Raw genomic sequence first — 72,089 nt, 5'->3', positions numbered from 1 at the left:
CCTAGCTAGTGCATGCAGCCACAACATATTTGTTCAATTTATTTGTCGTAGCAAAACGGGTGCAAATGCGAGTGGATCAAAAAGGCTGCAACTAATCCTAAAAACCGATGCTCTAAATCAAGGAGACAAGCGTGCGAGAAGAGAGGAACCAGCGGCAGCGACCGTCGCTGCATCCGTGGCGGCTGGCGTGCACGAAAGCGGTTCGGTCAATGCATCGTGCCGACATGCATCAGCGCATGCAGGCTCGGTCTGCGTATCGTGACGGCGTGCATCGACGCATGCAGGCAGGCTTGTTGGGTGCATGCGTAGCAGGCTTCTATCATGGCGGCGCACACATGCGTTTAATGCAAGGGACGGCCCAACAGTCAAACAGCTACACCGCCCAACGCGGCCCCACTCGTCAGAGTTAACGGTCAAAGCACTGACCCGACGAGGACGTCTAGTGTGACCTCTTCTGACGGTTTCGGGCAAGGGAGTGGGGAAAACTGAGCAAAAGTTAAGAGCGTGGGGATGAATGAGTAGAGCTAAGGAACCAAGGGCACAGATGTAAAAAACCATATAAGAAATAATCCATTTGATTCGGCTTCAAAAGCTTCAGCTTAATAAAAATATTGGACTCAAGATATTCATCTGGTGATCCGCCGGCTTGAGGATGTAGAGGTTGGCGAGTTATAATTGCCAAAACTACTGGCTTGTAAATATTGATAGCACCGGGTCATAACTGTTGCTAACACCAAGCTTGAAAGTGTACCTCCCTTATATGCATATCACTTGTACCCCCGAAGTCTTAAGAAGGGAGCGTAGTAATAGCTTAAGACTTGCTTTAATATAAATGTCGCAACCTTGAAGAAATCCGGGTTTGTTCATCTCAATCACTAGTCATAAAGTAAATATTCCACATATGTAGCCCCCAAATGTCGGGTTGTCATGCTTGCAGCAACCTCGGACTTGTAATTGCCTTATGCCAATACAAACTTCAACCAGTGTAGCCCCCAATGGTCAGTTCATTATGCAATAATGAGCAGGGACTTTGTAGATATGATCATGTAGATTTGAGAAATAATTAATAACACCAAATGATGTAGCTCCGAGGTTTCGGGTTACCTTTGACAGGAGCATTAGTAGCCCCCAAGGGCCGGCTCATCACAATGTGACGGGTCGGGTCTTCAATAAGGCAAGTTAAAAATGACCTTGCATTATCCCCCAAGTGTCATGGTGCATGCTTGCAGCGACATGGGACTTCCATATTTGATATAATCATGATTTGAATAATGTAGCCCCCAAGTGTCGGGTCGTGTGCCTGCAGCGACTCGGTACTATTCCTTCCATTGTAGAACAAATCATATCTATTGACAAAGAAATAATAACCATTGCGCTGAAGCGACTTTAAAAATCTCAATCATAATACTGGTTATTGATAACCATAATAAAAATCCAGCCATGTTGGCTATTCAAGATTTGAATAATATAATCTGGTATGAAAAGCTCAATCATTCAATATTATAAAGAAAATCTAGCCAAGTTTGGCTATCAATGATTTGAATACCTTATCAGTTAACAAGTAAATCCAGAGTTAAATACCCGGCGGCTCTTGGCCGATGGCGACTTAATGCACATTCATTGTAAGACGGTGTTTTTCGTAACCCGGCATCTTATAGCCTTTGTAAAAATCAAGAACTGTTAACCCCATCCATGGAGGCTCATAATCATGTCCAGTTTTTGACAAGATCACTTTGGCGGCTCATAGCCTCAATAAACTCAATATTGAACAATATGACCGGATCTTGATAACCCAGCAATATCTGTAGGATTGATTTATACTGCTCGCTTACATTTCCATACCAAGTGAGGGTAACAATCCAATGATTTATAAGCACATGATTCCAATGGCGCAATCCAAAATATACTGGCGACTTAACATCCAAAGCCAGGGCGGGTTATCAAACCTCGTATATTCATCCAACAATTTGAAAAATATACCTGGAAAATTGGCTGAAATTGTCGGCTTATATCACCACATCTAGTGAGGGTGACAACCCAAGTATTCATAAGCGCATAATCCCAATTGCGCAATCCATTATATACTAGTGACTTAAAGTCCATAGCCAGGCCGGTTTACCAAACCAAAAATATTCATACCCTTCTTGAAAGACATACCTGTTGATTGATACCATTGTGAATCCTTGATAATTATAATCCGGGGCCAGTATCAACCCGGAGTCATGAAATATCATCATTTTGATTGCTCAAGGCAAAATATCCTGGTGACTTAAAGTCTACTATCAGGGCGGGTTATCAAACCCAAAGATGATCAATGATGAGCCATATAATCAAGGCTACATGGCCTATGAAATCGGTTCATACTGCCGGCTTACAACGGCATATGCAGCAAGGGTAACATCTCAAATACTTAGAGTGAAAATATCCAAGCTCATAATCAAAGCACACTGGTGACTTATCGTTCAAAGCCAGGCCAGGTCATCAAAACTCCAGATAAATTCAAGTATGAATCATAAGGATCAAAGCAACATGGCCCGAACCAATTTGTTAAACCATATATCAATATGGTACAAAAATATGAACCCAACAAAAGTTCAAAAACAGATTACAAAAAATCAAGGCTTCCATAGGCGGACAAGCCTCAACATCAAGTGCTTTTCATGGGCTGCACAGCCACGAAGTTAATCCTTCATTGAAACCTGTAATCAGGGCCTCACATGACCAACCATTGTTTTAACTTTGACAAGTTCAAGGTCTTAATAAGATCGACTGTCAAGAGTTCGGCAGGTCCACCCAGGATTACCTGGGTGGAGTGGCAGACGTACAAGGCAGGATCAACTAAATTTTTTGGTGTTTACACCTGGCGTTTCAAGCCAATCAAAAGGGTTATGAAAACTATGTTCAATGAGCAGGGAGCCCCCAAGTGATATATATTGAGCCGTTAAGGTAGGGTGCCCATGTTTGAGCTGTTCTCTGCACCAGACTCTCTTTGGCTCCTTTAACCCAGGAAGCAAGCCCCCAAGTGGGTTGTAGCAACGACGTATAAGCCGAATCAATAGGGTAGTCATAGATATGCTCAATGAGCAGCACTACAAAAAAAATACACTTCCGTGATGATACATGTTTTTCATAGTAGGTCACGTTTTCTGTCATGCATGTACATCCATGACGATTTTATGATAGAATCAAGATAGTCATACCTGTGCTGTCGTAGAAGTGTTCCATGACATTACCAAAATTATCATCATGGAAGTGTCCACCTCCATGACGATAAATCGTGCGTCATAGAAGTGCTTTCATCAAGGGTGACCGACACGTGGCATCCACCGTAACAGGTCACTATTAAGCTATCTGGTCCATTTTTTGATCCGATAACCCGTTAAAAGCCCGGACCAACGGGGATTTTCCACGTGTAAAATTCTCATTGGCAATAGGAAACACGTGTTGTCTCACCGTTGGGACAGATGTCATCCACTCATTGGACAGGAGGCGCCTATGATACGTCGACACGTGGCACGGCCCAATAGTGGCCCATTCCTGTGAAAAGGCTAGCATGTTTGACTTGGTCAAAAGGTAACGGGTCGGCCCATGGAAAGCCTATTAACAGCCTGTTCATATATAGCCCATTTATGGCCCACTAAGTCCCGGCCCGTTACGGCCTATCAAAATTAAGCCCAGTAGCTTCATCTGGGCCGTCCAATATGATTCCAGCCCATTGTAACTTCCGGCCCATGTATGGCCCATGATGTCTTTCGGCCCATATGAGGCCCTTTGTAACTCTCGGCCCATTAAAGGCCCGAGATGAAACTGGCCCATAATGAACAGTGCATCGCTTTATACCCATTAATGGCCCATTATTCCATCGGCCATTTCCAGCCCGTGTTAACTTTCGGCCTTCTAAGGGCCCATTTATTCTTGGGCTCATTTCTAGAATTCGGTTAGTTACGGTCCGTTACTGGCATGTTCTTTTGTGGGCCAAATTCAGCCCGTGGTTACATTTGGCCTGTTTGTGGCCCGTTAACCAGTTGGGATGTTTTCATAGCGTTATGAAATATGGCCTATTAACGACCCGTTATGGTCCACAAATAGTACAACCCATGTTTTGCGAAATTATTATACGCCCCGTAGAAGGCCCATGGATCCTACGGTCCGTAGAAGACCAATGGATCCTACGGCCCATAGAAGGCCCATGGATCATACAGCCCATAGAAGGCCCATGGATCCTACGGCCCGTAGAACACCCACGGATCCTATGGCCCGCAGGAGGCCCATGGTTACAACAGTCCATGTGTTGCCATGCTTATTGTGGCCTAGTTACCAAAAATAGGTTATTGTGGCCACTAGAAGAACGCGTAAAAAGAACTACAGTGACTACAAGTAAACAACTAAACAAGACAATAAGGAAATAAATAAGCAAACAACTAATGCTAGCCTATTAGAGCTATTACACATATTACATCCACCGGGCATCAAAGTTCACCACCAGTGCAAATATAGGGATCAAAGTAGCATATTACATACACTGGCTGTCAAAATTGGTCACTAGTGCAAATAAACGCGGGAGCAAAACAAGTCCATAACTAAAACAACTTCAGAAGAGCTCAAGAAACATTATCCTGGGTATCCACCATGCTGGAAATAAGCTTAGCAAGCTCATTAGCTTTGTCCTGGTTGGCGCTAAAATCCTCTAATGCTTCTTGTTGCACCAGAAAGTATGCATCTGAATGCTCTGGGGACTTCAGCAGTCCTTCCGCTTCTTGTCGCAGCACAGCTGATCGATGTCTTCCAGTTTGTAGTTGAGACTCAAGAAATCGAACTTATTCAGACAGTGAGTTTGAATAGCTTGTGCAAGCGGTATTGGCCAGTAACTCGAACACTAAACCAAGACAGGACTTTCGGGTTGCCTCACCGTCTTCAAGATAGTTTTCCTGAGCTGTTTTATCAGCTTTGTTGGAGACCAACAAGGATATCTCACGATCCTGAACCTTATCTGCATTACTTCCTTTATCATTGCTTAATAAGGCACTCTTCCCCAATATTATGTCAGCATTCTAAAAGAAGAAACAAGCAGACACATAACAGGTTTAGCATGTACTAGTATATGATACTCATTTCGTTGAACCAGTTCATTAGTAAGGTGGACAAGATTAAACTACCAAGTCTTCTATTGTCAAGTAGTACATTATAAAAGCATCAAACAAACATATATCTATGTCCTATGGTCACTGCATTGTCTTGTCAAATCAAAATAGAGACACGGTTCAAATCATATCAGTTCAAGAGAAAGCAGCACTGAAAGAATACAAAGCGTGGGAAACTACACGGCACAACAAGATTTCAGATGGGTACCACGGGTCTACATGTACAACAACACTATTGGCCCTGTTATGATGCTAGTAATGTGCATGATATGAGAAGTCAGCTGTATACACAATTGAAATTGAAATCAATAGAGCTATTTATAAGAGGAAACCTGTTAAAGAAACATGCGTAAACATACATGTTGTCCCATTGGAGTTTCCATTGGATCCTTCAATTTAAAAATAAGTTTGTATGAGTAAATACAGTGATACAAGAGCAAAGCAGTATGCACGATAGCAATGGAATCGTAAATGAGAACAGTTGTTCTTCAGGTTTAAGCACTTGTTCTACATGAACAAAGTACATTAAGACGCAAGCATATAGTACTTAAAATAAAATGACCTCATAGACCTTACCACATTCTTGGTTCGGGACCACTAAAGAACAAGGCGTTCCCAGTCATCGTTCAGTAAATGTGTATCAGGAGAACGTAAGGGAATTTGATGAGTTTCTTTGCCAGTGAAGTACATTTTCTTCAGGTAATTCCGATACTGCCACCAAGCATTCTTGAAGATAGCAGAGGTATTAGCATAGGTATTAGCATAGGTTACCTCATCCCGAGTTTCCAAATCGGTCCTTCTCTATAGAAAAAATGGGAAAATTTGATGTATTATAACCATCATGGAGGTAGAATGTATGGGACAAAGCAAAGTAATTGCCATGAATAACATTACTTACACATAACTCCTAGACAAACACCTGCAACTGGCATTTTCCTTCATCTTCAGTGTAATATTTCCACGATGGGAATATACGCACATAGGCTTTAACAACATCAAATGCGATAGATGCTAAACTATGAATGGCTGGTTGTGCTTCCTCCACAGGAATAGGTGTACTAACTGGTGGAGTTGGGGTTTGCCATGGTAGTATTGGCGCTTTGGGCACTGGAGCTGCCTTACTAACTGCTCTTGTTTGCGACCTCTGTGGTGGAGATGGTGTTGTGTCAATATGAAATGGGTTACTATCTGCTAGGGTAGGGGTTAGATTGGGTGAAGCTGGTTCTCTGTCCATCGCAGTAGGGTTAAAATCTGTGAGAGTCTGGGTTATGTGTGGTAGGACTGGTTCTCGTGCATGTACAACTGGGGTGCTATCTCCACCAAGAGGTAGCACTGTTTTATTTGAAGACCGTGTTTTTACTCCGCTAGATACTGCCATCACCCTCTCCAATTTAAATGGCTGATAAACAGGAAACATAGTTGAATGTACAGACATTGTATGAGAGACAGATGCAATAGATAGTGTGGAAAAAAGAGGGCATTAAATAGTTGACATGTATATTATTAACTAAAACGGATAGCATGACATAATTTCACATATATGATGTCTATCTAAACTGGATAGCATAGCATAACATAATTCAAAGATATGATGAGTAACTAAACAGGATCGCATGACATAATTCACATACATGTTATCTAAGTAACCAGGATCACATGATTTAATTCACATATGTGATTTATACGCTAAGCAGAGGGCATTCGCATATATGATGTCTGAACTAAGAACATGGTGTTGAATATTGTGTATATGATGTCTAAACTATGAAATGCAAGACACCATATGCATGATATGAGTAGTAGAACCATGCCAAGTTAGAGCATACACCTCGGTGGGGGAATAGGACTGGTCATCTGTCTCTGAATCCATCTTCGAGGAGCTATCAGGACCCAGCAAGAGATCTGCTTTGACAGTTAGCACTGTTTGCTCCGAAGGCCTTGTTTTCACTCCAGATTTTTCCATCACCCACTCAAATGGCTGATTCACAGGAAGAGTAGTTTAATGTACAGACATTGTCGACAAATGGAAATTTAATGAAGAAAAGGATGGGCTAGATATCATTCAAATATATGATGTCTGGTAAACAGGATGGCATTGCACATTTCACATATATTATGTCTGGCTAAAAGACATGAGACTGCATAATTCCCATATTATGATATTGAAACTAAACAGGTGGCATTACAGAACATGTCTAAACTAAGCGGATGACATATATGATGTCGAAAGTAGGCACTACAAGGCAACATATGCATGATATGACTAACATCATCATGCCAAGTTAGAGCAAACACCTTGGGGGGTAAATAGGAGTGGTCAGCTGCGTCTGAATCCGCCTTAGAACAGATATCTTCCTCTGGATTACAATCTGAAGAGGGGGGAGGGTTTGCCATCATTAATCTCAAGTGGGATTATAATAGCATCTCCAATAGATGATGTAAAATGCATTACCCAAAAGTGATAGATGTAAAATTTACATCACGAAAAACCACCTGGCTACAACAGATGAGGTAAAAACTGTTGACTCTGAACTTAACTGTCGAAGTTGAAATTTACTGTGGAATCTGAATGTTACTGTTGAAACTGAACGCAATGTTAGCAGAGAGGCACTTCACATGGGATAGTTTGGGAGGGCATGCAGTTCATCTTCAACCTGCACCCCCCTGAGCCGCCAGCCACCACCGGCCGAACCCCGCACCGCCTCGCCACCCTGAAACAACGCCCTATCGCCGGTCCACCGCCGCCTCACAACCCCGAAACAACTCCCCAGCGCCGGTCCGCCGCCGCCTTGCCGCCCCAAAACAACTCCTCAGCGCCGGTCCGCCGCCGCCCCGGCCAGTCCTCTAGCCCTCCCCCTTGTGCCAAGCTTTTTCTCCGGCGATCCCCACGCCACCACCCCACCACCACGCCCCCACCGTTGGCGAGCATCGCCCCTACCCAGAACCCTAAGATAAATAGTGGGTTACCTCTCTGGTGAGCCCCCTCCCTGCTGTGGGTGGTTCTTCCTTAACTCCGGCGAGCCCCCCCCCCTGAAAATTGACCGACCCAGAAGTTGATTCAGTCGACTGAAGTGTAGCTAAATTGAAGCAGAGTAGAAGCACGAGCGAGGGGGGAGCAGCAGCAGCAACGCGAGCGAGCGAGAGCTGGAGCAGCAACAGCTGGGCGAGCGAGCGAGACCCGGAGCAGCAGCAGCAGATCTAGCTAGTATAGACGCTGCCGCCAAAGGGGCCTCGCACAGGAGGAGAGCCGCCATGGAGATGTCGCCCGTGGTGCCGGCCTCGAGGTAGCCGCTCCATGGGGGTGCGGGATGGAACCATCGGCGCCGGGAAGTCGAGTTAAGGAGAAGGTGCGATGCAATAAGTGTACAACCTCTTTGCTGGCACCGAGTAGGCCTCGTCTTCGTCCGAGGAGTCGGTGAGGATGCTGCGGTTCCGGTGGAGCAGGTTAAGGCGGCACTGTGGGCATGGAGCAGCCGTGATAGACGAGGCGATCGTCGGAGCAGCTCCTTGGAGGTGAAGGACGGGGTGGCTGAACCGGCGAGATGATGAGATGGACGACGGATCCTCATCCGGGGAGGTGGATGAGGGACGTTGAGCTGTTGCGGTGGACGACGTCAACAGGGAAGAGGCTCCGGCTGGGCAGCGATGAGGTGGCGGACAGAGGAGGGTGGGGTTTCGCGGCTGGAGCGGAGAGGTTATGGTGGCCTGGGATTTCGAATGGGGAAAAGGAGGAGATGGGAGGGGGAACCATGAATTAGGGACGCACTTGTCCAAAATGTAGGGTGTGTTACAAAAGTACCCCCACCGATTTGAACTAGCGGCCCTTTAGGCTCAGGGTTAGAAGGGGGGTTTCACGTGTCGGGATTTGGCAGCTGGCGTGAGTTTTCACGCGCGTTGTAATTTCGGGATAGCAAGGCGCGAGTTGTGAAGGTGCCAGTTTTGGGAGCACGATATCAGAATTTTGGGGATATAATAAGGCGCAGGTTGAATTTTAGGGACAAGCCTAACGTGTAATATTGTACTTGTACATGAGGGAGTCCTGGGTGAAAGGGTCCTTGGGTGTCCGACCTATGTGACGTGGCCCGGACTAATGGGCCATGAAGATACAAGATAGAAGACTTCTTCCCGTGTCCGGATGGGACTCTTCTTTGTGTGGATGGCAAGCTTAGCGTTCGGATATGAAGATTCCTTCCTTTGTAAACTGACTATGTACAACCCTAGGCCCCTACGTTTCTATATAAACCGGAGGGTTTAGTCCTGTCGGCATCCTGGGAATGGGGGTCCCCAGACTTGCTTGCCTGCGGCCCACGGCGTGGCTCCACAAGCGGCCCGGTACGGCCCATCTTCACCAGCACACACTCAAGACCCTTGCGAGGGGCAAGCCTCGCGAGGCGGACGACGCAAGACCTCCTCAGGGGCGGCCTCACCAGGCTGGCTTGCAAGGAGCGGAGTGATCAAGGCAAGGGACACCCCGCGAGGTTCCTGTGATGCAAGCCATGACGACCAAGGCCAGGCGGGTGCCAGCACATGCAGTGTCCTCGTTTCCTCTTTGGTGCTAGAGAGGCAGGCGCAGGCGAGGAATCCCGGGGCATCAAGCAAAGGTTTCCATGTTGGTGCAACAAGACCAAGACCAGTAGGACGACAGGATGGAGGTCACTGTGGAGCCCAAGACGGCGTCACCACCAGAGCCTTTGGAAGGCGAAGACCAGCTTTGGTCAGGATAACTTGTACTAGTTGTCTCCCTTCGAATTTGATCGTTGTTGGATCCCTTCCCGCTCAATATTTGGGGAGGGGACCAGGGCCTCTATAAATAGGACTAGCCACCACCATAGAGAGGGGACGGATCATCAAGACCACCCTAGCACTCACAAGCTCACCAAACACAAGAACACCTCTCCTCAGGAGGTTGTTCTTCCCTTGTAACTATTCATCCTCAACCCAAGAGGCAATCCACCACACCACACTAGAGTAGGGTATTACACCACATCGGTGGCCCGAACCAGTATAAACTCTTGTGTCTCTCGTTTTTAGGGTTCATCGAGCTAGGCCTTGCGATAGTTGCGAGAGCGATCTTGGGAGAGAGAGATCTTCGTGCGCACCCCAGTGCTCGAACCTCAAGGGTTTGCCGGAACCCAAAATCCTACATTTGGCGTGCCAGGTAGGGGTGCGCCGATGCTCCGCTCCTCTGATGACTTCGCATCTCCGACCAACTCTCATGGACGATGCCGCTTCTCCGACTGGATCGACGAATGCACATAGCGGCACCATGGGGCTCCCGGCCCTCGCCCCCGCCCTGCGGCGGGTGTGGTGGCCGTGCAAGTTCAAGCTGGAGATGCCGCCTCGCTATGACGGCACGGCGGATCCGGCGGCCTTCCTGCTGGCGTACGAGGAGGCAGTTCTGGAGGTCGGGGGCGACGACAAGGTCATGGCCAACTGGTTCCCCATGGCCCTCGCCGGCGTGCCGCGCGCCTGGCTTCTCCATCTGCCGGGATCTTCTGTGGCCTCCTGGGAGGAGCTGTGCGACCTCTTCGTCGTGCGCTTTGGGGGACCAGCACCCCGCGTCGTCGTGGCCCTCCTCGGCGGCTCCCAAGTGCCGCCTTCGGACCGCCGCGCCAAGCCGTTCTTTCGCCAGATCGGTGCCGCCTCCGTGCAGCAAGGGGCTCCTCCGGGTTGGGCGTCGCCCAAGGCCGACCTGACCTTCGACTCGGGAGATCACCCTGGCACCACCGTCGGCTCGGGCGTGCTCCCAATGCTTTCCACGCCCACCATCTGCAGCATGGCCGTCACCAAGACCCTTATCGATGGCGGCGCCTGTCAGGACCCCGACTCAATGCCACATCGATCTAGCATGTAACACCTCATATCACTTTGCGGCCTCACGCACGGTATTCCCACGGGTGTCGCCTTACCTTTGCCCGGGACCGTTTGTGCCTTTTGGCACACGTATATGATAGTGTCGCTAGCATCCATATGATAAGGAGCCCGGGCTGACATGGCTAGTCGTAAACACAAAGTGGCACAAACTTACAGGGACAGGCATCCATGACCCAACATCGAACGTGTCGGTCATCAGCGAGTGAATCCAGGCTGTAGCACTGGGCTAGCAGGACTCCAGTGAACCGGGCTGTAGCGGGCTAACAGGACTCCGGTATTCATCGCATGACATTTCCCCGAAGGGACAGACACAAGAACGAAGAGGGACACATGCCGGCCAGCCTAAGTGTTCCGGAGCAGTAGCAAGCTACCATGGCTCAGTGGAAGCACTAGGAGACATTTCCCGGTAAGATAGGCTACTAAGGATAAACAACTAGATAGTCAGATCCCACACATACCAAGCATTTCAATAACATACACACAATATGCTCGATATGTGCAAATACAACATGGCATCACAACATGACCCTACAACTCAAGTATTTTATTCAATAGGCTCCGAGGAGCGAGGTATTACAAACATGGGTCTCTCGACCCAGCATTCAGAGCATACAAGTCAAAGCACAAGCGGAAGCTTAACATGTCTAAGTACAGACATCTACAAATGAAAAAGGCTGATAAGCCTCACTATCTACCAGATCCTGCCGAGGGCACAAGATCGTAGCTGAGGTAACAGGCTCAACGTCGAAGTCCACACGGAATTACTAGTGAGACTGAAGTCTCTCTGCAAAAACATAAAATAGGCAAACGTGAATACAAATGTACCCAGCAAGACTTACATCAGAACTAACTACAGATGCATCATTTTCAACAAAGGGGGTGGTGGGGTTTAACTGCAGCAAGCCAGCTTTGACTCGGTGGCTATCCTGAACTACGACTGCAAGTAACTCTTTTGAGGTGGCGCACACGAGTCCACATATTCACCATATCAATACACCACTATTGATCCGCTCCCGTCTCCCTACGAGAACGCCATCCATAGCACTCACGCTTATCTTGCGTATTTTAGAGTATCCACTTTCACTTGTCTATGAACTGTACATGCAACCCAGAAGTCCTTTACCGCAGACATGGCTATTCGAATAGATGATGTTAACCCTGCAGGGGTGTACTTCTTCACACACGCTCTTGCCACTTACCGCCATATACACGTCATGTATCTCGGCAACCTTCAAGCGGAAGCACTGGCGAGGGTGTCAGCCACGGCCTACCTAAACACTCAAGTCTCTCATCCAGGTTTATCGCCTATTCGGGTTCCATCCGCAAGGAGATCCGGCCGGGGTGTCGCTCACGGCCCCAAACGATGTGACCAGGGCTCCCAAGCCCATCATCCGGGTGCCACTTGGTACACTGTGCCACTACACCTAGTCTGTCCCAGGCCCACCTGTACCGGGTGCCACTTGGTAGACTACTAGCACTACCTAGAAACACCAAAAACTAGTTGCAACTCCTGGACAGAGAACTTGCATGATTAAGAAGCCGAGAGGGTCAATTAGGGATCCCAATGAGTGGTAGTAGCTGTTCATGGATCACAAACACAGAACTCAGTTCCTGAGGACGGTTTCAATGAGACAACCCACCATGTACTCCTACATGGCCTCTCACCGCTACCTTTACCAAATCGTGTTCACACATTTAGACCACACTCAGCAGAACATTTACACACACCTCCAAGTCATCCCTGATGAATCAGACCTGAGTCAACTCTAAGCAGTAGCAGGCATGACAAACAAGCATGAATGAGTAGGCACATCAGGGATCAAACAACTCCTACTCATGCTAGTGGGTTTCATCTATTTAGTGTGGCAATGACAGGTCATGCAGAGGAAAGGGGTTCATCTATCGCAACATGTAACAGTTGAGTCGTTGTTGTCCTAATGCAGTAAAGACAGTAGGAGCGAGAGAGTGGGATTCTATCGAAATGAACAAGGGGGTTTTGCTTGCCTGGCACTTCTGAAGATAGTATAGTTCTTCATCGGTGTCATCGATCACATCGTCGGTACACGTCTACTGAGAGGGGACAAGCACCGACAAACAAAGAAGAAACACAATCAATGCAATGCACAATATGATGCATGATCATGACATGGCAATATGCTGTGGTTTGAGCTAATGCATCTAGCAGCAGTTTAAATGGAGTTGGTATGAACCCAAGATTAAAATTCAAACTCCATATGTGAAGGTTCAAATGCCATTTATATGATTTGTGCTAAACAGCAGCTATAAGTTGTTCTAACATGCGTGAAACCAGAACATATGGATAGATTGGATTTTTCTGATCATTTTTCATATATAATTTATTTCATTTGGAGTTACGGTTGATTTTCTATGAATTTTAGAAGTTTTGAATATTTTCTGGAATTCCTGAATTATTTTAGATACAGAAATTGTTTACTGCATCAGCATTGCATCAGGGTGACATCAGTGGTCAACAGGGCTGCCCCGGGTCAAACCTGACCAGTGGGGTCCACTGGTCAGTGAACCAGCGTTGTTTGTGTCACTGACAGGTGGGGTCGGGTCAACAGGTGACGTGGCCAAGTCAATCTGACCTGTGGGACCAGCGGGGTTAATTTAATTTAAACAAAACTAAATCAGGGTTAGTTAGGCAGTGGGGCCCATATGTCAGTGGGTGTTGGTTCTATTAGTGGCGCCATTAGCTGCTAATGACGCTGCCACGTCAGACATGCCAGCAGTTAACCGCCGGCGACCTCAGATCGCGGCGGCGATGATCGGGACGGCGGCTCCGGCGATCAAATTGATGGCCGAGCCCATCTACAAGGAGCTGGGGCTCGTGCGCATCCAACGGTGGCAGGGGGAGGGCGCGAGGTGGCCGGACTTGGGCACGGGGAGGTCATCCACGGCGGCCAGATTTCGGCCAAGGTCGGGTTTGCCGCTACGGTGTGGGGGCGAGCAAAAGGAGGAAGGGGAAACGCAGTGGAGCTCACAGCGAGGGCGATGAGGTGGTCAGCGAGCTCGGGGATGCGCCGGGGTCGGCGAATCGGCGTCGACGATCTCCGACAGCCGAAGCTTGAAGATGGCGGCGGTGTAGGCGTCTGGGGGCGTCCGGCGGCGCGTGTGTCCTCGAGGAGGCGTAGACAACAGAGGCGGAGCTCCTGGACGTGTTGGGGAGGCTAGGCGGTGGCTGTAGCCGCGGCGAACAGTGTCGGTGGCGATGGTGGCGTTCGGCCATGGCTACGGGCAAGCGAGGGGGAGGGAGAGAGCCAGGAAAGAGGGGGGAGGACAGAGGGGGTCGAGGCGTCTCCAGCCGCGGGGACAGGGAGGAGGTTGAGCCTCCAGCGCGAAGCAGTAGGTGGCATCGACGCGCGTGTGTGTCGACACGCCTCTGCCTACTGGCAGAGGTTGAAGACGGCGGGGCTTCTGGTGGGCTGGGCCAGTTGGCTGGGCTGCCAAGTGGGCTGCACAGCAGTAGGTCCGAGTAAGTTACAGGTAAGCTCTCTTTTCCTTTTGTTTCAGTTTTCTATTTTTCTGCAACTTGATGGCTTTATTAAAAATACTTAGGCAGACTCAAAAATCACCAAACTGCTCATGGCCACTGTTTGGAATATATCCAACATGGAACATTTCAGTTTAGGATTATTTGGACATTTTCAATATTTTATAGTATTTAAATGCCCAAATTCAAATAGAGTATGATTTATTTCAGAGCCCAAATATATCATGGAAAAATGTGCATCACCTCTGGCTACTGTTTACAGTATTTCCCATAAATGATGAACATTTTTGAAAGCCATTTGGACTTACTGAAAATATTTCAGGTGAACCTAGTGAATTCCTTTAATGCTAGGGTTTGGACAATCCCCGTTTCAACTTTCTGTAAAAGTAAACATGATGCATCACCAAAGACTAGCACCAGTGCATTGCCAGAAGCTAGGGATGTGACAACTCGCCCCCACTAAACAAGAATCTCGTCTCGAGATTCAGGACGTGAGGTAATAAGACGGAGGGGACACAAAGCTAACACAACCTTCTCGATCCAATTGTCCTTCACAGGAACGTTAGTTCCTTGCTTCATGTTGATATTAATATCCTCTCTCTCGAGATCTTCATTCAGCTCGATGACAATGAAAAGAGATTCTACAGGAAACAAATTCCTCGAAGATCGAGTAACTCACAATCAACTCACGTGATGAGACATAGTAACATCTCTCAAGTTGAGACACAAAACACACATCAGGTGCAACGGAAAGAAGTAGATGACAAGGGTTCAGTTGGGTAGACAAAAATTCCACACTTAAGAAGGTGGTGAATGGGTGTCAACGTAGCGAGGAGTTTACTTGCCATGATACCTTAACCGGGCACCTTAGGGAAGGTGACTCGTAGAAATATCCCCTTAAGTGGTAAAAAGAATTACCTTTGATTCAGAGATCATTGAAACTCTTTATACCAGCCTAAGGCAATTCTCGAGCGATCATTTGGAGGGGTTCGGTAGAATGGGACACCCGGATTAGAATGGATGATGTGGATTACCTTGTTGAAAACAACACAAGGGATGATTTTAGTAACTGGGGAGCAGCTCAACAGTAGAGAGTGGGTCCACTGTTTGAAAAGTTATAGCATGACCGAGGAAACTGAGAGCAATCCCGGTTAGTGCCGATGATAACACCTAGCCCTTGTGCGTGATCTCAAGAACTTGAGCATTTCCATATTCATCAAAGTTTTACCAATATTCGTGTCAAGGATCCTGGCAACACAACATACTACCATGATGAATATTGATGGACGATGCAGATGCAAAGGAAGATAACACCTTCTCAGATTTCACCTTAGCGAGACCAAGGAAACGAAATCTAGATGATCGACCGAGAGACATTTAGCACTCCGCTTCTAATGTTCTCCTTGACGTTCTAGGTACCACGATTATGCTTAAAAGCATCAACATGGCCATCAAGTAAAGGTCGGACTTCGGAATACAAAGGATCCATAAGGAGCAACTTCTATAATAAGTCATTCGAAATCCTCATGGAGAAGATGGTCAACTTGCTCAATCAAGATACTACAATGATAGATCTTCCGGCTAGGTGTGTCGGCCAGAACTTCAACCTTGTCGGGACCTACATCATAGATCTTGGAAAGGTTCCAACCATCATATCTGCCTGAGATTCAGATCTGGTTGGTAACATGATATTCCAGACTCATCAAGTCTAGAAAGAAAAATGGAAGTTTGCAACACAAACCGACGAGATGACGTTGCGAGATTCTCGGGAAATGAACTACGATAGCAAGCTCCAAAACATGAGATGGTTCTGCTACAAACATGTGAACACGTTGTCCCAGACAAGCATGACCACCTAGTAGTCTTATAATAAAACACTATCGAGTTCAGGTTGGGAACCATCATCGAGGATAACGAAGTCCTAACATAAGTCATGATTAGCTCTTATGAAGGAACTCCTTCTCCTTGAACAAATCAATCAGTGGCTTGGTGTGCTAAGGATACATATAGAATGAAGGTTGCAAGTCTCCATACCACAGAATACTTCGCACGTATGCATGACTGATCTGGAATGATCCCAAGGAAGCAACACTGACTTTCTCTAATTCACGGCGACAACTTGCATTATATGCACATGATCTAGAGGAAGTCACTTATTTCATCCGAACATATGCTTCATGAACTAGCATGAAGAAATGCTTTCAAAAGTTTCCAACACTAGCTTAGTGTTCAACAAAAACATGGAGGGAATAAGGATGTTGTCAACGGGCTCAACAACAAGTTATCGAGATTTCCATATAAATGGAATTCCATAATTATGTGAACAAGGTGATAGTATTGGTCAGACCCAAAAGACATAATGGTGTATGCTCGAGGAATCAACCACGAGTAAGACAACATTACGAACATCGTTGGTTCTGATTTGATTTGAGGATAGCCCACACTCAAACCAAAGTTTTGGTTAGGACGATAGGTCCAGCAATTGATCGCGAAGATCAATCAATGAAGATATCATCTTTCTTCAACACACATACAAGATATCCCTTAGAATGAACTAAGTCGGACAGGCTTTCATCTTCCAACTCTCCAAGTTGTTGTTTAGCTTAACCAACTAGCTCAGGGTATCTGACACAGATTCTTGGAGAAGGGGTGGTTTACAAGGAACCAACTTGATCACGAACTCAACATAGCGGTCAGGTGACGATCTGGTGATACTTCGAGAAGATATTCGGAAAATCACGAACCACCGATATGTTACTAAGCTCGAGAACAATCTTGCTTTTCAGGCAAGACTATATGATCGAAAGAGCGAGGGATTGACACAATCCTAACTTATTGATCGAAAAGTCTACCAGAAATAAGGACTAGGTAGCACAATTTATCTTAGAATGATGATTCAAGAACCAACACACTAAGAATAAAATTATTGTCCTTTAACTACCAAGCAACAAGGTTGCTAGGAGTATTGATTTCACACATCACAGTTCACTTGTTGGCATTCCGGTTACAATAACACGGGAACTGAGAAATTATCAATGATGGCAAGAAGTATTACTGCGTCAAGAATTCATAGGAGGTGGTGCAATTCTCATGACAATCCTGACATAAAGAAGGTAATACTTCAAGGTAGAAAAGACCAGAAGCTGGATTGGCATTTCGATCTATGGAATACACCTTCTTTGACCCAATCCTAGATATGGATGAGGTACTGGAGTTTGTTTCTCCAAGTCATTCCAGAATAGAATGGCTTGACAGACCACAAGAGTAATAGGCACCGATTAACGGATGCACACATATCCTTGACTATCAATTGATAGATGGGGGGTCAGAATACAACTAAAATGGGACAACTCAAAAGAACATATGATTTCTAAGTTGTAGATGCATGGATTAGCATGTCGAACCAAGTTCAACAGGTTTCTTCCGGATAACCCATGCAGAAAGGTAGAACTGGCAGAGTAACAACATAGAATCGAGAACTCGTCAAGAGCACTCTGGTTGTGATCTTTTGGTTCAAAGAACTTCTGCCATAAACGGTTCATAGTATTTGGAAGAAGGAAATACCACGAACCTCGAGGGCTAACGCAAAGGTTACTAATAACCTAAGGGAGCTAAAAAATACTATCAACATGAAGTAAGTAGGGTGAATCTCGGGTTCAAAACCCAGAAGTGGAATACGTACATACTAAGTGGCATCACGGGATGCTTTCGAGAATGATGGCCAAAATCATCACACTGGGAACACAAAGTATGGCTAAATTACTAGGTGATACTCTAGACACCTAGGGTCATAATAATAGCTCCAACATAAATGTTGAGGCAATGAAATACCTCAACACACTAGTCAGTGTGGTTGATTTGGCACAAAGGATCTTCATAACGGTAAAAAGAATTTGCAAATGCATCAGACTATTAGAAAACCTAGGGTGACTCGGACAGCATAACGGCTGTAAATGCTCAAAAGAATTTAGACATGCTACAAAAATGGTGGCATAGCCACTTAGAAGCACAATATCAAAGTTCTGGGATCAACTATGAATACACAGAAGTAGTAGGAACTGAACTGAGGCTAAAAAACCACCAATCCTACAAGTCTACGGATTAGTAACACGTGATCCTAATAGAAAGAAGAGAAAGCCTAGTTCCTTAACCCCTTAGGAAGGATAAGATGACTCAGATCAGAAGGGCATAAGGTAAAGGAATAAAAAGAGCCTTACGTTCCATCCCACAATCAATTCCCTTACATAACTAAAGAATTTCTAAACTCAACTTCGACCAGTTTGGCTTGTTAATCCTACAGGCAGTCAAGCTCTGATACCAAAGCTATCAGGACCCCGACTCAATGCCACATCGATCTAGCATGTTACACCTCATATCACTTTGCGGCCTCACGCACGGTATTCCCACGGGTGTCGCCTTACCTTTGCCCGGGACCGTTTGCGCCTTTTGGCACACGTATATGATAGTGTCGCTAGCATCCATATGATAAGGAGCCCGGGCTGACATGGCTAGTCGTAAACCCAAAGTGGCACAAACTTACAGGGACAGGCATCCATGACCCAACATCGAACGTGTCGGTCATCAGCGAGTGAATCCAGGCTGTAGCACTGGGCTAGCAGGACTCCGGTGAACCGGGCTGTAGCGGGCTAACAGGACTCCGGTATTCATCGCGTGACATTTCCCCGAAGGGACAGACACATGAACAAAGAAGGACACATGCCGGCCAGCCTAAGTGTTCCGGAGCAGTAGCAAGCTACCATGGCTCAGTGGAAGCACTAGGAGACATTTCCCGGTAAGAGAGGCTACTAAGGATAAACAACTAGATAGTCAGATCCCACACATACCAAGCATTTCAATAACATACACACAATATGCTCGATATGTGCAAATACAACATGGCATCACAACATGACTCTACAACTCAAGTATTTTATTCAATAGGCTCCGAGGAGCGAGATATTACAAACATGGGTCTCTCGACCCACCATTCAGAGCATACAAGTCAAAGCACAAGCGGAAGCTTAACATGTCTGAGTACAGACATCTACAAATGAAAAAGGCTGAGAAGCCTGACTATCTACCAGATCCTGCCGAGGGCACAAGATCATAGCTGAGGTAACAAGCTAAACGTCGAAGTCCAAGCGGAACTACTAGTGAGACTGAAGTCTCTCTGCAAAAACATAAAATAGGCAAACGTGAGTACAAATGTACCCAACAAGACTTACATCAAAACTAACTACATATGCATCATTTTCAACAAAGGGGGTGGTGGGGTTTAACTGCAGCAAGCCAGCTTTGACTCGGTGGCTATCCTGAACTACGACTGCAAGTAACTCTTTTGAGGTGGCGCACACGAGTCCACATATTCACCATACCAATACACCACTATGCATCCGCTCCCGTCTCCCTACGAGAACGCCATCCATAGCACTCATGCTTATCTTGCGTATTTTAGAGTATCCACTTTCACTTGTCTATGAACTGTACAGGCAACCCAGAAGTCCTTTACCGCGGACACGGCTATTCGAATAGATGATGTTAACCCTACAGGGGTGTACTTCTTCACACACGCTCTCACCACTTACCGCCATATACACGTCATGTATCTCGGCAACCTTCAAGCGGAAGCACTGGCGAGGGTGTCGGCCACGACCTACCTAACTACTCAAGTCTCTCGTCCAGGTTTATCGCCTATTCGGGTTCCATCCGCAAGGAGATCCAGCCGGGGTGTTGCTCACGGCCCCAAACGATGTGAGCAAGGTTCCCAAGCCCACCATCCGGGTGCCACTTGGTACACCGTGCAACTGCACCTAGTCTGTCCCAGGCCTACCTATACTGGGTGCCACTTGGTAGACTACTAGCACTACCTACAAACACCAGAAACTAGTTGCAACTCCTGGACAGAGAACAAGCGTGATTAAGAAGCCGAGAGGGTCAATTAAGGATTCCAATGAGTGGTAGTAGCTGTTCATGGATCACAAACACAAAACTCAGTTCCTGAGGACGGTTTCAATGAGACAACCCACCATGTACTCCTACATGGCCTCTCACCGCTACCTTTACCAAATCGTGTTCACACATTTAGACCACACTCAGCAGAACATGTTCACACACCTCCAATTCATCCCCGATGAATCAGACCTGACTCAACTCTAAGCAGTAGCAGGCATGACAAACAAGCATGAATGAGTAGGCACATCAGGGCTCAAACAACTCCTACTCATGGTAGTGGGTTTCATCTAATTAGTGTGGCAATGACAGGTCATGCAGAGGAAAGGGGTTCATCTATCGCAGCATGTAACAGTTTAGTCGTTATTGTCCTAATGCAGTAAAGAGAGCAGGAGCGAGAGAGTGGGATTGTATCGAAATGAGCAAGGGGGTTTTGCTTGCCTGGCACTTCTGAAGATAGTATAGTTCTTCATCGGTGTCATCGGTCACATCGTCGGTACACGTCTACTGAGAGGAGACAAGCACCAACAAACAAAGAAGAAACACAATCAATGCAATGCACAATATGATGCATGATCATGACATGGCAATATGTTGTGGTTTGAGCTAATGCATCTAGCAGCAGGTTAAATGGAGTTGGTTTGAACCCAAGATTAAAATTCAAACTCCATATGTGAAGGTTTAAATGCCATTTATATGATTTGTGCTAAACAGCAGCTATAAGTTGTTCTAACATGCATGAAACCAGAGCAGATGGATAGATTGGATTTTTCTGATCATTTTTCATATATAATTTATTTCATTTGGAGTTACGATTGATTTTCTATGAATTTTAGAAGTTTTGAACATTTTTTGGAATTCCTGAATTATTTTAGATACAGAAATTGTTTACTGCGTCAGCATTGCGTCAGGGTGACGTCAGCGGTCAACAGGGCTGCCCCAGGTCAAACCTGACCAGTGGGGTCCACTGGTCAGTGAACCAGCATTGTTTGTGTCACTGACAGGTGGGGTCGGGTCAACAGGTGACGTGGCCAAGTCAATCTGACCTATGGGACCAGCGGGTTTAATTTAATTTAAACAAAACTAAATCAGGGTTAGTTAGGCAGTGGGGCCCATATGTCAGTGGGTGTTGGTTCTATTAGTGGCGCCATTAGCTGCTAATGACGCTGCCACGTCAGACATGCCGGCAGTTAACCATCGGCGACCTTAGATCGCGGCGGCGATGATCAGGACGGCGGCTCCGGCGATCAAATCCATGGCCGAGCCCATCTACGAGGAGCTGGGGCTCGTGCGCATCCAACGGTGGCAGGGGAAGGGCGTGAGGTGGTCGGACTTGGGAACGGCGAGGTCATCCGCGGCGGCCGGAGTTCGGCCAAGGTCGGGTTTGGCGCTACGATGTGGGGGCGAGCAAAAGGAGGGAGTGGAAACGCAGTTGAGCTCAAAGCGAGGGCGATGAGGTGGTCAGCGAGCTCGGGGATGCGCCGGGGTCGGCGAATCGGCGTCGACGATCTCCAGCGGCCGAAGCTTGAAGATGGCGGCGGTGTAGGCGTCCGGGGGCGTCCGGCGGCGCTTGTGTCCTCGAGGAGGCGTAGACGACGGAGGTGGAGCTCCTGGATGTGTTGGGGAGGCTAGGCGGTGGCTGTAGTCGCGGCGAACAGCGTCGGTGGCGATGGTGGCATTCGGCCATTGCTGCGGGCAAGCGAGGGGGAGGGAGAGAGCCAGGAAAGAGGGGGGGGGAGGACAGAGGGGGTCGAGGCGTCTCCAGGCGCGGGGACAGGGAGAAGGTTGAGCCTCCAGCACGAAGCAGGAGGTGGCATCGACGCGCGCGTGCGTCGACACGCCTCTGCCTAGTGGCAGAGGTTGAAGACGGTGGGGCTTCTGGTGGGCTGGGCCAGTTGGCTGGGCTGCCAAGTGGGCTGCACAGCAGTAGGTCCAGGTAAGTTATAGGTAAGCTCTTTTCCTTTTGTTTCAGTTTTCTATTTTTCTGCAACTTGATGGCTTTATTAAAAATACTTAGGCACACTCAAAAATCACCAAACTGCTCATGGCCACTGTTTGGAATATATCCAACATGGAACATTTCAGTTTAGGATTATTTGGACATTTTAAATATTTTATAGTATTTAAATGCCCAAATTCAAATAGAGTATAATTTATTTCAGAGCCCAAATATATCATGGAAAAATGTGCATCACCTCTGGCTACTGTTTACAGTATTTCCCATAAATGATGAACATTTTTGAAAGCCATTTGGACTTACTGAAAATATTTCAGGTGAACCTAGTGAATTCCTTTAATGCTAGGGTTTGGACAATCCCCATTTCAACTTTCTGTAAAAGTAAACATGATGCATCACCAAAGACTAGCACCAGTGCATTGCCAGAAGCTAGGGATGTGATAGCGCCGGCCTCAACATGCTCTCTGTGGAGGCTTTTAGCCTTCTTCACGTACCGCTCGAGCGGCTCCGCCCTAGGAAGCCCTTCTATGGGGTCGGCGGTGGCTCCTCCAATTCCTTGGGGTGGATCCGCCTTCCTGTGACCTTAAGCACCCGCAAAAACTACCGCATGGAGCTGATTGACTTCGACATCGCCCGCATCGTCCTTTCGTACAATGTGGTACCCGGCCTTGGCTCAATTCATGGCGGCTACCCATCCCGCCTACAACCTCATGAAGATGCCGGGGAGCAATGGTGTCCTTACCATGACTGGTGACACCAAGGAGGCCCTGACGGCCCTCCGACAAGCCTTAAGGGCCGCGGTGGCGGCCCACCCGGCCGCCGACGCCACCCCAGGGGCCAAGGGGGCTGCGCCAGCGAAAAAGAAGCAGTTGCTCACCCAAGACCGAGCCAAAACAAAGCAAGTGCCGGTCGAGGAGGACGGGTCCTCGGGACCTACCTTCACCATCGGTGCCAACCTCGACCGAGACCAGGAGGAAGCATTGATAAAGTTCTTGCACACAAACAAGGAAGTATTCGCCTGGGAGCCCAAACAGCTGGTGGGGGTCCCAAGAGGGGTGATAGAGCATCACTTGAGGGTCTACCCCAATGTGCGCCCTGTTAAGCAGAAGCCACTACGACAGTCCATGGAGAAGCAGTCCTTCATCATCCAAGAAACCCGCAAGCTAGAGGCTGCAGGTGTCATTCGCGAGGTTCGGTACCCCGAGTGTCTGGCGAACCCCGTCGTCGTGCCAAAGAAAGGCGGAAGGAGCGCATGTGTGTCGACTTCACCAACCTCAACAAAGCATGTCCCCAAGATCCGTTCGCGCTCCCGCGCATCGACCAGATCATCGACTCCACCGCCGAGTGCGACCTGCTGTGCTTTCTGGATGCGTTTTCAGGCTATCACCAGATCAAGATGGCAGTAGAGGATGTGGAGAAGACGGCCTTCCTGACCCCTTGTGGGGTTTAATGCTACACCTGCATGCCATTCGGGCTGCGCAACACAGGCGCGGCCTTCCAACAACTGATGCACATCGCCATGGGCCAGCAGCTCGGGAGGAACGCTGAAGCTTACGTCGATGACATTGTGGTGAAGTCTCGGGAGGCGAGAACGTTGATTCGGGACCTAGAAGAGACCTTCACGAGTCTTCGCCAGGTGGACTTGTGGCTCAAACCAGTGAGGGAGTCCTGGACTAAGGGGTCCTCGGACGTTAGGCCTGTTAGCCATGAGCCGGACTGATGGGTTGTGAAGATATAAAGACCGAATACTGCACCCGTGTCCGGATGGGAATCTCCTTGGCGTGGAAGGCAAGCTTGGTGACCAAATATGTAGATTCTTTTCCTTTGTAACCGACCTTGTGTAACCCTAGATCCTCCCGGTGTCTATATAAACTAGAGGACTTAGTCTGGAAAGGGGATATACTCATTGCCATAGTCATACAAGCAAGACTTCTAGGGTTTAGCCATTACGATCTCGTGGTAGATCAACTCTTGTAATACTCATATTCATCAAGATCAATCGAGCAGGAAGTAGGGTATTACCCCCATAGAGAGCGCCCGAACCTGGGTAAATATCGTGTCCCCTGTCTCCTGTTAACATCGACCTTAGACGCACAGTTCGGGACCCCCTACCCAAGTTCCACCGGTTTTGACACCAACATTGGTGCTTTCATTGAGACTTCCACTGTGCCGTCCCCAAAAGGTTTGGTGTCCCCTTCAATCATTAACAATGACGTTGTCCAATGAGAAACCTTCCTCCCTAGACAAATCTTCGTGTTCGACGGCTTCGCACTGTGGGCCAACTCGTTTGGCCACTTGGAGCAGATCGATAGCTACGCCCCTGGCCATCAAGTTAGATTTGGGAGCTTGAATTATGTTGTGTACATCTGTGGAGATTTGATCTTCGCCAGGTTCGAAACCGCGGCGACCGCTCCTAGTCACCTTGACGGACATGACCTAAATCCGTCGTCAGACCGCATCCAGGAAGCTCCTGCAACCCCTCTGGCTTTAGATCTAGAGCACACTGTGGCATCCAAGGATCGGAGGCTCGACCCCACCATGGAGGCCGCAGACTCCCCGGTGCTGGAGCCGCACATGGGCTTAACCTCACACAATACTCACGTCACTGGAGCTCCGACTCTTCTCCGGGTATAAGTTCCAAACCATGTGAGTCCGCAGATACCGAACTTGATCGCTTATCGATCTTCGAGTTTAGCGTCGCAGACATCTTCTGACACTTGCCCTTGGTCGATATGCTGAACTCATTAAAGAACTTGTCCTTGGCGGGGGACTCACAGCAGAACTATGTACGGTTCGAACTAGGGGCTGGTGATGGGGAATTTTGCTTCCCACCCGCCACCCACTTCGTAGCCACTGTCGAAGATTTAACCGACGCGCTTGACTATGACTCCGAAGACATCGATGGTATGGACGACGATGCCGGAGACAAGGAGGCCCAAAACCCGCTGTTCACCGGACGATGGACGGCCACTTCCTCATACAACATCTACGTGGTAGACACGCTGAAAATTAATAGTGGCGATGACAAGGAAAACCCCAGAAAGGAAGACCCTCCCAAGACAAAACCAAAGCGCCGGCATCAGTGGAACCGTTCTAAATCCCGCCGCAGTTGGGACAACAACACCGACACAGGAGACGATAACACTGCAGATGGTGCCGAAGACACAGAAGAACCCGATGAACAAACTGCCGAACAAGACCATCGGGAAGATGGGCAAGTCAGCCCTGACGAACAGGCAATGGAAGAAGACTCGAAGGATGGTAGTTACCATCCGCCCTCCAAGGAGGAGGCAAGCCTCAGCAACGACAACTTCATCGTGCCATAGGAGAATCTAGAGTAGGAGCGCTTTAAGCGCCAGCTAATAGCCACTGCAAGGAGCCCGAAAAACGAACAGCGGCAGCTTCAAGCTGACCAAGATCTGCTCGTCGACAGATGGATTGATGTCCTGGTAGCCAAAGAATACGGCCTCAGAGCATAGTCAAAAGTTACCCGAAGCGCGGATTGCTACCTCAGTTCTACGATGAGGCACCAGATCCCGCACCAGCATCACAAAACGCGGCTGATTGGCCACCGCATGGTCGGGATAAAACTGCAACCCAAGCCAAAAACCAGACTGTCCCACCCCGTCGTAAAGGCAGGGATAAGACAGCTCGGGGCCATACATATGACCTCCGCCAAGACCTGGACAGCAGAGCGGAACATACAAGATCGATCTATAGATCGCGAGGACATGCCTTAATGCGCGGCGACAGCTATCTATTCGGGCGTGACAAACCTAGTCACCCCCGAGCTGAAAACCGCAGACAGCCTCCATCAGAGCTAGTCGCGATGCGGCCCGATATAGAGGTGTCGCACACCCTCTTTGCTTCACTGACGAAGTAATGGACCACGAATTCCCAGAAGGGTTTAAACCCGTAAACATTGAATCATATGATGGAACAACCGATCCTGCGGTATGGATCAAGGATTTTATTCTCCACATCCACATGGCCCGCGGGGACGATGTTCACGCCATCAAATACCTCCCACTAAAACTTAAAGGGCCAGCCCGGCACTGGCTAAACAGTCTGCCCGAGAATTCTATTGGCAGCTGGGAGGACCTGGAAGAAGCTTTTCTCGACAACTTCCAAGGTACATATGTTCGGCCTCCAGACACCGATGACTTAAGTCACATAGTTCAATAGCCCGGGGAGTCAGCCAGGAAGTTCTGGACTAGGTTCCTACCTAAAAAGAACCAGATCATCGATTGTCCGGATGCCGAAGCCTTAGCGGCCTTTAAACATGGCATCCATGATGAATGGCTGGCCCGCCACCTCGGCCAAGAAAAGCCAAAATCTATGGCAGCCCTCATGACACTCATGACCCGCTTTTGCGCGGGTGAGGATAGTTGGTTGGCTCGCAGCAAAAACACAGCTAGCGAGGCAGGCCCCTCCAAGGTTAAGAACAACAATGGCAAGCTCCGACGTAACAGACGCAAACACCGAAGCAATGGTGATAATACTAATGACACTATAGTTAATGCCGGATTCAGCGGCTCTAAGTCCGGTCAGCGGAAAAAGCCATATAAAAGGAATGGTTAGGGACCATCCAGCTTGGACCGCATACTCGATCGTCCGTGCCAGATACATGGCACCCTAGACAAACCAGCCAATCATACCAACAGGGATTGTTGGGTCTTCAAACAGGCCGCCAAGTTAAACGTCGAGAACAAGGAAAAGGGATCGCAAAGTGAGGACGATGACGAAGAGCCCCAGCAGCCGAACTCAGGGGGGCAGAAGAAGTTTCCCCCTCAAGTTAAAACGGTGATATATGATACACACATCCCCAAAAGGGAGCGCAAACATGCACTAAGGGACGTTTATGCTATAGATCCAGTCGCCCCAAAATTCAACCCATGGTCATCATGCCCAATCACTTTTGATCGTCGGGATCATCCGACTAGTATCCGGCATGGCGGATCAGCCGCACTAGTCCTAGACCCAATCATTGATGGATTCCACCTAACGCGAGTCCTCATGGACAGTGGTAGCAGCCTCAATCTGCTCTATCAAGACACAGTGCGCTAAATGGGCATTAATCCATCAAGGATCAGGCCAACGAAGACTACCTTCAAAGGAGTCATACCAGGTGTAGAGGCCTGCTGTATGGGCTCAATCACACTAGAGGCTGTCTTTGGATCCCCCGACAACTTCCAAAGCGAGGAGTTAATCTTCGACATCGTCCCATTCCGCAGTGGTTATCACGCACTGCTCGAACGGACGGCATTCGCTCAGTTCAATGTGGTGCTGCATTATGCTTATCTTAAGCTTAAGATGCCCGGCCCACGCGGTGTCATAACGGTCAACGGAAACATGGAACGCTCCCTCCGTACAGAGGAGCACAACGCCGCCCTAGCAGGAGAAGTACAGAGCGGGCTTCTCAAGCAGAACCATAATCCGGTTGCCGAGCCCTTGGACATCGTAAAGAGGGTCCGGACTACCCTGCACCAGGACAACACGGCTCATCAAGAGCTCGACTAGCAATTGGCCTCCGTCCCAGCCCTGATCAGGTAGTGCCATTCGTACCACGCGTGCATAATTACGCACTAGAAATCCCATGGGCATCGACGGAGGCACAACTAGTTTGTGATCCACAGTTCGGCTCGACCGATCCCGGACATACATATATTGTCACTATTTCAGGTTTATTTTGCATAGGCCTTCTTTGCCGACCCGACTACTGGTCCTATCACAGGATAAAAACACCAGGATGGCAAGAAGCACAGATGTACAGGGGAAGTTCTAGAGGTCCAATTAACGGCTAGTCTACCTGTTGTCAGGACCCACACGCAGCTCGCCTTCAGTCGCGACATGTTAAAAAACCGGTTACTTATCACACCATTTGTATCAATGCGCTTCGACGCATTAACCCAATTATAATGGAAACAGTTCGTGGCTCAAGTTTAAGGGCCCAAGATATTACCTCTGCTTTCTTTCTATTTTCCTTTAATAACTTATCTTCTAGCACCCCTACACTTTGGTACATTTCATATTTCCTAGGGGCTCCCAGATGCCCCACAATACGGCAACAAAGTCCGAACACTCTTTATAGTATAGTTCGGCACCCCGAATTTAGCATTATATGCATTGGCTCTGAATCATGTCTTTGCTCAATAGTTGGGTTGCCCGGCTCCTGTGCTTGCTACCTTACGTTCCGCTATATCAGCTAAGGTAGTAAAGGGAGAACTACTGCGATTGTGCCCTGGTTTATCCAAAGGAGCACCTCACTAGAGAAAGCTGAAAACTGACTGTCATGATGTGGCGAGAGCCGGTCAGCTGTTCGGAGGTTACAAATCGTTGGAGATTTCCCCCGCATTACACGAAGGATCGGTACTTCCCGATCAAACGCTCATAGCACTCTGGTTCGAAAACTAGGGGTTGTACCTATGTTTTATTGTAAAACTCCTATGGCTAAGTGAGGGCGTTTAAGCTGCATAGTCTGATTGCCTGGTTTGTTGCACTAAACAACTCCTTCAAGGACCATAAAATTGGATCAAGATTGTTTAGATTCCATCCTGAACACCCTCGTACTACCTACGTGGGGGCAGAAGCCGACGATTGGCCAACCCTCAGATTCTATACAACACGGCCGCACAGGAGGAAAAAAATAAAACATAACAAAAATTATATTACAAACTGACTTTGTTTCATCATACAAGGCAAAGACAACACGAATGTATTCATTCGAAAATAATGTCCTTCCCATACTATGTTGCCACAATGCGAGACCCTTCTAGGACATCCGCAAAATAATGCTCAGGTGTGCGGTGCTCCTTGCCCTCTGGCGGCCCCTTGGCCAGCTCGACGGTGTTCATCTTCGCCCACCACATCTTGCAACGAGCGAAGGATATACGAGCACCTTCAATACAGGCCGATCGCTTGATGATATCCAGCCGAGGACAAGCATTCACCGTCCGCCTCATGAGTCCAAAGTAGCTGCTGGGCATAGTTGCAGCTGGCCATAGCCGGATTATCAAATCCTTTATGGCTATTTCGGCCACCCTACGCAGCTCCACCAGCTGTTTCAGCTGATCGCTGAAGGGCACGGGATGCTCTGGCACAAGATATTGTGAGCGAAATAGCTTCTCCGTGGGACTCCCTTCCTCGGCTCGAAAGGACTCCACGGTGTCGACACACTTCGCAGCAGATCAGCAAAAGCCCCTGGAGAACTCCGAATCCAGGTTAGTAAAAGATACTTCCTCTTTGCATATTTGCTTTGCATACTGAATGCCTTACCCACCGCGATCTTCCTCGCCTCTTGGATCTCTTGGAGGGTGCCCTGGGCCTCGTTCCAGGTCGTCTCCGTGCTCTAGCGAGCCTTGGAGAGTTTGGCCTCTTTAGCCGACACATCACGTTCCAAGGTCTCACACTTCTTCACCGCGTCATGGAGATCTTGTTGGACCTCGTTGACCCGGGCCTTGAGCTTCTTACGGGCAGCCTGCTCCTTGACGGCCTTCCCCTCGGCTTCGCCCAGGGCCTTTTTCAGGGCCTCGACCTCAGTCGTTGCTCCTATTTATGTCAAGACACTTTGGTCAATATATAACATCCTACTATTTCCGAATACTTCTTAGGTTATTACATACCTTTATTCTCCTGGAGTTGCCTCTTCAGCCGGCCGAGCTCCTCCTTGGCCTACTCTAGCCTCCACTTAAGTTCAGAGACTTCTGTAGCATGTGAGGCCGCGGACAGAAGCGACGCCTGCATATTCATTCTCGACAAATTTAGTTAATTTCCTACAAGTAAGGATCGACCCCCTGTCCGGCTTTTCTTTCTGAACACCGGACAGTGTCTCAGGGGCTACTGACTATATTGGGATTTGTGTGTCGCTTACCTCAAAACCTGTCAGCAGGTTGCTGCAGGCTTCGGTCAGCCCGCTCTTGGAGGACTAGACCCTTTCAATCACCGTACCCATAAGGATACGATGCTCGTCCACAATGGAGGCACCTCGAGGCGCCTCCGTCAGATTATCCGGTGCCCCTGGTTGAACAGGGGCCATCGGTGGAATGGGCGCACCCCCCCTCTTTCAAAGGAGGTCGCTCGCTGGATTCCGGAACCGTATGGGTCTCCGCAGTCATATATGGCTGAGGTCCGAACTGACGGCCCTCCTCGCCAGTCTCCATGGGGATTTGCTCCCCTGTGTGTTCGGCGGTAGAGGTTTTGCCCTCTGGCGCCCTCTTGACATCGTTTGGATCCTCTCCTTGGCCTGGAGCGGTACTTCGGGACAACACCTGGTGTCGTCCATGGCCTTGGGAGAGTGAGCGGTCGGCGGTGACATGCTGGCCATCTCCTTGGAGTCTAGCGAACCTCCTGATGAGGATCGCTGGAAGTTGTCGAGGGCCAGACTGAAATAACACAACTAACCATGTTCATACAATGAGGAAAAGAGGTCGGACATATGTATATGCATGAATCGTAGTACTTACGATGCGGCCTGAGGCTTAGCGTGGGAGCGGCGCTTCGGACTACTGTCGACATCCCATACGGAGTTATCCGCAAGGGATCCCTTCCTCTTCTTGGGCGTCCACGCCTCCAGATTTGTGGAGGCTGCCCTCTTCTCCCTCCCCTCATCACAGGGAGGGATCTCCTCCTCCTCCTCCTCCTCCTCCTCCTCAGGGACGGAGGAACGGGTCTCTTCATCCTTGGACGTTACGTCCGAAGTACCCTTACGGCGGGGGCCACCTTTGGCCCCCTTGGCCTTCTTCTTGGACTTCTTCTCCGGCGCCTTCCAGCATCTTCGCTAAACGCGGGATGACTGGTTCTTCAGGCAGCGGAGCCGGACACTGGATCCGCTTCGCCCTCTTCATCCATTCCTGAAAAAGCAATGACGGTAAAAGTTCAGATTTCTTCCTTAAAGAAGAAAAGTAGAGGACGTGTTGGAAACCCACCTCGCTGTTAGGGTGGTTAATGTCGTGTCCATGGTCCGAATATGTGGCTGCCGGTATCTCGTTGCCCTTGAAGAGCAATTTCCAGGCATCTTCATGAGTGGTCTCGAAGAGCCTCTTCAAGGTATGGTGCTTCTTCAGATTGAACCTCCATAGCAGGAGGCTTTGGATTTGGCACGGGAGAATCCGGCGAACTAGAATCACCTGGATTATATCAACAAGTTTAACATTCTTGTCCACCATGCTTTGAACGCACGTCTACAGCGCTACCAGCTCGTCTGGAGAACACCAGTTCGGGCTCTTCTCGACCCAGGAGGTGAGTCGCATGGGAGCGCCGGAGTTAAATTCGGCAGCCGCGGCCCAGTTTGTGTCGCGGGGTTCTGTGATGTAGAACCATTGTTTTTGCCATTCCTTTACAGTCTCCACGAAGGTGCCTTTTGGCGAGGAGACATTGGCCAGCTTACTCACCATGGCTCCTCCGCACTCCGCGTGCTAGCCGTCCACTACCTTCGGCTTCATGTTTAAGACTTTGAGCCACAACCCGAAGTGGGGTTGGATGTGGGGTAAGGCCTCACACACGATGATGAACGCCGAGATGTTGAGGAAAGAGTTTGGGGATAGATCATGGAAGTCTATCCCATAATAATACATCAGCCCGCGGACGAAAGGGTGGAGTGGAAACCCTAGCCCGTAGAAGAAATGAGCGATGAATACCACCCTCTCGTTGGGCTTCGGTGTGGGGACGACTTGCCCCTGGGCTGGAAGACGGTGGGTGATTTCCTACGCCAAATACCCGGCCGCCCGAAGCTCGGTAATGTCTTTCTCCTTGATGGAGGAGACCATCCATTTGCCTTGACCTCCAGATCCGAACATGGTCGGATGCTTTTCAGAGCTGGAGAAAGATGGGGACTTGGCACTGGAGCTCAAGGATGGAAGGACAGAGGAAGGGGAAGGCGTGAGTAGATAAGGGCGAATTCTTATCCCCTTATAAAGGGTCGCGAATATCAAGCGCCTCCTCATTCTCCTTAAAACTCGCCTATTCCCAAGGTTGTGTAAACAACAGGTTGGGTTACCCATGCTCGTATTGATGAGAATCCCGCAATAAGGGGACATGATCTCTACTTCGACAAGACGTACCAATGGCAACCGCATCTCGAAATGTGGAACAGCTGAACAGAACGGTCTGAAATTATGACCGGGCAGACGTGATGTCACGTTGTAAAAAGTTGTCAGCGGATTGGACTCGTAGAGTATTATATTCCCTCTACAGTTGTGTGTGGTGTGTGACAGGTCTGGATACAATCATCGCGTCCGGAGACCTATCTTGGAGTTCGGAAAGAAGGGAACCCGCCTTGCAATGCCGAAGACAAATCTGCCTGCCGGACTCCTCGTTATTGAAGCCAGGTTCAGGGGCTACTGAGGGAGTCCTGGACTAAGGGGTACTCGGACGCTGGGCCTATTAGCCATGGGTCAGACTGATGGGCTGTGAAGATACGAAGACCGAAGACTGCACCCGTGTCCGGATGGGACTCTCCTTGGCGTGGAAGGCAAGCTTGGCGACCAAATATGTAGATTATTTTCCTTTGTAACCGACCTTGTGTAACCCTAGATCCTCCCGGTGTCTATATAAACCGGAGGACTTAGTCCGGAAAGGGGAGATACTCATTACCATAGTCATACAGGATAGACTTCTAGGGTTTAGCCATTACGATCTCGTGGTAGATCAACTCATGTAATACTCATATTCATCAAGATCAATCAAGCAGGAAGAAGGGTATTACCTCCATAGAGAGGGCCCGAACCTGGGTAATGTGGCACCCTGATCCGCATGGAGCAGGGGGCCTTCGCACATCAGCCTAGGATTATGCCTGACGCATGACAGGTCCATGATACATCATTCCAGGTACAATAATATTCATCAAATACATGTGTATATGATTACATCATTGATGAATACAACTATCTGGCATAGCCTTAAGGCTATTTAAATGGCAGCAAAAGTCCATTTAAATGGCGGCACAAGTCTTGGTTTGGCAGCTACAACTCTGGCTCGGCTCCACAACTCACATGACTGGCAAGGTTACGGCCTAGCACGACGGAACACGCGAACGACCTACAAAACTGGCATGACACGCCAGGTCAGTACATTGAATGTACTTGCAAGACAACCAAATACATATCATCCAAACAAATAGATGACAAAATAAGAACCAGGCGTCTGCAATAACCTACCTTATAGCAGAAACTAAGCATGGCAAGATATTAACTAGAGACATGGATCAAAAACAACATCATGGCATCTACTAGCATGGCAATGGCATATCAAACTTACTTCTAACATGGCAACAGCAAAACGTAGCATGGCATTTCAATCAGAACATGGCATATCAAAGCATGGCATAAGTTCAGTCAAAACATGGCATGACATCATGAAACTATACTGAAAGTAAACTACCAGTCATATCCAATGCAAACATAACATGTTAACTCTATGCAATCATCTCATGTTCTACCATGCAAATAACAACATATTACTCATGCAATGCAAATAAATTTGTGCATCGAGTCCCTCAGACTCTCTTACCAGTGGGTTGCCTCGCAACCAAACGATGATCATACACGGATCACCAACGGAACCATACTTGGTTCAACACTTACCGAGACCTCGTCTCGATGATCCTACCAACTCGTCATCGTGATTACTCACGACGATCTCATAGTCAAAGTCATCACATTTTATTATATCACATGATTCATCCACTTAGTTAGTTAAGGTTTATCCTCCATTACGCCCGAGACCCGATAGTGTGACCTTACTACGAACTTTTGCCCATGACCGAGGACGTGGCTATCGATAGATTAAATACACTCTGCAGAGGTAGCGCACTTTACCCACACTACGGAACCCTGGCCTCGCACTCCCATACGTACGGACCCGGTGTTCCGACAAAACCGAACTGCTGCCTTGACACTCTCCCGACCACTCCAACCAACACCCCTTATGGGTTCAGTCCTGGGTGGCCCCGTACCTACCAAAGGTACCAATGACCTCCGTCGTGGCAAAATGGTCCCAAACGGGGACATGAGCTCAAAACCAAACCCGGGCACACAAGGCATATGCCGTCCTACCTAATCAGGGTAGCGCCCGCGCATAACCTTCCCTTGCAGGAGTCACCGGCGAGAGGCATGACAATAGACCCAGCTAGGACCTTCCCATTAGGTAAGCGTGGTTGCACTGGTGAAAGCTCAATTGGAGTGGCACTATGATATCCCAGTGATGACGGAGGAGGTTTGTTATTAAGTCATATTATTAACTTCTCCATCATCAATATCATGCAGACATTATTAACATGAATGAAACAACTAACATGCAACATACCGATGTAGTAATAAAACACCAAGCATTTCAAATGACCGAGATATCATGCGAAACATGGCAATACTAAGTGCTAGTAAACTTAGCAGCGCAACAGAACTATCATAACATCGATACTACTAATACGAAACTAAACGGAGGCCTGATATTATCAGTAACAATGTAGCATGGCAACTTATTTAATGAAAACTCAAGCATGCAAGAAAGATAACAAAACTATTTAGCACGACTGAAATAATAGCACACGAAACAGACAAGAAACTACTGCAACTAAGCACACACGCGAGGTACAAGCAAAGTCAACATGCAAGTTTGGGGCTCATGATAACAGGTTGGCTTGCCTGGGGGTCGAGGATTACTCCGGAAAAAGTGCGGAACGATCGTGGAAAGATTTGCCAGAAACAGTTCTCTCTCGGAGGGGGCTGTTTACGGACAAGGGTAAAATGGTCGTTTTCATAATGTGAAAACATGGTGAAAATGTTCCAGCAGAACGGGCTCGATGAAACAAAGACGTGGGATTTGGAATCACCTGATTCGGAGTTACGGTTAAAAAGATACGGAGGATTGAAGCTCAGGGACCTATCGGTGAATTTTTCAGCAAACAGGCCCTTGGAGGAAAAACTGAACGTGCCTTTCTCAGAAATACGCTTTCCAGAGGCGAAAGCGCATTCTTGCCCGAAGAAGAAGAGGAATACACTTTCGGCTTAGGGAAAGCGCATCTACCGGAATACGTGGTCATTTATCCACGTCAGCGGCTGGGGTCAACCCCTAGTGCGACTGACGGGTGGGCCTCGCGGAGGTGCGGCCCGCCTGGCCTGCGTCTTCAACCTCCCGCTCGCACGCGCGCCGGGCAGAGGGAGGGGCTCGCCTCGACGGCGATAGCCGGCGCGTTCGGCCACCGCTCGCGACGGCCGACCTACCCACGGGTTCAGGAACGAGAGGCGCATCCCGTGGTGTGGTCAGCTGCCGTCGAGGGGCACTAGGGAAGGAGCAGCAAGGTGGGCGGCGGAGCAGGGCTTCGGCCTCCAGCAAACAGGGGGTTCCGGTGGGGGAATGGAGGGGCTGAGGCTACGGGGAGGCTCGAAGGAGTGCGGCGCATCCATACAGGGTGCTCACGGGGTTCGGGGGTGCTAGGGTGCTGGGAATCAAGAGGAACCCGAGGCGGCGGCCATGGCGATGGGGAGGGATCAGAGAGGTCCTCGAGCTCGAGCTAGAGGTTCGGGGAGGCTTGTGGACGGCGAGGGGCTCGGGGGCGTGCTTAAATAGCCTCGGTCAGGGCTCGAGGGGGAGAGGGCGAGGCGACACGCGGCACGGCTACGTGTCCGCGCGCCGGCAACGCGCATGTGCGGCCAAATGCCATGGGAAGCGACGAGAACGCGACTAGGGGGACGCTAACGACGCGCAGGAGGTCACGGAGTCGAGCTGAGCTCGGGGACAAGAGGAGGAAACGGACAGGAGCGAGGAAACGACGGCGCACACGGGAGCTCACTGGGTTCGGCGACGGTGACGGCTCGACGAGGAAGCAAACGAAGGGGGAAAGGAGTCCAGGCGCACGGCGACGATGAAGCTGAGCTGGTTGACAAGCTTGGACAAACCAGAGCCAGCCGAAGCAGCTCCACTGTGGCCAACAGTGCGCAGACCACCGATTTGGCTGGCACTGCCCGTGGTCACCACCGACAACGCATGCCTTGGTCGTCTAATTGGTGCCAAATGATGTCTAAAGCGTAGTCCTTCCAAATATAATTAAGAAGAAGGTGATGTTACGAGCAAAGTGTAGAGCGCAGAGGGAACGAGGCTCGACAAGTTTGCTGTAGCAAACTTGGCCACATCGTGGTGATCAAACCAGAGAGGTTAAGGGCTTAAATTGATGTCCGGGAGGTTTAGAGTTGCAGGTACTATGGTCCTGGGAAGTTGGAGGGGATTAGGACAAAGATTTAGCATAGTTGCAGTGCAATAGCCAAATCTGGCCCAGAAAACAAATGATGAAGAAGCACTCACTAGGAGTGTTGGATGGAGCTACCACTTGGCAATTCCTCATGATTTTGTCATATGCAGATTCTTCAAAAAGATCATACCAAATGGACATGCCAAATTGGTACTTGTTTCACAAGCATCACTTTTGACCAGAAACTTGAGAAAATTCTAGGAAACTATTGGCTACATTAAATGCGCCAAACTCTTGGGTAGGTGAGTTTTATGGATAGCAGAAGGCTTGGAATTATTTTCAGCCATAATGGAGCAAGATAAAATATAGTTGCTTCACAAACTGAAAATTTGGATAGAAAACAAGAATTGCTCCTGTGCTCACATAGGTCAATTAAATGAGCTTAATTTGGGTGGAGGCTAACTAATTGGGATACTTGAGAGGATGGCAAAGTTTCACCCCATTTGGAAACTCTATGAAGGTACTTCCTTCACAAAGTTGGATTCTGGTCAGAAACTTTGAAAAATTGCACAGGGAGCTAGGTTGAATGGATTGAGCTTATCTTTGGTATCCATGGGTGATTTATCAAGGTAAATCACCCTGCAAAATATAAGATCAAAACGAATTAGGAATAAATCAGTTCCTTTGCAAAATTTCAGAGAAGACAGAAACTTGCATTGGATCATGTGCCCAATTTTTGATCTGTGGAACATGAGATAAGGATGGAACTAGTGATTATATATCAAGGACAAGCTCCAAAATTTACGTGAGAATTTTCCCTACTATAAAAATAGTAGTTCCTTTGGAAAGTGGCAGAAATGCAATATTGATATTAAATAGGAAAAGGCAATTTTCAATATTTAATTATGGCCAATATCTTTGCCAGATCTTGGATTAGACATAAATATCAACTCCACCAATTCTCATGAATTTAGGAGAGGACTAGATATGCCTTAGGATTTTATTCCTCGGAAAGGCAAGAAAAGGAATAAATCATAATTCAAAAATATTGCATGGGACTTAGCAATATTTTTGCATATCCAAGGATTAGGAGGATAGGAGGGTCTGAGGGAACAGATGGGATGATCAACAGATCAAGGAAAATGATGGATCCTTTGTAGTCACAAAGGCCACATTCAAATTCCAAAAATTGGAATTAGGGTTTGAGAGGATTTGAGCTGATGCAGAAGAGGGCTTGCCCACTTAAAAAGACATGAGAAAGTTTTGAAAGGTTGGAAATGATAAAATTTCTCAGAGTCATCCAGCAAACTCAGGAGAAAATTTGGAAAATGAGTGCCATGAAGGAATAACAGCACAAAAATTGATAACCCAATTTTGGGGCTGTTACAAACCTTCCCCCCTTAAAAGAATCTCGTCCTCGAGATTCCTAGGGTTACAGCACAATCAAAAAGATAGTCACTCCGGGGAAAAACCTCTGGGTTAAATTTAACCCTTTGGTTGGATTCAAACGAGTTGGGGCACCGATAATTGGTATACCTAGGGAGAGATATGGGCAAACACAGTTATATCCATGGCTAGGGGCACTCGAGATCAGACTCGCGAAAAATGCTGGATGCACCCCAATGAACAGTGGTTTCACCTGCGGACACGTGGGTCTAGGGCCCACTGGCAGCCTCCTTCTTCTACCTCCGGCTAGCTGCTTCTTCTATGTTGCTGCTCCGCGTGCGGCTTGGCGCAGCATGCATCTAGCTCCTAGGGCGATGAGGACCCTAGTGCCGTAGTGCACAGCGTGCACGGCGCCGGTGCAGCGAGCACTCGCGTCGCGGGCCAGCACCTTGTCGGCACTGCTCGTGGATTCGCCTCCTGGATGCCGGTGATCGAGCGACGAGCGGTTCTCCTGGACCTCGCTCATCATACAACGGAGTTGGGCTATAAAAATGGCAGCGGGGCTCTCCTCCAACGCACAAACACAATGCCGCTCTACTACCTATTTGGTTTGGATGAGATCGAGCTGAGCTTCTTTTGCGAGGCGGTGTTCCTGGTGGCGTTGCGGTGGTTCCTAGCTGCACTGCTGGGCACGCTGATTGGCTCGTCGATCATCCTGCGGACGATCATTAAGTACGAGCGAGCTCGAGGAAACACACGGCCAGCTGAGGTGGCTCGAGGTGCGGAAGAAGATGGTGCACGGAGTGGTCCTCCGCCACGCTTGATCCTCCATCACTTTGCGCCTGCATAGTAATCGCGTGCTGCGGTGGAGCGGGGTTGCGATTGTCACGCAAGGCAGAGGCGAGGGTGGTGGTGCGGTCCAGATACAGGTGAAGTGGCTGCCCTAGCTCAGGAATCACGCTGGGGAATGGATAAATTTCGCGGATTGCTCCACGAAATGTAGGCATCAAGGTAGAATCGAGGTTGAAATCTATACCAGGGAGTTGTACTAGATCGAGTGAAATAAACTAACAGCGTTTCTCCGGAAACACAATCGGGGCTAACGCAAAAGAATTAGTGACAAGAAATGGCCAGATGGAAATGCCTCTTCGAGGCTCTGGGTTTGGAAAATCTGGCACACGGGGTGTGCACAGATAGAGAGGGATATCTGACTTTGCATTCCCCCGAGTACTGCCCTAAGTGTACTCGTGGGTGAACCGGGTAGCATGCAGTATGCAGTATAATCTAAACTAGAAAACAGACAGATGCAATAAACACGCAATGAAAAACACATCAGACAAATCATCCTAAGGTGTTTTAATGCTAGTGGGTATATGTAATCCTGGTATACATATACCTACACCAGCGCACATTTTTATTAGAGACTCGCGACGAGTCAATGTTGTTTTTAGTGTATGTGTCGTACTGATTAAAATCTTGTTAGCACACATTGCCAACCTTGTCAAACATCTCTGTTTGACAGAGAGACAAACAAAAACAAGCATGAACACAAAAGCACGAAAACAAACATAGAACACAACATATGGATTACAACAGTACTAGCATACAGCAAAGCATGAACAATCTACGCGCGAAACTACTCGTTCTGGGATACGTAGTTCTATCCTCCTATCGAGGATGAACAGACAGACTAACCTACTCACAGAATCATCTCACTGCGTGACTGAGGTCATGCAGAGGAATGGCCTGGCTGGGGCTCTCCCGGAGGACGAAGACTGAGCCAATCTCCATCTTCATCGTCCGACAGCACTATGGGTTGGGGTTCGACTACTGGGGGTGTGGCTAAAATTGATCCAAGCAAATGCTGCTGGTGGATCCGTAAAAGAGCTTTGTCGAGGGTGAGGATGTTGGGTCTAGGCCACAACACAGGCTGAGAGGGTAGCACTGGCTCGGATGGTGTTGGGTGAATGGCTTGAGATGCGAATTTACGAGTGATGACCCACAAGTGTAGGGGATCAATCGTAGTCCTTTCGATAAGTAAGAGTGTCGAACCCAATGAGGGGCAGAAGGAAATGAGAAGCGGTTTTCAGTAAGGTTTTCTCTCCAAGCACTGAAATTGTAGGTGATAGATAGTTTTGTGATAAGATAAATAGTAACGAGTAACAAGTAACTAAAGTAAATAAAGTGCATCAAGGTGGCCCAATCCTTTATGTAGCAAAGGATAAGCCTGGACAATTTCTAATAATGAGGAAGGAGCTCCCAAGGACACATTGGGAATTATCGTCAAGCTAGTTTTCATCACGTTCATATGATTCGCGTTCGGTACTTTGATAATTTGATATGTGGGTGGACCGGTACTTGGGTACTGCCCTAACTTGGACAAGTATCCCACTTATGATTAACCCCTATTTGCAAGCATCCGCAACTACAAAAGAAGTATTAAGGTAAACCTAACCACAACATTAGACATATGGATCCATAACAGCCCCTAACGAAGCAATGCATAAACTAGGGTTTAAGCTTCTGTCACTCTAGCAACCCATCATATACTTATTACTTCCCCATGCCTTCCTCTAGGCCCAAATAATGGTGAAGTGTCATGTAGTCGACGTTCACATAACACCACTAGAGGAAAAGACAACATACATCTCATCAAAATATCGAACGAATACCAAATTCACATGACTACTAATAGCAGGACTTCACCCATGTCCTCAGGAACAAACGTAACTACTCACAAAGCATATTTATGTTCATAATCAGAGGAGTAATAATATACATAAAGGATCTGAACATATGATCTTCCACCAAGTAAACCAATTAGCATCAACTACAAGGAGTAATCAACACTACTAGCAACCCACAGGTACCAATTTGTGGTTTTGATACAAGATTGGATACAAGAGATGAACTAGGGTTTTGAGAGGAGATGGTGCTGGTGAAGATGTTGATGGATATTAACCCCCTCCCGATGAGAGGATCGTTGGTGATGACGTTGGTGATGATTTCCCCCTCCCGGAGGGAAGTGTCCCCGATAGAACAGCTCCGCCGGAGCCCTAGATTGATTCCGCCAAGGTTCCGCCTCATGGCGGCGGAGTTTCGTTCCGTAAGCTTGCCCATGATTTTTTCCAGGGTAAAAGTGATGATATAGCAGAAGATGGACGCCGGAGGCCCACCAGGGGGCCCAGGAGATAGGGGGCGCGCCCTATAGGGGGGGGGGGGGCGCCCCCTGTCTCCTGGATAGGGTGTGGCCCCCCTGGCATATTTCTTTCGCTCAGAAATTCTTATTAATTCCAAAAAGTTGTTTCGTGGAGTTTCAGGACTTTTGGAGCTGTGCAGAATAGGTTTCCAACGTTTGCTCCTTTTCCAGCCAGAATTCCAGCTGCCGGCATTCCCCCTCTTCATGGTAAACCTTGTAAAATAAGAGAGAATAGCCATAAGTATTGAGATATAATGTGTAATAACAGCCCATAATGCAATAAATATTGATATTAAAGCATGATGCAAAATGGTCGTATCAACTCCCCCAGGCTTAGACCTTGCTTGTCCTCAAGCGGAAGCCAAAATCGAAAAATATGTCCACATGTTTAGAGATAGAGGTGTCGATCAAAACAAAATATGGACATGAGGGCATCATGATCATTCTAATAACAGCAACATATACAGATTTTGTCATATGATTTCCTATGCTCAAGTAACAATCAATTCACAATGTCAAGTATGGTTCAAAAACTTCATTGGGAACTAACAAACTATAATGTCAGTCATTGAAGCAATTGCAATTTATCGTAACATCAGAAAGAGTCAACAATAGAGCTTTTCAGCAAGCTCACATACTCAACTATCTCGTAGTCTTCTACAATTGCTAACACTCACGCGGTACTTGTGGTTATAGAGTTTGAGCCGGACACTGAGAAAGATAGGGGCTTATTGCCTCCCAACGTATTCACCTTTAGGTGATGTCAACAATAATAGCCCATGCTAACTTACATCCATTTGGATATATATATCATGATCTTTCAAACACGAGGAGCTTGCCAAAGGATAAAATGAAAAAGGGAAAGGTGAGAATCACCTTGACTCAAGCATAAACTAAAAACATAAAGTAAAAGATAGGCCCTTCGCAGAGGGAAGCAGAGGTTGTCATGTGCGTTTAGGGCTGTTGCACAAAATCTTAATGCAAAAGAACGTCACTTTATATTGCCCCTTGTATGTTGACCTTTATTATGCAGTCCGTCGCTTTTATTACTTCCACAACAAGTTCGTACAAAGCTTATTTTCTCTGCACTAATAATTCATACATATTTAGAGTGCAATTTTTATTGCTTGCACCGATGACAACTTACTTGAAGGATCCTACTCAATCCATAGGTAGGTATGGTGGACTCTCATGGCAAAACTGGGTTTAAGGATATTTGGAAGCACAAGTAGTATCTCTACTTGGTGCAAGGAATTTGGCTAGCATGAGGGGGAAAGGCAAGCTCAACATGTTTGGAAGGTCAATGATAATATACTTTAACTCAGATTTCGGAAAACATAAACCATTACATTGTCTTCCTTGTCCAACATCAACTCTTTTAGCATGTCATACTTAATGAGTGCTTCACAATCATAAAATATGTCCAAGATAATATATTTATATGTGAACCCCTCTTTCCTTATCACTTCCTATTAATTGCAACGATGACCAAGGCTACGTTCATCAACTCTCAACAATTTTTATGCCTCATACTTTCTATGTGTGAAGTCATCACTATCCATAAGATCAATATGAACTCCATTATTCTTTCGACTTTCTCAAGATCATAGCAACATAGCAAAGCCCTTGACTCAACACTAACCTTAATTATAGATAGCTCACGGACTCGATTACAGAAAGAGAGATCACAAAGCAAAACTTGAAACTACTTGAAATCAAAACTTCAAACTACTAGATCAAGATTCTACTAAAAGGATCGAACTAAATAAAAGGTAAAGATAGGAGTGTGATGGTGATACAATACCGGGGCACCTCCCCCAAGCTTGGCAGTTGCCAAGGGGAGTGCCCATACCCATGTGATTATGTCCTCGGAGGTGATGGAGGTGGTGATGATGAAGGTGGATAATCGCACATCGAGCGTAAAAGCTCATCCAACTTGCGGATAATGCCCTTGAGTCTGACGATATGATCCTTCAACAGGATATTCTCCTATGTGAGATACTTGTTTTGTATGCGAGCTAACTCAATCATCTTGAAAGCTTCAATCTCTGTTGGAGTAAAGAGGTTAGGTAAAGGTTGAGGGATGTCTTCTTCTTTCACCGCCATGGCCTTCTTGATCCCTTCATCCTTGTTGATCTCTTCTAGTTCTTCTCTTTTCAACTCTATCTTCAATAACCAAGCATCCTTGTCTTCGTTGTTGGAGGAGGGTGAAGTCATGGTGCTCTAGATCTGCAATGAAAACAGCTTGAAACGAAAACAGTGGATATTTGCGTGATACAGTGGTCAAAACCTTCGAGAGTATATATAATGAATTTTTACCGACCAAAATACGTAACGTACAAGAAAACGGAGTCCGGGAGGCACCAATAAGGATAGATATTGGGTTGTCTCCCAACATGCGCTTTTCTTTAATGCCTTTCTAGCTAGGCATGATGATGACATTGATGCTCACCTAAAAGATAAGAATTGAAACATAATGGGAGCATCATGAAGCATATGAATAGCACATTTAAGTCTAACCCACTTCCCATGCATAGGGATTTTGTGAGCAAACAACTTATGCGAACAATAATCAACTAGCATTGGAAGGCAAAACAAGCATAACTTCAAGATTTTAAGCACATAGAGAGGAAACTTGACATTTTGCAACTCCTACAAGCATATGTTCCTCCCTCATAATAATGTTCAGTAGCATCATGAATGAATTCAACAATATAACCAGCACCTAAAGCATTCTTTTCAAGATCTACAAGCATAGAAAATTTACTATTCTCCACATAAGCAAAATTCTTCTCATTCGGAATAGTGGGAGTATCATAAGAGACTTGAACACTAAAAATTGGTTCCACATTAAAAGAGTAATGTTCAGAAAAAGGGTAATCATAATCATGACAAGTTTTATAAATATAATCATCACTACTTTTTATAGCATAAGTTTCATCATAATTAGCAACTTCATTCTCATCATAATCGATTGAAACCTCTCCCAAGATAGTGGAATCACTAAATAAAGTTGACACTCCTCCAAATCCACTTTCATATTCATCACAATAAAATTCAACATCCTCTAAAATAGTGGGATCACTAATTCCTAAAGTTGACACTCTTCCAAACCCACTTTCATCAATATAACCATCATAAATAGGAGGCATGCTATCATCATAATAAATTTGCTCATCAAAACTTGGGGGACTAAACATATCATCTTCATCAAACATAGCTTCCCCAAGCTTGTGGCTTTGCATATCATTAGCATCATGGATATTCAAAGCATTCATACTACCAACATTCCAATCATGCTCATCATGCAATTTATTACCAAACTTTTCAATGCATTCTTCTTCTAGCACTTGAGCACAATTTTCCTTTCCATCATTCTCATGAAAGATATTAAAAAGATGAAGCGTATGAGGCAAACTCAATTCCATTTTTTTAGTTTTCTTTTAGAAACTAAACTATTGATAAAACAAGAAACAAAAAGATTCGATTGCAAGATCTAAACATATACCTTCAAGCACTCACCTCCCCGGCAACAGCGCCAGAAAAGAGCTTGATGTCTACTACACAACCTTCTTCTTGTAGACGTTGTTGGGCCTTCAAGTGCAGAGGTTTGTAGGACAGTAGCAAATTTCCCTCAAGTGGATGACCTAAGGTTTATCAATCTGTGGGAGGCGTAGGATGAAGATGGTCTCTCTCAAGCAACCCTGCAACCAAATAACAAAGAGTCTCTTGTGTCCCCAACACACCCAATACAATGGCAAACCATATAGGTGCACTAGTTCGGCGAAGAGATGGTGATACAAGTGCAATATGGATGGTAGATATAGGTTTTTGTAATATGAAATTATAAAAACAGCAAGGTAACTAATGATAAAAGTGAGCGTAAATGGTATTGCAATGATAGGAAACAAGGCATAGGGTTCATACTTTCACTAGTGCAAGTTCTCACAACAATAATAACATAATTGGATCATATAACTATCCCTCAACATGCAACAAAGAGTCGCTCCAAAGCCACGAATAGAGAAGAACAAACGAAGAGATTATGGTAGGGTACGAAACCACCTCAAAGTTATTCTTTCGGATCAATCTATTCAAGAGTTCGTACTAGAATAACACCTTAAGACACAAATCAACCAAAACCCTAATGTCACCTAGATACTCCATTGTCACCTCAAGTATCCGTGGGCATGATTATACGATATGCATCACACAATCTCAGATTCATCTATTCAACCAACACAAAGTACTTCAAAGAGTGCCCCAAAGTTTCTACCGGAGAGTCAAGACGAAAACGTGTGCCAACCCCTACGCATAGGTTCATGGGCGGAACCCGCAAGTTGATCACCAAAACATACATCAAGTGGCACGTGATATCCCATTGTCACCACAGATAAACACGACAAGACATACATCAAGTGTTCTCAAATCATTAAAGACTCAATTCGATAAGATAACTTCAAGAGGAAAACTCGGTTCATCACAAGAGAGTAGAGGCGGAGAAACATCATAAGATCCAACTATAATAGCAAAGCTCGCGATACATCAAGATCGTGCCATAGAGAGAACATGAGAGAGAGAGAGAGCAAACACATAGCTACTAGTACATACCCTCAGCCCCGAGGGTGAACAACTCCCTCCTCGTCATGGAGAGCGCCGGGGTGATGAAGATGGCCACCAGTGAGGGATCCCCCCCTCCGGTAGGGTGCCGGAACAGGCTCCCGAGAGGTTTTTGGTGGCTACAAAGGCTTGCGGCGCGGAACTCCCGATCTATCTTCTGCTTCGATGTTTTTAGGGTATGTGGACTTATATAGGCGAAAGAAGTCGGTCGGGGGGAGCCTCGAGGGGCCCAGGAGACACGGGGCGCTCCTAGGGGGGTGGGCGCGCCCTCCTATCTCCTGGCTTCCTCGAACCTTCCCTGGCTTGAACTCCAAGTCTCCCGGATCATATCCTTTCCAAAAATCACGCTCCCGAAGGTTTCATTCCGTTTGGACTCTGTTTGATATTCCTTTTATTCAAAATACTGAAACAGACAATAAAACAACAATATGGGCTGGGCCTCCGGTTAATAGGTTAGTCCCAAAAGTAATATAAAAGTGTATAATAAAGCCCGCAATCATTCAAAACAGATAATAAAATAGCATGAATGCTTCATAAATTATAGATACGTTAGAGATGTATCAGCATCCCCAAGCTTTATTCCTACTCATCCTCGAGTAGGTAAATGATAAAGAAAGAATTTATGAAGTGTGAATGCTAGCAGGTGCACAAGTTTGATCAATGATAATTTTAATCACCTTTTCTAGCATGATTATATGTCATAACAGTAGTTCATCTCATAAAACTTCTCAAGATCAAGTAACAAGCAATTCACATGTTAAAGCATAGACCATAAACTTTCTTGAAAACTAGCAAACTATGTTCTCAGTCATCAAACAATTACAATTCATCTTATTTTTAGGAAGGGTCTATGTCAAAGCTTTGATTTAGCAAACTCCACATACTCAACTATCATATAGTCTTCTAAAATTGCTAACACTCACGCAATACTAATGGTTATGGAGTTTTAATCGGACACTTAGAAAGATAGGGGCTTATAGTGTTGCCTCCCAACGTATTCACCTTTGGGTGATGTCAACAATAATAGTTCATGCTAACTTAATCCAATTGGATATATATATATATATATATATATATATATATATATATATATATATATATATATATATCAGGATCTTTCCAGCACGAGGTGCTTGCCAAAGGATAAAATAAAAAAGGGAAAGGTGAAGATCACCTTGACTCTTGCATAAAATAAAAGACATAAAGTAAAAGATAGACCCTTCGCAGAGGGAAGCAGAGGTTGTCATGCGCTTTTATGGTTGGATGCACAAAATCTTAATGCAAAAAAATGTCACTTTATATTGCCACTTGTATATGGACCTTTATTATGTAGTCCGTCGCTTTTATTGCTTCCATAACAAGATCATAAAAAGCTTATTTTCTCCGCACTAATAAATCGTACATATTTAGAGAGCAATTTTTATTGCTTGCACCGATGACAACTTACTTGAAGGATCTTACTCAATCCATAGGTGGGTATGATGGACTCTCATGGCAAAACTGGGTTTAAGAATATTTGGAAGCACAAGTAGTATCTCTACTTGGTGCAAGGAATTTGGCTAGCATGAGGGGGAAAGGCAAGCTCAGCTTGTTTGAATGATCCATGACAATATACTTTAACGGAGATGTGAGAAAACATAACCCATTACGTTGTATTCCTTGTCCAACATCAACTCTTTAGCATATCATACTTAATGAGTACTCACAATTATAAAAGATGTCTAGGATAGTATATTTATATGTGAAATCTCTCTTTCTTCAATATTTTTTCATGAATTGTTCAAATGACCAATACGATGCTTGCTAATCTTCAAGAAATTTACAACCTCTACTTCTTAGATGTGAATTCATTACTCTCCATGGGATAAGCAAATGAAACATATATAATTTCATATTTATGACATTCAACTCATTCAACCATCTATTATGTAATTAAAACAAGAGTCAAACAAGCGATCACATTAAACCACATATGCTAATATTATTACCACCGTTCGATTAGAATAAGTGTGGCTGAGATTTAAAAAAAATTACGTAACATATTAATATATGTGTGCCAGCATATTGAACTGTCACGTCTATATTCATCAAACATGTACTCCCTACAACCAATCGTTTCAGCCGAAGAAAAGAAAAAACGTGTGCATTAATTAGGAAAGAAAGAGCCATTATCTATCACGTGTCTACATCCAGCCAGGAAAGTAGAAGACTACACCCTACCCTGTACGTCTTAACTCGGACACCCCAAGAGGCCAAGCGGCCGGTGGCCAATGCTTCAGAGCACGTTGATGACCCATGATGCATTAGATGCTCCCGGATTCTCTCTCTCTCTTCAAAAATAAAATGGATGCGGATTACGCCCTTTTTTTGCCCAGACTATTGATTCTATCTTTAAAGGTTATATGCTAGGACCTGGAAAAACATACACAGACGCTGTATGAAAAAAGATACCTACACGGCTATATGTTTGAATATTTTTATTTTTCCAAATAATCCCTCCGTCCTGTATTAGTTGTTGCTCAAACAGATGTATCAAGCACTAAAATACATTTAGATATATCCGTTTGAGTGACAACTAATAGAGGCGAAGGGAATATAAGTTCGGCACAAACATACAAAAGTATATGCTCTGCATGGAAAATAATAATATACTTTTGAATATATGATTCTTACATCTAGATACACGTTTCAGCGACAACTAATATGAAACGGAGGGAGTATAAAAGTTCGGCACAAATAGACAAAAGTACATGCTCTACATGGAAAATAATAATATACGTTTGAATATATGTATCTTTTCACTAGAAACGTACAGTTTTATTATGACTTGCAATGAGAATGTGAGATCTTACGTGCATATATATATATATATATATATATATATATATATATATATATATATATATATATATATATATATATATATATATCAGATGTTACCGGAATAAAAATAGGCCTCTTTTGAAACCAATAATTAAAAAATATAGCAATATGTACTGCACAGAATTGTTGCTACGGGCTGTGAATTCCAAAAGGATTTTATAACACACAAGGTTTGGAAGATATGACACTGGGGCAAACATGAGTATTTTAGAGCGCTGATGTGAACAATACATAGAGACTGTGTGCATGCGCATTGAGCATCTAAAAGGAAACATAAAATAAAATTTTGGTTCATGTGAGATTCCTATGGAATGGATGACGAAGGAATATATTCCATTGGAATCTGGAAATTGTAATTCAATCACCCAAAGGATAAGACGAATGACATTGTTTGTGCAAATTCAAAGTAAATCAAACTTCTATTTGGTACATAAAGAGTACACTTGGATGGTTATGTTAGGTACATAAGTATCTCTACATTCCAAAATAAGTTCGAAGTAAATTAGGTGTTGTATATGTACATAAAAGTTGATACATAAATCTGAAATTTGAAAAACTTAACAATATTAGGTAGAGACCATGAATACATTGATTAGTGATGATCATGGTGCAGCTGAGGTCATAAGATGAGTCAGTACACAATGTCTAGGCAGTAGAGGATGATGTATCAAAGGTGATTTTGCAAGTAATTTAGCAACACAGGATTGGCGGATGGTACAAGTCCAAAGGCGATGATGAGAGAAGTATGTGTAGTAGCTTCATTATGAGGTGGTAACGACCACTTAAATTTATATCACTAAGGTACTTGATTAGTAGAATCCTAACAAGGGTCACGAATACATACTTAAAATGGTGTGGAATTCAGGATGCATGACTTGCCATTGCCAACGATAAGTGGCATGGAAAATTTCTCATGAAACTATTTAAAAGGATAATCCCTACATGATTTGGAGAAAAATCCATAAAGTCAAGATTATCACTTAATTAAAACTAATATTTGCAATGTTGATAAAAAATCTAAATAAAATATTATTACCGTCATAAGAAAATGACTACAGTAGTATTTTTTTTAAAATTCGAGGGAGACACATACATGTTTTCTTGGGTGAATTAGGGATGACCGAAATAGCATAAATGTTAGAAAGCAAAAGAGAACTAAATGGTAGTAGAAACCTTACATAACACTAGCCGCACGAATGCGCGGGTCACTCTACTAGTTTACTAATAGGATATAAGTGAAGCACACGAGTAAAAGACAAACTACTTCAAAAAGATATAAGTGAAGATCAATGAGTAGCTAAATAATTATGTAACTATGTGAGGACTCTCTCTCATTAAAGAATTTCAGATCTTGGTATTGTATTCAGCAAGCAAAACAAAATAAAATGACATTGCAAGGATAGCACAACTCATGTGAAGAAGCAAAAACTTAGGCTCAACCGATACTAACCGATAGTTGTTGAAGAAGAAAGGTGGGATGCCTACGGGGCATCCCCAAGCTTAGATGCTTGAGACTTCTTGAAATATTATCTTGGGGTGCCATGGGAATCCCCAAGCTTGAACTTTTGTGTCTCCTTAATTCCTCTCATATCATGGTTTCTCTTTTTATCAAAAGCTTCATCCACACCAAACTCAACAAGAACTCGTGAGATAGGTTAGTATAAACCAATGCAAAACCTTCTCATTTTCTACTGTAACAAATCACTAAAATTATTATTAAACATTGCATACTAAATGTCTCTGCATATTTAACACTCCTATCTTCAAATAGAATCATTGAACAAGCAAACATACGCAAACAATGCAAACATAACAGCAATCTGCCAAGACAGTATAGTCTGTAAAGAATGCAAGATTCATCATAATTCCCTAAATCCAAAAATTATGAGAGAAAATTCCCACTGTAGTAAAATTATCAGATCTCAATATGCAAAAAGTTTCAACATTATACCATTCTCTTACTTTTCTAGGGATTTTTTGCAACAACAGTAAACTTTCCGTTTTCAAACAGCAACATGTATACTAGCAAAATAAGCACGGTAAAGGCTATCCTTGACATTTTTATTGAAAATTTAGATGCAAAATATTATTCTAAATAACAGCAAGCAAATACTAACAAAATAAAATGACGCTCCTAGCAAAACACATATCATGTGGTGAATGAAAATATAGCTCCAACTAAAGTTATCGATGAACGAAGACGAAAGAGGGGATGCCTTCCGGGGCATCCCCAAGCTTAGGCTCTTGGTTGTCCTTGAATATTACCTTGGGGTGCCTCGGGCATCCACAAGCTTAGGATCTTGCCACTCCTTATTCCATACTCCATCAAATATTTACCCAAAACTTAAAAACTCCACAACACAAAACTCAACAGAAAATTCGTAAGCTCCGTTAGTATCAGAAAATAAAACCACCACTCAGGTACTATAATGAACTCATTATAAATTCATATTGGTGTAACATATACTGTACTCCAACTTATCTATGGTACATACCCTCCGATACTACTCATAGATTCATCAAAATAAGCAAACAACACATAGAAAACAGAATCTGTCAAAAACAGAACAATCTGTAGTAATCTGTATAAAACGTATACTTCTAGAACTCCAAAGATCCTACAAACTTAGGAAGTCATAAGCAATTTGTGTATCAATTGAGAGCAAAAAGAATCAGATCAAAAACACGTTTCTGTGAATTATCAAAACTAATTTACTGGGTGCAAAAATTTCTGATTTTCAGCAGGATCAACACAACTATCACCGTAAGCTATCCTAAGGTCTTACTTGGCACTTTATTGAAACAAAAGCTATAAAACATCATTACTACAGTACCATAATCATGCGGACACACAAAAACAATAAGGATAGATATTGGGTTGTCTCCGAACAAGAACTTTTCTTTAATGCCTTTCTAGCTAGGCATGATGATGACAATGATGCTCACCTAAAAGATAAGAATTGAAACATAATGGGAGCATCATGAAGCATATGAATAGCACATTTAAGTCTAACCCACTTCCTATGCATAGGGATTTTGTGAGCAAACAACTTATGGGAACAATAATCAACTAGCATAGGAAGGCAAAACAAGCATAACTTCAAGATTTTAAGCACATAGAGAGGAAACTTGACATTATTGCAACTCCTACAAGCATATGTTCCTCCCTCATAATAATGTTCAGTAGCATCATGAATGAATTCAACAATATAACTAGCACCCAAAGCATTCTTTTCATGATCTACAAGCATAGAAAATTTACTATTCTCCACATAAGCAAAATTCTTCTCATTCGGAATAGTGGGAGTATCATAAGGGACTTGAACACTAAAAATTGGTTCTACATTAAAAGAGTAATGTTCAGAAAAAGGGTAATCATAATCATGACAAGTTTTATAAATATAATCATCACTACTTTTTATAGCATAAATTTCATCACAATAATCATCATAATTAGCAACTTTGTTCTCATCATAATCGATTGAAACCTCTCCCAAGATAGTGGAATCACTAAATAAAGTTGACACTCCTCCAAATCCACTTTCATATTCATCACAATAAATTCAAAATCCTCTAAAATAGTGGGATCACTAATTCCTAAAGTTGACACTCTTCCAAACCCACTTTCATCAATATAACCATCATAACTAGGAGGCATGCTATCATCATAATAAATTTGCTCATCAAAACTTGGGGGACTAAACATATCATCTTCATCAAACATAGCTTCCCCAAGCTTGTGGCTTTGCATATCATTAGCATCATGGATATTCAAAGAATTCATACTAACAAAATTGCAATCATGCTCATCATAAAATTTATTACCAAACATTTTAATGCATTCTTCTTCTAGCACTTGAGCACAATTTTCCTTTCCATCATTCTCACGAAAGATATTAAAAAGATGATGCGTATGAGGCAAACTCAATTCCATTTTTTGTAGTTTTCTTTTACAAACTAAACTAGTGATAAAACAAGAAACAAAAATATTCGATTGCAAGATCTAAAGATATACCTTCAAGCACTCACCTCCCCGGCAACAGCGCCATAAAAGAGCTTGATGTCTACTACACAACCTTCTTCTTGTAGACGTTGTTGGGCCTCCAAGTGCAGAGGTTTGTAGGACAGTAGCAAATTTCCCTCAAGTGGATAACCTAAGGTTTATCAATCCGTTGGAGGCGTAGGATGAAGCTGGTCTCTCTCAAGCAACCCTGCAACCAAATAACAAAGAGTCTCTTGTGTCCCCAACACACCCAATACAATGGCAAACTGTATAGGTGCACTAGTTCGGTGAAGAGATGGTGATACAAGTGCAATATGGATGGTAGATATAGGTTTTTGTAATCTGAAATTATATAAACAGCAAGGTAACTAATGATAAAAGTGAGCGTAAACGGTATTGCAATGATAGGAAACAAGGCATAGGGTTCATACTTTCACTAGTGCAAGTCCTCTCAACAATAATAACATAATTGGATCATATACCTATCCCTCAACATGCAACAAAGAGTCACTCCAAAGCCACTAATAGCGGAGAACAAACGAAGAGATTATGGTAGGGTACGAAACCACCTCAAAGTTATTCTTTCGGATCAATCTATTCAAGAGATCATACTAGAATAACACCTTAAGACACAAATCAACCAAAACCCTAATGTCACCTAGATACTCCATTGTCACCTCGAGTATCCGTCGGCATGATTATACGATATGCATCACACAATCTAAGATTCATCTATTGAACCAACACAAAGTACATCAAAGAGTGCCCCAAAGTTTGTACTGGAGAGTCAAGACGAAAACATGTGCCAACCCCTATGCATAGGTTCATGGGCGGAACCCACAAGTTGATCACCAAAACATACATCAAGTGGCACGTGATATCCCATTGTCACCACAGATAAACACGGCAAGACATACATCAAGTGTTCTCAAATCATTAAAGACTCAATCCGATAAGATAACTTCAAGAGGAACACTCAATTCATCACAAGAGAGTAGAGGGGGGAGAAACATCATAAGATCCAACTATAATAGCAAAGCTCACGATACATCAAGATCGTGCAATAAAGAGAACACGAGAGAGAGAGAGAGAGAGAGAGAGAGAGAGAGAGATCAAACACATAGCTACTAGTACATACCCTCAGCCCCGAGGGTGAACAACTCCCTCCTCGTCATGGAGAGCACCGGGATGATGAAGATGGCCACCGGTGAGGGATCCCCCCCTCCGGCAGGGTGCCGGAACGGGCTCCCGAGATGTTTTTGGTGGCTATAGAGGCTTGCGGCGCCGGAACTCCCAATCTATCTTCTGCTTCGATATTTTTAGGGTATGCGGACTTATATAGGCGAAAGAAGTCGGTCGAGGGAGCCTCGAGGGGCCCAAGAGACAGGGGCGCACCTAGGGGGGTGGGCGCGCCCTCCTATCTCTTGGCTTCCTTGAACCTTCCCTGGCTTGAACTCCAACTTTCCCAGATCATATCCTTTCCAAAAATCACGCTCCCGAAGGTTTCATTCCGTTTGGACTCCGTTTGATATTCCTTTTCTTCAAAATACTGAAACATGCAATAAAACATCAATATGGGCTGGGCCTCCGGTTAATAGCTTAGTCCAAAAGTAATATAAAAGTGTATAATAAAGCCCGTAATCATTCAAAACAGATAATAAAATAGCATGAATGCTTCATAAATTATACATATGTTGGAGACGTATCAGCATCCCCAAGCTTAATTCCTACTCGTCCTCGAGTAGGTAAATGATAAAGAAAGAATTTATGAAGTGTGAATGCTAGCAGGTGCACAAGTTTGATCAATGATAATTTTAATCACCTTTTCTAGCATGATTATATGTCATAACAGTAGTTCATCTCATAAAACTTCTCAAGATCAAGTAACAAGCAATTCACATGTTAAAGCATAGACCATAAACTTTCTTGAAAACTAGCAAACTATGTTCTCAGTCATCAAACAATTACAATTCATCTTATTTTCAGGAAGTGTCTATGTCAGAGCTTTGATTTAGCAAACTCCACATACTCAACTATCATATAGTCTTCTACAATTACTAACACTCATGCAATACTAATGGTTATGGAGTTTTAATCGGACATTGAGAAAGATAGGGGCTTATAGTGTTGCCTCCCAACGTATTCACCTTTGGGTGATGTCAATAATAATAGTTCATGTTAACTTACATCCAATTGGATATATATATATATATATATATATATATATATATATATATATATCAAGATCTTTCCAACACGAGGTGCTTGCCAAAGGATAAAATAAAAAAGGGAAAGGTGAAGATCACCTTGACTCTTGCATAAAATAAAAGACATAAAGTAAAAGATAGGCCATTCGCAGAGGGAAGCAGAGGTTATCATGCGCTTTTATGGTTGGATGCACAAAATCTTAATGCAAAAGAACGTCACTTTATATTGCCACTTGTATATGGACCTTTATTATGCAGTCCGTCGCTTTTATTGCTTCCATAACAAGATCGTATAAAGCTTATTTTCTCCACACTAATAAATCATACATATATAGAGAGCAATTTTTATTGCTTGCACCGATGACAACTTACTTGAAGGATCTTACTCAATCCATAGGTAGGTATGGTGGACTCTCATGGCAAAACTGGGTTTAAGGATATTTGGAAGCACAAGTAGTATCTCTACTTGGTGCAAGGAATTTGGCTAGCATGAGGGGGAAAGGCAAGCTCAACATGTTCGAATGATCCATGACAATATACTTTAACTAAGATGTGAGAAAACATAACCCATTACGTTGTATTCCTTGTCCAACATCAACTCTTTAGCATGTCATACTTAATGAGTGCTCACAATTATAAAAGATGTCTAGGATAGTATATTTATATATGAAATCTCTCATCCTTCAATGTTCTTTCATGAATTGTTCAAATGACCAATACAATGCTTGCTAGTCTTCAATAAATTTACAACCTCTACTTCTTAGATGTGAAGTCATTACTCCCCATGGGATAAGCAAATGAAACATATATAATTTCATATTTATGACATTCAACTCATTAAACCATTTACTCATAGGATATAAGTGAAGCACACGAGTAAAAGACAAACTACTCCAAAAAGATATAAGTGAAGATCAATGAGTTGCTAAATAATTATGTAACTATGTGAAGACTCTCTCTCATTAAAGAATTTCAGATCTTGGTATTGTATTCAGCAAGCAAAACAAAATAAAATGACTGACATTTCAAGGATAGAACAACTCATGTGAAGAAGCAAAAATTTAGGCTCAACCGATACTAACCGATAGTTGTTGAAGAAGAAAGGTGGGATGCCTACGGGGCATCCCCAAGCTTAGATGCTTGAGACTTCTTGAAATATTATCTTGGGGTGCCATGGGCATCCCAAAGCTTGAATTTTTGTGTCTCCTTAATTCCTCTCATATCATGGTTTCTCTTTTTATGAAAAGCTTCATCCACACCAAACTCAACAAGAACTCGTGAGATAGGTTAGTATAAACCAATGCAAAACCTTATCATTTTCTACTGTAACAAATCACTAAAATTATTATTCAACATTGCATACTAAATGTCTCTGCATATTTAACACTCCTATCCTCAAATAGAATAATTAAACAAGCAAACATACGCAAACAATGCAAACATAACAGCAATCTGCCAAAACAGTATAGTCTGTAAAGAATGCAAGATTCATCATACTTTCCTAACTCCAAAAATTATGAGAGAAAACTACCACTGTAGTAAAATTATCAGAGCTCAATATGTAAAAAGTTTCAACATTATACCATTCTCTGACTTTCTAGGGAATTTTTGCAATAGCGGTAAACTTTCTGTTTTGAAACAACAACATGTATACTAGCAAGATAAGCACGGTAAAGGCTATCCTTGACATTTTTATTGAAAATATAGATGCAAAACATTATTCTAAATAACAGAAAGAAAATACTAACAAAAGAAAATGACGCTCCTAGCAAAACACATATCATGTGGTGAATGAAAATATAGCTCCAAGTAAAGTTACCGATGAACGAAGACGAAAGAGGGGATGCCTTCCGGGGCATCCCCAAGCTTAGGATCATGGTTGTCCTTGAATATTACCTTGGGATGCCTTGGGAATCCTCAAGATTAGGCTCTTGCCACTCCTTATTCCATGGTCCATCGAGTCTTTACCCAAAACTTGAAAACTCCACAACACAAAACTCAACAGAAAACTCGTAAGCTCCGTTAGTATAAGAAAATAAAACCACCAGTCAGGTACTGTAATGAACTCATTATAAATTCATATTGGTGTAATATCTACTGTACTCCAACTTATCTATGGTTCATACCCTCTGATACTACTCATAGATTCATCAAAATAAGCAAACACCACATAGAAAACAGAATCTGTCAAAAACAGAACAATTTGTAGTAATCTGTATCAAACGTATACTTCTGGAACTCCAAAAATCCTAAAAACTTAGGAAATCCTAAGAAATTTGAGGATCAATCCATAGCAAAAAGAATCAGCTCAAAATCACGTTTCGGTGAATTAACAAAACTAATTTACTGGGTGCAAAAGTTTCTGATTTTCAGCAGGGTCAACACAACTATCACCAAAAGCCATCCTAAAGGTCTTACTTGGCACTTTATTGAAACAAAAGCTATAAAACATGATTACTACAGTATCATAATCATGTGGACACATAAAAATAGTAAGGGTAAATATTTGGTTGTCTCCCAACAAGCTCTTTTCTTTAATGCCTTTCTAGCTAGGCATGAAGATGGCAATGATGCTCACATAAAAGATAAGAATTGAAACATAATGGGAGCATCATGAAGCATATGACTAGAATATTTAAGTCTAACCCACTTCCTATGCATAGGGATTTTGTGAGCAAACAACTTATGGGAACAATAATCAACTAGCATAGGAAGGCAAAACAAGCATAACTTCAAGATTTTAAGCACACAGAGAGGAAACTTGACATTATTGCAACTCCTACAAGCATATGTTCCTCACTCATAATAATGTTCAGTAGCATCATGAATGAATTCAACAATATAATCAGCACCTAAAGCATTATTTTCATGATCTACAAGCATAGAAAATTTACTATTCTCCACATAAGCAAAATTCTTCTCATTCGGAATAGTGGGAGTATCATAAGAGACTTGAACACTAAAAATTGGTTCCACATTAAAAGAGTAATGTACAGAAAAAGGATAATCATAATCATGATAAGTTTTATAAATATAATCATCACTACTTTCTATAGCATAAGTTTCATCACAATAATCATCATAATTAGCAACTTCGTTCTCATCATAATCGATTGAAACCTCTCCCAAGATAGTGGAATTACTAAATAAAGTTGACACTCCTCCAAATCCACTTACATATTCATCACAATAAAATTCAACATCCTCTAAAATAGTGAGATCACTAATTCCTAAAGTTGACACTCTTCCAAACCCACTTTCATCAATATAACCATCATAAATAGGAGGCATGCTATCATCATAATAAATTTGCTCATCAAAACTTGGGGGACTAAACATATCATCTTCATCAAACATAGCTTCCCCAAGCTTGTGTCTTTGCATATCATTAGCATCATGGATATTCAAAGAATTCATACTAACAACATTGCAATCATGCTCATCATACAATTTATTACCAAACATTTTAATGCATTCTTCTTCTAGCACTTGAGCACAATTTTCCTTTCCATCATTCTCACGAAAGATATTAAAAAGATGAAGCGTATGAGGCAAACTTAATTCCATTTTTTGTAGTTTTCTTTTATAAACTAAACTAGTGATAAAACAAGAAACAAAAAGATTCGATTGCAAGATCTAAAGATATACCTTCAAGCACTCACCTCCCCGGCAATAGCGCCAGAAAAGAGCTTGATGTCTACAACACAACCTTCTTATTGTAGACGTTGTTGGGACTCCAAGTGCAGAGGTTTGTAGGACAGTAGCAAATTTCCCTCAAGTGGATGACCTAAGGTTTATCAATCCGTGGGAGGCGTAGGATGAAGATGGTCTCTCTCAAGCAACCCTGCAACCAAATAACAAAGAGTCTGTTGTGTCCCCAACAAACCCAATACAATGGCAAATTATATAGGTGCACTAGTTCGGCGAAGAGATGGTGATACAAGTGCAATACGGATTGGTAGATATAGGTTTTTGTAATCTGAAATTATAAAACAGCAAGGTAACTAATGATAAAAGTGAGCGTAAACGGTATTGCAATGATAGGAAACAAGGCATAGGGTTCATACTTTCACTAGTGCAAGTTCTCTCAACAATAATAACATAATTGGATCATATAACTATCCCTCAACATGCAACAAAGAGTCACTCCAAAGCCACCAATATCGGAGAACAAACAAAGAGATTATGGTAGGGTAGGAAACCACCTCAAAGTTATTCTTTCAGATCAATCTATTCAAGAGTTCGTACTAGAATAACACCTTAAGACACAAATCAACCAAAACCCTAATGTCACCTAGATACTCCATTGTCACCTGAAGTATCCATGGGCATGAGTATACGATATGCATCACACAATCTCAGATTCATCTATTCAACTAACACAAAGTACTTCAAAGAGTGCCCCAAAGTTTCTACCGGAGAGTCAAGACGAAAACGTGTGCCAACCCCTATGCATAGGTTCATGGGCGGAATCCGCAAGTTGATCACCAAAACATACATCAAGTGGCACGTGATATCCCATTGTCACCACATATAAACATGGCAAGACATACATCAAGTGTTCTCAAATCATTAAAGACTCAATCCGAGAAGATAACTTTAAGAGGAAAACTCAGTTCATCACAAGAGAGTAGAGGGGGGAGAAACATCATAAGATCCAACTATAATAGCAAAGCTCGCGATACATAAAGATCGTGCCATAGAGAGAACACGAGAGAGAGAGAGAGAGAGAGAGAGAGATCAAACACATAGCTACTAGTACATACCCTCAGCCCCGAGGGTGAACTACTCCCTACTCGTCATGGAGAGCGCCGTGATGATGAAGATGGCCACCGGTGAGGGATCCCCCCCTCCGGCAGGGTGCCGGAACGGGCTCCCGAGAGGTTTCTGGTGGCTAGAGAGGCTTGCAGTGGCAGAACTCCCAATCTATCTTCTGTTTCAATGTTTCTAGGGTACGTGGACTTATATAGGGGAAAGAAGTCGGTCGGGGGAGCCTCGAGGGGCCCAGGAGACAGGGGGCGCGCCCTCCTATCTCCTGGCTTCCTCGAACCTTCCCTGGCTTGAACTCCAAGTCTCCCGGATCATATCCTTTCCAAAAATCATGCTCGCGAAGGTTTCATTCCGTTTGGACTCCGTTTGTTATTCCTTTTCTTCGAAATACTGAAATAGGCAATCTCTCCCTAATAATAAAGCACGGATTGAGTCTCCGGGTTCACCGTCACAATACGCTTCTTCCCGTAAATTTACGCTTTCCGTCTTTTTCACCTATATTATTTTCTACATCCGAGGTGGTACTATTCATCCAAAATAGCTACTACAATCGTGGCTTGTACGTACGGCTGGGCTGCTTCCATTTTTGTCTGACTCACCGTCTGGAAAAAAAAATTCCATCCCGATCCAAAAAGGAAGAAAACGAACGCGGCGACGGGAAAACATAAACATCCCGTGTTTTCATATCCGTTTTGATATCCCCCATAATTCTAATTCCTTTTTTAGGGGTCATAATTTCTAATTCCAATCTATAACGTTTCATGTCCATGCAAGTCCCGTCTCCTGTTAATAGCGCAGCAGAATCAAACAAATATTGTTGTAGGCCCAGGTGAGGCGACAACTAGGCCGGGCATCAGAGGAGAGGAACAAACCACGAGTGGAGGAAGGAGCCCTAGACTGAATCTCGGCCAAGCAACGTCCGCCGTGCCCATTCTATCGAGGGTGGGAGAGATGTGTTACTAGGGCGTCTTCTACGGATAATAGAGAGGCTCCTTCGACGCCGACCTAGCCCACTGCCGATGTGGGCGACGAGTGATGGCATGATCGACCTCTGCTGCTTCCGTAGCGTTTGCAGAAGTAGTGGCAGCGGGTTTCTCTTTGAAGAGGACTTTCATGGATGGCTGGTTTCTTCATTGTCGATGAGTGGGAGATGGAAGAAACCATAGACCTAGCGGCGTCGTTGCTACCTAACCGAGGCAACGACGGCGATAGAATAAGTTAAACGGCAATCTCAACAACAACGATCTCTGACGGCGACGAGCGTAGTAGTACTGAGCCGCAGCCGCTTGAGGTCGTACAAGGGGATCACTACTTTCGACCTCCCATCTATCTGGGATCGACGCCGTCCTCCCAGTTTTTGCTGCCGGCTCCCGAGTCCCGACTCCTCTCGAAGTTGTAGGCAAGGGGATAAAAACTTTTGGCGTGTACAGCATCGACGTCTTCATCCTCAGTCCGGGTGTTGATAAGAAGTTGATCGGTTCACACCATGCTCTAGGATTAGCCGCATGTTGTTGTTCTTTTGGCCGGACATCCCAGTCTCCCCCACGTCCTCAATTCACAAGGTTGATGAACAAGATCACGAGCATGTTCTCCTTCTTCTTTGATTACTGTTCTTCTCGTCGGAGATCGCAGTCGCCCCACGTCCTCGATTCTCAAGGTTGATGAACAAGATCACGAGCATGTTCTCCTTCGGATTTTATTGCTGTTCTTCTGGCCGGACATCTGCTACCTCTTGAGCATTGCATTGGTTTTCCCCGAAGAGGAGAGGATGATGCAGCAAAGTAGTGTAAGTATTTCCCTCAGTTTTCGAGAACCAAGGTATCAATCCAGTAGGAGACCACGCACAAGTCCCTCGTACCTACACAAAACGATAGCAACTCGCAACCAACGCGATTAGGGGTTGTCAATCCCTTCACGATCACTTACGATAGTGAGATCTGGTAGAGATGATAAATAATATTTTTGGTATTTTTGATAGATAGATGCAAAGTAAAAAGTAAAAGGTAAAGGAAAAACAAAGCAAGTAAATAAAGTGATAGAGATTGGTGTGATGAGAATAGACCCGGGGGCCATCGGTTTCACTAGTGGCTTCTCTCAAGAGCATAAGTATTCTACGGTGGGTGAACAAATTACTGTTGACCAATTGACAGAATTGAGCATAGTTATGAGTATATCTAGGCAATGATCATGTATATAGGCATCACGTCCAAAACAAGTAGATCGAAATGATTCTGCATCTACTACTATTACTCCACCCATCGACCGCTATCCAGCATGCATCTAGAGTATTAAGTAAAAACAGAGTAACGCCTTAAGCAAGATGACATGATGTAGAGGGATAAATTCATGCAATATGACAAAAACCCCATCTTGTTATCCTCGATGGCAAAAATACAATACCTGCCTTGCAACCCTTTCTGTCACTGGGTAAGGACACCGCAAGATTGAACCCAAAGCTAAGCACTTCTCCCATTGCAAGAACTACCAATCTAGTTGGCCAAACCAAAAAGGATAATTCGAAGAGACTTGCAAAGATAACTCAATCATACATAAAAGAATTCAGAGAAGAATCAAATATTTTCCATAGATAATACTGGATCATAAACCCACAATTCATCGGTCTCAACAAACACACCGCAAAAAGAAGATTACATCGAATAGATCTGCACGAGAGAGGGGGAGAACTTTGTATTAAGATCAAAAAAGAGAGAAGAAGCCATCTAGCTACTAGCTATGGACCCGAAGGTCTGAAGTAAACTACTCACACTTCATCGGAGGAGCTATGGTCTTGATGTAGAAGCCCTCCATGGTGGATGCCCCCTCCGGTGGAGCTCCGGAACAGGCCCCAAGATGGGATCTCGTGGATACAAAAGGTTGTGGCGGTGGAATTAGGTTTTTGGTTCCTGTTCTGATCGTTTGGGGATATGTAGGTATATATAGGAGGAAGGAGTACGTCGGTGGAGCTTCGAGGGGCCCACGAGGTAGGGGGCGCGCCCAGGGGGCGCGCCCTCCACCCTCGTGACCGCCTCGTGGATTTCTTGATGGAGGGTCCAAGCCTCATGGATCTTATCTGATGAGAAAATCACGTTCCCGAAGGTTTCATTCCGTTTGGACTCCGTTTGATATTATGTTTCTTTGAAACACTGAAAAAGGCAAAAAACAGCAATTCTGGGCTGGGCCTCCGGTTAATTGGTTAGTCCCAAAAATAATATAAAAGTGGAAAATAAAGCCCAATATAGTCCAAAACAGTAGATAAAGTAGCATGGAGCGATCAAAAATTATAGATACATTGGAGACGTATCAGGCATCCCCAAGCTTAATTCCTGCTCGTCCTCGAGTATGTAAATGATAAAAAAAGAATTTTTGATGCGGAGTGATACTTTGGCATAATTTCAATGTAAATCTTCTTAATTGTGATATGAATATTCAGATCCGAAAGATTAAAGACAAAAGTTCATATTGACACAAAAATAATAATACTTCAAGCATACTAATCAAAGCAATCATGTCTTCTCAAAATAACATGGGAAAAGAAAGTTCATCCCTACAAAATCATATAGTTAGGCTATGCTTCATTTTCGTCACACAAAGATGTTCCCAACTTCTATACCCCCGATGACAAGCTAAGCAATTGTTTCATACTTAAATAATCTCAAACTTTTTCAACCTTCACGCAATACATGAGCGTGAGCCATGGATATAGCACTATGGATGGAATAGAATATGATGATGGGGATTGTGTGGAGAAGACAAAAAAAGGAGAAAGTCTCACGTTAACGAGGCTAATCAACGGGCTATGGAGATGCCCATCAATTGATGTCAACATGAGGGATTGCCATGCAAGGATGCACTAGAGCTATGAATGCTCAACAAAAGAAAACTAGTGGGTGTGCATCCAACTTGCTTGCTCATGAAGACTTAGGGCATTTGAGGAAGCCCATCGTAGGAATATACAAGCCATGTTCTATAATGAAAAATTCCCACTAGTATAAAAAATACAACTTATGAGACTCACTACATGAGGAACAAGGTGCTACTTTGAAGCACAATATATGAGAATCACTACATGAAGAACAAGGTGCTACTTTGAAGCACAAGGTGGAAAAAGAGATAGTAGCATTGCCCTTTTTTTGGGTCTTTCTTTTTTTGGCCTTTCTCTTCTTTTTTTATTTGGCCAATGCTCTAATAATAATGATCATCACACTTATATTGATTACAACATAAGGATTACAACTCGAAACTTAGAACAAGATATGACTCTATATGAATGCCTCCGGTGGTGTATCGGGATGGTGCAATGAATCAAGAGTGACATGTATGGAAAATAATGCATGGTGGCTTTGCCACAAATACGATGTCAACTACATGATCATAATGCATGGTGGCTTTGCCACAAATACGATGTCAACTACATGATCATGCAACGGCAATATGACAAAAGTAATGTATGTCATGATGATGATGATGGAAGTTGCATGGCAATATATCTCGGAATGGCTATGGAAATGCCATGATAGGTAGGTATGGTGGCTGTTTTGAGGAAGATATAAGGAGGTTTATGGGTGATAGAGCGTATCGTATCACAGGGTCTGGATGCACCCGCGAAGTTTGCACCAACTCTCAAGGTGAGAAAGGGCAATGCACGGTACCGAAGAGGCTAGCAAAGGCGGAAAGGTGAGAGTGCATATAATCCATGGACTCAACATTTAGTCAAAAGAACTCATATACTTATTGCAAAAATTTAGAAGTCATAAAAAATCAAGTACTACGCGCATGCTCCTAGGGGGATAGATTGGTAGGAAAAGACCATCGCTCGTCCCCGACCGCCACTCATAAGGATGCACAAGCCAGGTACACTTCATGTTTCAAATTTGTTACACAACTTTAACCATACGTGCATGCTACGGGACTTGCAAACTTTAACACAAGTATTTCTCAAATTCATAATCACCCAACTAGATGACTTTGATATTATCACCTCCATATCTCAAAACAATTATCAAGCATCAAACTTATCTTACTATTCAACGCACTCAAAAGAAAGGTTCACATATCTTGAACACCAAGTATATTAACATTAAGCAAATTACCATGCTATTTAACGACTCTCAAATAATCTAAGTGAAGCATGAGAGATCAATAGTTTCTTTAAAACAAAGCCACCACCATGCTCTAAAAGATATAAGTGAAGCACTAGAGCAAAAATTATCACGCTCAAAAGATATAAGTGAAGCACTATGAGCAAAACTATCAAGCTCAAAAGATATAAGTGAAGCACATAGAGTATTCTAACAAATTCCAAATCATGTATGGCTCTCTCAAAAGATGTGTACAGCAAGGATGATTGTGGTAAACTAACAAGCAAAGACACAAATAAGACAAGACGCTCCAAGCAAAACACATATCATGTGGTGAATAAAAATATAGCTCCAAGTAAATTACGATGGAAGTGGACGAAAGAGGGGATGCCTTCCGGGGCATCCCCAAGTTTTGACTTTTTGGTGTCCTTGTATTATCTTGGGGGTGCCATGGGCATCCCCAAGCTTAGGCTCTTGCCACTCCTTGTTCCATAATCCATCAAAAGAATTCACCCAAAACTTGAAAACTTCACAACACAAAACTCAACAGAAATCTCGTGAGCTCCGTTAGAGAAAGAAAACAAAAGACTACTTCAAGGTACTGTAATGAACTCATTCTTTATTTATATTGGTGTTAAACCTACTGTATTCCGACTTCCCTATGGTTCATAGACTGAATTACTAGTCATAGATGCATTGAAATAAGCAAACAACACACGAAAAACAGAATCTGTCAAAAACAGAACAGTCTGTAGCAATCTGTAACTAACGCAAACTTCTGGAACTCTAAAAATTCTACCAAAATAGGAAGTCCTGGAAACTTTGTTTATTGAACAGCAGCAAAAAGAATAAAGGCAAAATAACATTTCTGTGATTTATCATAACTAAATTCGTGCGCGCAAAGTTTCTGTTTTTCAGCAGAATCAAATCAACTATCATCATAGGTTATCCTATAGGTTCTACTTGGCACAAACACTAATTAAAACATAAAACCACATCCAAACATAAGGTAGATGGATTATTTATTTCTAAACAGAAGAAAAAACAAAAAAACAAAATAAAATTGGGTTGCCTCCCAACAAGCGCTATCGTTTAACGCCCCTAGCTAGGCATTGATAATTTTAATTATGCTCACAAGAAAGACAAGAATTGAAGCGCAAAGAGAGCATCATGAAACACGTGACAAAGACGTATAAGTCTAACATACTTCCTATGCATAGGCATATTATAAGCAAACAAATTTGCAAGGCAAACAAAAACTAGCATATGCAAGGAATAAGAAAGAGATGATAGCAATCTCAACATGACGAGAGGTAATTTAGTAACATGAAAATTTCTACAACCATATTTTCCTCTATCATAATAATTACATGTAGGATCATAAGCAAATTCAACAAAATAGCTATCACATAACATATTCTCAACACGATCCACATGCATGCAAAGTTGACACTCTTCCAAGATAGTGGGATTAACATTAGCTAGAGTCATGACCTTTCCGAACCCACTTTTATCAAAAATATCATAAGATTGAACATACTCCAAAAATGTGGGATCCAAAGTTGGCACTCTTCCAAACCAACTTTCAATATTATTGCAAACATTATTATCAATCTCATATTCATCATGGGGCTTAAATAAATTTTCAAGGTTGTAAGAAGAATCACCCCAATCATGATCATTGAAACAAGTAGTAGACATAGCAAAAGTAGCATTCCCAAGCTTAGGGTTTTGCATATTATTAGCACAATTGACATCAAGAGAATTTATAGGAAAATCATTGCAATCATGCTTTTTATTCAAGGAGTTATCGTGCATCTCTTCATAAATTTCTTCATCATAATTTTTAGATTCACGAATTTCAAGCAAAACCACATAAAGATAATCTAGTGCACTCAACTCACTAGCAATAGGTTCAACATAATTGGATCTCTTAAAGAGATTAGCAAGTGGATGAGGATCCATAAACTTTTAGCAAGCGAAGATGCAAGCAAAAAAGAAGGTACATGGGGACACAAGATCGAACGGAAGAGGGGCGAATAAAACGGCAAGGGTGAAGTGGGGGAGAGGAAAACGAGAGGCAAATGGCAAATAATGTAATGCGAGAGATAGGGATTGTGATGGGTACTTGGTATGGTTGACTTGCTTGCGTGAGCCTCCCCGGCAACGGCGCCAGAAATTATTCTTGCTACCTCTTGAGCACTGCGTTGGTTTTCCCCAAAGAGGAGAGGATGATGCAGCAAAGTAGCGTAAGTATTTCCCTCAGTTTTTGAGAACCGAGGTATCAATCCAGTAGGAGACCACGCACAAGTCCCTCGTACCTACACAAAACGATAGCAACTCGCAACCAACGCGATTAGGGGTTGTCAATCCCTTCACGGTCACTTATGATAGTGAGGTCTGGTAGAGATGATAAATAATATTTCTGGTATTTTTGATAGATAGATGCAAAGTAAAAAGTAAAAGGCAAAGTAAAAACAAAGCAAGTAAATAAAGTGATAGAGATTGATATGATGAGAATAGACCCGGGGGACATAGGTTTCACTAGTGGCTTCTCTCAAGAGCATAAGTATTCTACGGTGGGTGAACAAATTACTGTTGAGCAATTGACAGAATTGAGCATAGTTATGAGTATATCTAGGAAATGATCATGTATATAGGCATCACGTCCAAAACAAGTAGATCGAAACGATTTTGCATCTACTACTATTACTCCACTCATCGACCGCTGGGCTGGGCCTCCGGTTAATAGGTTAGTCCCAAAAATAATATAAAAGTGGAAAATAAAGCCCAATATAGTCCAAAACAGTAGATAAAGTAGCATGGAGCAATCAAAAATTATAGATACGTTGGAGACGTATCAACATCCCAGTCGCTCCCACGTCCTCAATTCTGAAGGTTCATGAACAAGATCACGAGCATGTTCTCCTTCGGCTTTGAAATTTAAACCCTGCACCTGCAAGTTCGTGATGTATTGTAGTGACCCGTTAGCACCTTCCCTGGCCCAGACATATTTATTTTTCTCGTGTGCAGCCCCCGGCGACACCAGCAGGGGAGCATCTCCTTGAGAGGAACACCAACAAAGGGAATTTTTAGTGTATATTTTCATTGTACTAATGAAAGAACATTGAACTTTTTCAGAGCACCTTCTCCGCCTAGAAGACAACCTCCAGCTATGCACGAGTGCCTCAAGAAGAATTACAAGGAAACGCCTGTAAAGGATCTTTGTATAGCGTATACTAATATCATTGTTTTTCTGAATCTGCGTTACATCTTCCTAGAAGACAACCTCCAACCATGCAGTTCAGGATGTGAGATGATCAACATATTGTTGTTCTCTTCGGTGATTGCGTAGTTCCAGTCGAGCCACAGAGTTGTGTCTAACAATTTGTCGCAGGAAGTCCATCGACTCATTTGGTCTAGCTTCCATCCAGGGAATTCTCCATCCACATCTCTCTCTGTCCGTGCAAGAACGCCGCGCTGATCGAGGCATGACTTTGATAATGTTTTGTGAAGCGTCGAGGAGGCACTTGCGAGGAGTCGATTAGACGTTCGTCCGATTGAAAAAGGCCTCCAATATTTTTCCGAATAATTAACAACTAGGGTATGTTCAGTGAAAATATATTTTCAGCATGCAATTGGCTTTCTAGCAAAATTGTTATCCCAGATCAAGTTTCTTTCGGTTTTCAATTTTACCTGTTCTTTGAGTTTTTGGTCAGAATTTAGTATGGACGATATGAGAAGTGTCTGGGATTGATTAACTATGAGGAGTTTGTCACCGTCTTGCTACAATGGTGCACATGAACAAAAGGGACAGGGAAGAGCACCTCTATACTGCATGCCAATACTTTGACAAGGGCAGCAGTGGGTAAGATTCCAATACAAAGAAGAGCAGAAGTTGTATGCCACAAGCATGTGCGCGACTACAATAATATGAAAAAGATGAAAACGGATCAACTTATATATGTGGGTTTGATATTTGTGCACTACGAGAAGTAATACGGTTTTGAAACAAGATAAAAAGAATCAACTTATACTGCTACAATAAGAAAACAATTTCTACAAACTACATAACCAATATTAAGGTCGAGATTGAATGGGTAGACATACATCAGGAAACATGATGTCAATTTTGCGTTCGGATGAATTTTCTCAAAAACATGGAGAGTCAATTGGTTGATGAATTGCCACGATAGCTTTTGATTCAAAAAAAATACGTTTCTCCTAATTCCAATGGTGGGGCCAATGCGACTGAGAACGAAAGCTAGATGGCATATAATTATTACTTCAGCACAACTATTGTTTTGATGATTTATTTCAAATTTAAGGGCACGTTCAGATAGTCTTTGTTTATACTGTTTTGGCAAAACACTAAATGCTTAATTCATGTATATGCCATATCTGATGCTACCGCTTTCTCAGGTCGGGGTCATTCGTTTAGTTAGGGTGTAAGAAAGATGTGACGTGGTTTTTCTGCAAAGTTTACAAGGTGTGGTTTCATGTGTTTGTCGCTCTCCTCTATCTGCTGTGTGTTTTACATTCCATGGCATTATGCATGTAGTTTGATGGCCATAGGATATGTAATTTGTGTGGTCACAAATAAAATCTACTCCCCCCTCCTTCCCTAGGGTAAGGCCTCTTATATTCAATTAAGAACGTTGATTTTGGAATTGGTTTCAAAATTCGACTTGGGCAACAATTTATGAAAGAGCTCTCTCATTCAAGTGAGGTGTTTAATTTTAAATTTGGTTCACGGTTTTGATTGGTCAATAGTTTCTCATATATATATATATATATATATATATATATAATTTTCAAACTAGAAAATGTAATTCATCGTTCAATTACATGGGGGCATTTTTCGTGAGGTCGTTGATGTAGAAGCAAAGCTGAGGAGAATCATGAACCACGACCAAGGTTTAAAATGCCACCATTCTCACGAGAGGCCAGTGGGGATCATGACAAAGGTTCGCTAGAGATGAAGAATATGGAATGTATGATAGTATGTTTCCCGTTGCAATGCACGGGCATGTTTACTAGTAAAACAGCAATATGGGCTGGGCCTCCGGTTAATAGGTTAGTCCCAAAAGTAATATAAAAGTGTATAATAAAGCCCATAATCATTCAAAACAGATAATAAAATAGCATGAATGCTTCATAAATTATAGATACGTTGGAGACATATCAGTCAACTCTTGTAATACTCATATTCATCAAGATCAATCAAGCAGGAAGTAGGGTATTACCTCCATCAAGAGGGCCCGAACCTGGGTAAACATCGTGTCCCCCGCCTCCTGTTACCATTGACCTTAGACGCACAGTTCAGGACCACCTACCCGATATCCGCCGGTTTTGACACCGACAGTACGTACCAAATCAATTCGCACTTCACTCAACGGAAAAAAACGAAAAAAATAAAACTATTCACACCACACAAAGAGAGAGTCTTGTCCCATTTTACTATACAAATGCTATTCAAAACTACTCCCTCCTTCCATCTATATAGGGCCTAATGCATTTTTGAGGCTAACTTTGACCAAATATTAGAGCAATAATATATGACATGCAACTTACACAAAGGACACCATTAAATTTGTGTGTGAAAGGAGCTTTCAATGATATAGTTTTCACATTGTACATGTCATGTACTATTAATCTTGTCAATAGTCAAAGGCGGTCTTAAAAACGCATTAGGCCTTATATAGATGGAAGGAGGGAGTATGAATCCATGTTATGTCCAATTAAATGTTTTCGCTAATTGTATAAGGCATGTAACCTACTCATACCAACATTTTAGTGCATTCCAAATGTTTATACTACCGCTGCAATTCGAACTGAATTTGAATTTGTTTCTCTATTTCAATAAGAATCTACAATCATGATTGTTGCCAACTTCAACCATCATTCGTGTATTACCTTAACAACACACCACATGATTACTATAGAAATAGATATGAACTATGTGTACTATATGAACTCGAATTCAATTTTTTGAATACATTTGATGTTGATTCCAAATAATAGTACATTTGATGTACTAACTATATATTCATAATCTAAACCATGTTCCATACGTACACCGTGTTTATCACACAAAGTATAGTGCCCCGCCCCCTACATTATGACAAGTATTTAGCCCTGAGCTACAAAAGCCACACAATAGCCCAAATTATAATCAATGTTCTATATATTATATGTAGTACTAGTAAGATGCCCATGCGTTCCATGAAACATCAACATGATCAAGGGGAGGCCTTATTTGCAAATATGGAGAGGGGTGTGGGTATCTTTTTTCAAAATTGCCATATTTTCCTTCCTATCCGTCAGATATAAATCGGACGGCCTATATTGCAGGATGGCAGGCACACCGTCATCAACAACTCCGTTTTTTATGAGAGTAGAGATAAAATATATTATATGTAGTATAACATGTTCATAACCACACCATGTGTATCACCGTTATATATATTCACACATGCACCGGTTTAAAACACTATTATAAATTCTTCAAATATCTGAATTTGCTTTTTATAATGAAATATGATCTCTATTCGTCTTTTACACCCACACAATCCTCTTATCTTTGTAGCTAGCGCTAACTTTCTCTCGTGCATGCAAATTCGTCTTTTCACTTTAGGCCGTTCACCCATGGTGTGTAGGCCCCCAAGCTCCTTTACGGCACAAATCGATCGATGTGCCTCTCTAGACAGGTGTGCCTACCACAAACACAAGCTTTCCCTCTTCTCTTCTCACCGTCCATGCCTCACTCCCACCACTCTTTTCATCGATCTCGTACTCGCACACTCCTTCCCCCTTGATATAGTATGCCTCTCGCACCACCTCTTAGATGCATCCCTCTCTCTCTCTATCCTTCTCCCCGGGCCTTATTTGCTTCTAACACATACATGCATGTATGTCGATCGATCTCCCTACATATACCTAGGTCGACTTTAACTATTTCCCCCCACCCATCGATCGACGTACCTCACAAGTTATGTCTCTCCTTTCTCTGACAGAGGATGATTGATCTTCCTATGTAGTTACGTCTGCTTACCACAGCCATATCGTCCCCCCTCATCATTCGTGCATGCATCCTAATCCATCTCTCACACGCACGTGGACAGACAGGCAGCCATCCCCTCTCTTATTGATATTGCAGGCGTGCCCTCCGTTTGTCTAGCAAGCCTCTCCCACCATTTGTTAGAAGCAACTCCAGTACCACCCCCTCCAACACTCCAGCTCTGTCTCTCTCCCAACCTTATTCCTCTCCTACACATATGCATGGATGCCGATCGATCTCCCTTAATACATAAGGTAGGCCTCTCT

Source organism: Triticum aestivum, chromosome 3B (genome assembly GCF_018294505.1).
Source record: "Triticum aestivum cultivar Chinese Spring chromosome 3B, IWGSC CS RefSeq v2.1, whole genome shotgun sequence".
Classification (NCBI taxonomy): domain Eukaryota; kingdom Viridiplantae; phylum Streptophyta; class Magnoliopsida; order Poales; family Poaceae; genus Triticum; species Triticum aestivum.
Note: the sequence above shows the minus strand (reverse complement) of the source record.